This window comes from Brachionichthys hirsutus, chromosome 6, assembly GCF_040956055.1.
Source record: "Brachionichthys hirsutus isolate HB-005 chromosome 6, CSIRO-AGI_Bhir_v1, whole genome shotgun sequence".
Classification (NCBI taxonomy): Eukaryota; Metazoa; Chordata; class Actinopteri; order Lophiiformes; family Brachionichthyidae; genus Brachionichthys; species Brachionichthys hirsutus.
In genome coordinates, this window is record NC_090902.1 from 12,630,531 (window position 1) to 12,694,432 (window position 63,902).

Genomic DNA, 63,902 nt, shown 5'->3' on the forward strand with positions numbered 1-63,902 from the left:
GTTGTGGAGCAGAGGGTTGCACCGCCTGGGCTTCAGAGAGACTCACGGTTCCACCTGCTCGAAAAAAGGTTCCTGAAGCCGAGTTGGATCGCTGCGATGGTAAAGTCCGGTGCTTGTCCGTCATCCGACGACAGGAAAGCTGAGAGCCGTGTCCGTTTTCCAGGGACATCTCTGAATGAACAGTTACTCCCAGGCCCTGATCTTGCCGGCTCGCTCATAGGAGTTTGTGACTCGATTCAGGAAGGAGCCAGCTGTCATTACGGCAGATACCAACTCCATGTCCCATCGGGTGCGAGTCTCTCCACCCGAGGCTTCTACGGTGGCCACGGGGCGAGTTAAGTCAAGCGCCGGTGGAGTTCAGCAACCTGAAGTCGGACTTTGAGCAGCCATCTTTGCCTGTTGAAACTGGTGCTGGGCGCGGGCTGGTGCATTCAATCTGATATGTTTAAAGTTAAGATTGAGCTCCAAGAAAGGCCCCTTCCTCGCACAGGAATCCTCTCAACTGTGAGCTCTATTTATGAGCTCTATGCATTCTGAGTCCTGCCATCCTGGTTGCAAAATTGATTTTGAGGGGCCTCTGCAGAAGAGCACTTGGCTGGGATGAAGCAGGCTTGGATCTGCTGGACAGATGTGTGGAACTTCTGGATTTTAGATCAGTTACACCGCTGTGGCGATGCCAGCCAAGATGGTTCAGTAACGTTCCTGCTGCTGCGACACGAGCAGCATCAGAAACGCCGTGTCTCTATAACGGGGAAGTCTCGTATCCAGGAACAGGCCTCTAGGAAGCCGCGAGTAATACCGGTAAACATTGTCTGTTCCTTTAAAACTGTTCAAGTACTTCAGGAATACAAAAAAAAAAACATGAGCGGTCGACCAACTGAGCAAGAGCAGAGGAAGAAACGACACCAACCCTCGAAGGCTAAACCTGGAACATCTGGACTGCTGTTTGGGGTTTGAAAGCGTTTTCACCGGATTAAAGCGGCGTACCTGTTCCTGGAAAAAAGTAGTTCCCATATTTGTGGAAGGACACAGTCATGACGCGGTCAGTCAGGTAAAAAGCTTCCTGGACACCGTCGCCATGGTGAATGTCTATATCAATGTAAAGAACTCTCGGGTGGTACCTGTAACACACACACACACACACACACACACACACACAGCTGTAGAGGCAGAGACGTGCGTGTGCACGTGCAGCGTTTGCTCCGGCGTGTCCTTACTTCAGCAGCTCCAGTATACTGATGACGATGTCGTTGACGTAACAAAACCCAGACGCCTGAGAAAACGCACACGCAGAAACACACACAGTTCAGCTCTCTGCGTTTCGGCAACGCGACGAGACCAACGGGAAGGACTCGCGTCTGACCTCGAACTTTTTAGCGTGGTGCAAACCTCCGGCCCAGTTGATGGCGATATCGCAGATCTAAAAAAAACAAGAGTCCAACACTTTTTTAATATTCAGCAGAAACTATCAAGCAGAAATGAGTTTGGCCTGAGATCCTAACGTCGGTGTCTACGATGATTGTGCGAGCAGCGCGTCGCACCGCTAACGGACCCTGTGGAAACGCCGACGCCATTTTAGATTGGTGCTGCGCGTGTTTACCTTGTGGTTGAGCTGAGTAGCTCCTTGCAAAGAGGCTCCAGTGTATCTGGAGCAGAACTCAAAAAGACCTGGAAACACAGGACTGAGGGGAAAACACAAGACACCCGTGATTCCAGCTGATCACTGGCATCGATTTCAATCAATAAAAGCAACAGTAATACTCACCAGTCGTCGCCCACGTTGAACGTGTTCAGGCTCTTCGTGAAGCCCTGCATGTTATTGGGGCTGACCTTCTGCAGGAAGTCTATGTAGTCCTCGGAGTGGAACCGACACATGTCGTGCTGGGACGCTTTGTACGGTTTGAATACCTGACAAGAAAAAATAGGAATCTCTGTCGAGTGCAGCACAATGGGTTTTTTTTTTTTTTGCCAATTGCTACACCAGAGTTTGTTCTCCTCAAAAGAGTCGCCTGCTTTGTCCTGCTCACCATCATTTTCTTGTAGAGTCCGTAGTGTAGCACCAGACTGTGAGTCAGAGACAAGCGGTGAGGTTTCATCGGGTGACCGGCACCTGGCGGACATATTTCAGTTACACTTTAAAGACGCGAGACGATTCACAAATTAAGTCACGGCGCATCGAAGTGGTTCACGTGACGACAGCTCGTTACATAAAGTCGCACGCTGTGATTGAACGATTACCGACAGAATGATGAGGTTCTGTCTGAGAAGGGATCTAGAACGTCTAAAATACTCGATCTGTAGGGCTTTTTTTTTTATAGTGGGTACAAGACGATTCTTTATGTCTTTAAATATAATTAAGATCCTATTGTTGATTCATAAACGTACAATAAGAGCTAAAGTACAGTAAAAGCTCAAATGTCTGCATGCATTGCCTTCATATGTTTAACTATTTCTGCAGATCTAATCATTTTTATCGAAGATCAATGTGTAAATATTAGAAACAGATTATTTAAAATGTTGACGATGCTGCCAGAACATGATATAATTAAACATGAAAACAGTAGCACAATATGGGATAATTTAATAAATAAATGTATACTTGTAGCTTTTCGTCGGCTAGATCTGTGAGCTAGGAGGTCAGAGGTTGTGCTGTAGTGACAGACTCGTTTTATAGAGGTAAAAGGACAACAGAACGCTGAACGCGGACCATAAAAACAAACACGATGAAATAAAGCATCTTCTGATGTCGTTAGCATGCGCCTAGCTAACACCAGTAGCACCGCTTCCCTTCGGAGGCCTGTTCCGGTCGCGAGCCAAACTCACCGTAATGAAAGTTGCCCACATCCGGGTCATAAAAATAAGATGTTCTATTTGTCATTGTGAACGAAACCGCTTCTTACTTCTTTCGTTAAACTATAATTGTTCTTGCGGCGCTAAATACCACATTTTCTTTCTATTAGCATCAAGCGGTGCTGGTAAACAGCGAATCAAACGTCATCACTAAGGGACGGTAATGACGTCACGCCAGGGGAGGGGTTGTAAAGAAACATGCACATGAAACTGGTGGGCGTGGGGGGGGGGGGGGGGGGGGTTATACATTATGTAAAGTTCAAGTTAGCTGGGTGTAACAAACCACTCTAAAATAATGGTGCAATTTGGAGTTTAACAAGAAAGCCCATTCCTCCAGCGGGGATGCAGACGCCCACGTGATGATGAATATATTTATTAGATAGAATGTTAGGGTACAAGTACAGTCACATAGTAGCATGTATTACAGTACAAGTACAGTCACACAGTAGCATGTATTACAGTACAAGTACAGTCAAACATCCTGTCTAAGAGGAGCATTTCAAAAAGCCCTTGCGGTCTTGTTTCCGTTGAAAGTCCTTAGTACATAAATCATCGACATTTAACAATACAAATAAAAATAAAAATAAATTACTCCATAGATGCAAAATAACAATAAATTACAAATAAATTACACCACAGATGCAAAATGACAATACATTACAATAAATTACAAAGACAAAGTAGGTGGACAAAAAAGGGAGGGGGGGGGGGGTTGATCCGGAGAGAGTCGTGATGACTATCTCCGTTTCTGCCACCCTGAAAGGTGTATTTTTAGGGCCAAGACCCAAAAAGAATAGAGTCTGTTTTACCAAGGTGTTGTGACAGTTTGTTATCGGTAAGCCAAGTACGGATTTTGGTGACCTCAGAGCTGAGAGCTTCCTCAACCTGCACTTTGTCCTGCACATTATAAGACAAATCAGGCCTGTCTTATAATGTAAGAGCCCAATAATCCCATCAAGGCTTCCGCTTTGTTCCATGATGTTCTCCTGCTCCTGCTCCTGCGGGAGAACTCTGGCTCTGGTGTGGGAGCAGCTCAGCGCATGCATGCTTCCAAATAGGTTTTTGACTCGCACATCAAATTGCACAACATGTCATTTGATATATGCGACGCTTTAATGGGTTTCACCTGCAAGGATGACGCACTCACGCACACCGCATCACTGCTCTTTGACCTTAAGTTGTATTTTATATTTAATAGACTGGAGATTATTCTTTAAGAGGCCATATGAAACATGTAGAACTTTTTTTTTTTCTTAGAATTAGAATTGTCTGACACTTCTCATGAGACCGTAAATGTTTTATGGTCCATCATTGATGGATTCTTGGCTCCGTTGAAGAAGAGAGGACAGAACATACGTGACACGAGATGTGGATGATGTACATAGAGGTGCTTTAGTTCCTACCGTCTCTGTGCTGGAGACTCAGCACAGCTGGGCTGGATGATACACCAGGAAGATAGCGTGAAGACAGTGGATGTAAGAGATGCCATGAAAAAACGGGGGGGGGGGGACGACGACGACAGAAACATGCCGCCATTATTGCTGCAACCGCTGAAAAGACTGTTCTGGGTTTGATGCAGCTCTCATGCTGGACTTGTGCCTTGGGCCAGATGCTCCAGTTTTATTATCACTAATATTTGTAGGAAAACACAGAGTACATAGTATCACATTAAGCTTTGAAAATAAGTCTGACGAGCAGAATCTTGGTTTTGTATCAGCATCTTTCAGAAGTCTTATTTCGTTAACGTCGTTTCCCGTTTGATTCCCAGTCTGCTTGTTTTTGTAACGGTCCTATGAAAATAAACCAGCTTCTCCACCAAAAGAATAGGTTGACCACGTTTTAAAAATGGCTTTGCCATTGATTATAAATTACTAATTTGTATTCAGAAGCCGCCATGTACGGTACCTCAGGATAGAAAAAAAAGACCGGAGGATGGCGGTGACGACCAGGGAAAATAGAAATAAAGCAGAGATGGAGAGAGGAGGTAAACAGTCGGCGTGAGCAAGAAAAAAGAAACCAGTGAATATAATAATGCTTCCAACAGGATTGTTGGAAGCATCCCTCTCTCTCCCTCAGTGAGGGAGAGAAAGGGATGGTACAAGCAATGAGAGAGAGAGAGAGAGACAGAGTTAGAGGGGAGATGAATGGAGGAGGTGAAGGAAGGAGCGTAGGTGTAGACGGGGATGGGGAGACGGCATTCCTGACTGCAGTTAGAGAAGGACATGAAGGAGAAGCTAATCTGAAATCCAGATGCCTGAAGGACCAACAGAAAGGCTCCATCTCCTCTCCTCTTCAGACCTCAGAAGCTCGGGGGCTTTGCAAGTCAGCAAACAGCCACAGGACTAAAACTTCCACTGGACACTCTTTTTATGCCTTTTCTTCTTGTAATAGTCCGACTTTCAGCCGGAAGTCCAAACTAAACTACTTATTTCAAGTATGTTTTGTGCTTAAAACTTTCATTCCTTTCGCCATTCGGGAGGGATTTTTACAGGTGAGTCAAAATGAGAGAGAACTTGTTAAAATGCTCCCAGATGTAAAAGTTGTTGTTACTTGTGCTTGTTGAGGTTAAACTTTGAGGTTTTCAGAATTATTTGTATTTGTATTTTATTCTCCTCACTGCCAAAGCAATGCAACCTCGTGCGATGGCACAGTCAGTTGCATGGACTGCGGTCTCAGGGCTGTGAGCCAAACAGCAGTTGACATGCGGCTGATGTCTATTTGCCCTCCTTTGAATCGCACTGTATTTGTCTGGAGAGTTCAACGTTAACAGTTCCAGAGCCATCTTCTGTGATTCACAGAATCAAAAAAATGCCATCCAACCTTTAATGTCTTTTCTTACTTGCTGACAGATACGCTTGGTGTCACAGAAAATCCTGTGTTGACTGACTATTGTTAAGTGAAATTAAGACCATGTTTATTTCCTCGACTGAGAAACGTTTAATGTTCATTGTAGGAAAGCTGTGAAACTGAGCTTGAAATACTTTCATCAACTAAATCTATTTTTGTCTGTCAACCAAAAATCTCCTTTATAGCACCAGAGGGCTCATGATTGTGTTCAAAGAGCATCTGACATTGTAAATCTTTAGATTTTATAAATGGTGCCCAGGAGATGGACATTTCTGTCAAACACATGCCATTTGTTTACTCCAACCATTTAAATATGATTGGTACCAATAGACACTTCAGGCAATGAGAGTCTCTATATAAATACTCTCTAAAGTATTTATTAGATGCATACAGCTTATTTTAATGACTGACATGGGACAGCATTGAGAAGAAAGACTTTCCCTTAACTGTTCAAAGGGTTTTTGATTTGCTTTAGAATCATTATATTGTTTATGTGTATGGCAAATAAATCCAAAGCTATAGTTACAACAACCAACCGGCATTCAGGCTTTACTTCATGGCATTAATGAATTAAAAAGTACATTTTTTTTTTCATTGGTTTGGCCAAAATAAGATGTTTTAAAACATCTAGAAGTGAAATGGGCATCTAAAGCCAACGTGAACTCGAATTAGTTTCAAACATCAATTTAAATGTACCACAAGTCAAACATATATTGCCGTATCTAGCCAGGCAATGGATAATTATCAAATTGAATAGTACACAAGACTAATGTTTTGAAAACATGCCTGCCCAACAGGGTGAAACATCAACATTTGATAGTGTTGAAACTTGAAAGAGATTTGTGAATGACAATATAAAAATAGCATAATGCTTCCATCTGAATGGAAAACATGTGGGAGTCGTATTGTACTCTCCAGACATGTGTTATATGAATAGAACAGCTGTGACTTGAGAGTCAGTGTAATGCCTTTCACAGAAAGATGTTTTGGCCTCAGGCAGACACCCTCCTAACAATACACCATGTGTGATGTCATTGGGTATAAATGATGAAGAATAAACATCAAAACTGTACAAAGGGTTATGCACCAATGGCACAGCACTTCAGCCACATCTATGGCCAATCAATAAGTGCCATGCTGACGGGAAATGATTATCAATTCCGTTATCGGTTACAAATTTGATTGTTTGACATTTGAGAAAAATTCTTGTTGGGATTTACTTCAGCCGTTACTCATTTTGTTTTTTAACCTGTTTTACTTTCACACTTGGAATTTTCCTCCGAAGGGGAGACATGCATTGTTGGCATATGAAATGGAAAGTACTTAAAGTGATTTGAGTCAAGCCAAGCAGATTTAAAACATGGCAGAAATACTGTTAAAAATATCTTTTAATTTAAATAAACAGAAATAATGGCTTTTTATTAACCTTTTTCTCAACCTAGTGACTTATTTATTTACTTATGTTTGTGGTTTCTCATTAATCTAGTTAACCTTACATTGCACTCCCAACTGTTAAAGCCACATAATTCCAATATAATATCCTGTATTATAAAATAAACTGTATTTAATTAATTATCTAAAGACTTATTTAATCCTTTGGTCATAGATGCAATGGTAAAATTCATGCCGGACCTTTTGGAGTGACCATTTAACATTTCCATAATTTTCTTGTCTTTAGATGCTGCAGCATTTATTTATTGACAGCATACAAACCGCTCAGGGTTTTCTCTGTCCAGTCTATTTTCACAGCTCCACACCCTTTAAAACACACACTGCGATTCCCCTTCTATGACAGTAGAAAGGGAATCCAGCAACTTTCCCTCCTCCTCGTGTCTTGCCTCCTTGAAAGGTTCCCTCACCACAAGTCTATATAGAAAGAAGCAAAGGATGATGGATGAGTTTTGGCAGGAGCCAATGTGAGATGGGCAGAGTGTTGCTGTGGTTCAAGCGCTTTATCTCTTTCCGGTTAGAGTCCAGGGAGCATTAAGCGAGTTCAGTGCACAGGGAAACATTTCTCAAGTCATCTCATCTCTCCGAATCTGTTTTCTCTATCACTGTCTTCTATCACATTTCCACTCCTGTCCTTTCCCTTCCTTTGTTTTTTGATTCTCTTAAAATCGCTTTGTCGCTCCTTATTTATACAACCTTCTTTCATTTCTGAACCTGTCTGTCTGTCTACAAAGCTCTTTCTTTCTTTCTTTTTTGCTTTCTTGCTTTTAAGATATTTAGCACATCTTAGTTGTTTTATCTTTATCTTACAGATTTCGTTTCTTACTGCTGTTGGATAGTAACTGGTTAGTGGACATAAAAGCAAGTTTAAAACCTGAGCTAATTTCTTATAGTAGAATAAATAGTCATGGGCTAACATCTGGTTCACGCTGATCCAAAATCCTCCAAAGTTCTGATATAATGCTAAGTCAATAATGTTAAGTTAATCAATATGATTTCAATTATTTATTGTATGTAGATGAGTTCTGTCTGTGAAATGGTTATAAATGGTCAGAAGGGGCCCAGAACACACCCATTTATACAAGGAGTAGTGGAGTATACGCTGCATACGATACACAGGTCACCATCCTCATCGATTGTGCACAATGACCAATACAAAGACACTATACAGGGTTTCTGTACAGTTTTACAAGATGCACTATTTAATTAGCTGGTGCAAAGTTGCCCCAGGAGGCAGATACTGTTTATACCTGATACTACACGATTGTTGTGCGCTGTACTTGTTACATCTGTTGCCTGTTCACCCATCCTGATCTGTGCTTCAACAGAGATCGGAATCGTCTTGTCTTTAAACGCTTATCCGGGTCACGGACCCTTTACTAGAGCCTAACCCATGTGACATCGGGTGGGAAGCGGGGTACACCCTGGATAAGTCACCAGTTTTATTGCAGGGCCACATAGAGACAAACACGCATACAATCGTACCTGCGGTCATTCAGAGCGATTAATCTATCGGGTCGGGTTTGGTGGAAGGAGGAAGCCAAAGAGTCCACACAGACATGCGGAGAACACGCAAACGACACACAAAAAGTAATCGAACCCGGAACCTTCTCGCTGTGAGGCAACAGGAAGTCTGAAGCAACCCTGTTGTGATGTTGAAAATCACATCAACTTATCCCTCTAAGAAATATCATCAAAATCCATGAATAACGTTTTACACAAATGAACAGCGTATAAAAAATAGAGATGATGAGAACGTAGACAAGAAGAATGAAAGGGGAATTGTACCAAAACCTAAAGAAGCAAATCCACAGCAGCTCTGAAATACTATCTGCTGATATTAACCCCTGCATGTAATTCTCCTCCATGTTCTCTTGCAGGTAAATTGAGCTTTCGGATCCAGCCATGGCGCTGCGATGTTGCGCCACCGTCTTCTGCAGGTTGGCTGCAGTGTGGCTTCCGCTGCTTTTCTCATCGCTGCTGTGGCAAAAGGTGAATCTGCTTTAAAGAAAGTCTGCCTGAATAGAGTCTGTGTAAAAATGGTGTTGCGTTCATTCCTAATCCACGGTCATCAACAGGTCTGATGGGATTAACATGCTGATGGTGGATGATGGGATAGGAATAGAATTCTCAAAAAAATGCATTCTAAGGACATTTAATAAATAATGTCTCTTGAATTAATACGCAAAGGAAGGCAAAATGGTAAAACACCTAATAGCTGTAAGTCTTAAGTGTATTTACTCCACTTACTGTTTTGCATCCTCGTGATTTGTCTCTTTTGTACCATGATCCCTTTCTCCTCTGCTTTCTTCTCTGTAGATACCCCCCACACAGGCCGTCCCATCCTGTCCACAGAGATGCAGCTGTCCTGGCATTAATGAGGTCCACTGCACGTTCAGACATCTTACCTCCATACCAAAAGCACTCCCTAAAGACACAGAGAGGCTCAACCTGGGGTAAGATCCAACCACCAGGCGATAATATGGATGCACACGGCAACTCTGAGACATTTCTGTGAAAGGCAGCCAACAGGGAGAGAGAAAAAAAACGACACACTCGGGAACAACAGGAAACGGTGTGGAATGTGGGCTCGCTGATTTTCCGGGGATGTGTTTTCGTTAGCAAACGAATCATCATCACGACTTCTATTAACTCTGTCAAAGAGAAAAGAGAAAGTTAAGAGCAGATGACGCCATCCTCTGTACACTAAACGGGTACAGAGGATGGCTTCATCAGCTCTTAACTCTTTCAGTGCCAGCCATTTTCAGCTCAGCTGGTTGCTGAGCACCCCAGTTTTTGCCCTGTTGCCCAATTTTCCAATCCCCACAGAATATTCTTTACTATGCCTAAGCAAACACCGAACATATCAAACAAAAGATCAAAGTCTCTTCTTTCAAAAAGGTGTGTTCCTACCATTTTTCGTTCCGGAGTTATTGACTGTTGAAGAGAGGCAGATTTCAATGTCAGGGCTGGCAGTGAATGTTTGGGTTAGAGAAAACGTCTTTAGACGTTATTGGCACTGAAAGAGTTAATAATGGTTCCTGTCCGCTCTGGGGTGAATTTCAGCTTCTTCCCTCTGGATGGGGGTTCCTAGTCCCAAGGTGCAGGAAAAAATGTTATTAAAAAACATAGCTTTGTTCCTGTTGCCATCGCTGAGTGCAGTAAGGAGTGCTATTACATTCTGTCTGATTCACTTGTTTCATTTCTTAGCTCTATTTTTATTGTGATCTTAAGTTTTTATTTTCTGTTTCCAGTTCTTATGTGATTGTTTTACATTTCTCAAGGTTTTCATTGTGTTTTATTGCATTTGTTTTGAGTTATCTTGATCTTCTTTATTTTTTAGTAGCTTTTTATGTAAATTTGCTTCTGCATTGTTGCGTGGTGGAACACCGAGCACTTTGTCGTCCTGATACTCGTTTGAGTACCTCTTTGGTTCATCATGTGTTTCTGAAATGAATGTCAAATGCTATCAACCGTTGTGCAAAAGAAACAAAAAAAAACAAAAAATCTACCCACTGGTATAAATAAAGTAACCTAAACCTGAACTAAAAATACTAATGGAAGTGCTTTTTCAGTGGATGTAAGCTGTCTTCATGTGTGAGCCTATAGTTTTGTTTAAACCAAACAAAATACATGCGCTCTATTGTACAGCCAGGCTTAAATTACAGGGCTTACAAAGTAAATCTACTTCCTGTGAAGACACACAGGCTGATAAACACACGCTGCAGGCTCATTGAGGATTCACATGAAGACGCTAAAGACACATTAAACTGGGTTTGTCCTCGTTTAATGTGCTCCACTCAAGCAGGTGGAGCAGGATTCCATTCCTAGAGTTTTTCTACATGTCGAGGTGATGTGCATGCAAGTGCAACAGAATGAAAAATGTTACCTCATACATGAAAACAATGGCGGACGGTCTGAATTTAGGCGCTGCAACACACAATAGCAGATGTAGATAGATGTGATCTCACAAGCGGCAATGTAAACTAGAACTAGAATTAGTCTCTAAAGAGCAGCCATGATGGGTAATGTTTTATTTACATCCTGACTGAGGCTTTGGATAATGATACTTGAGCTGCTTCAAAGGAACCACTGATGACTCAGCAAGAATGGGCGATCATATGGACCACCGGGAAGGAGCAACCCGGCACACACATTTCTGGTTGACTGCAAATGAGTGTTGGTATCTAATAGCCCACAGTTTTTCAAACCCGGCATTGTGACAATGGACCATAGCATTTAGTTAATTCTTCATGTACTTGGTCACAACGCAGTAATAATGAAATGTGAGCAACAGCACATATAAGTTTGCCACAAGTAAAGCAGAACTCAAGTTGCCTACAAAAATAAAAAATATTCTTTAATTAAAAGCTATTTGGGGAAAGTACATTTACAATATTATATATAATACAGGTCACACCTAAACTTCCAGAAATAGTAAATACTACTATCTAAAAAGATAATGAAAATGGATTCTCCCCAAGCAGGACCATCGTGCACAAGTTGTGCCTTTCCTGACCCCTGGCCCCGCCCTCCACAAAGTTCTCTGGGAAAAGGTTCAGAAACTTTTCTGTAAATAGAGTGAAATGTCATCCACATCTGCACACCAACCCTAAACAACTAACCAAACGAGCAACAAATCAACAACCAATCAATGAAAACAATGATTTTCGTCTCTTGCCTGACTATTCATAAAGCAAGTGTCTTCAGATAATGGCTGTGGCGTGCAACGTCATCAGGCTTTCAATGTGACATTTTGACAATCAGGACACAATTTCAGGTACAGGGTTTGCAGATGTCTCTGACGTCCCTCCTTCCATCTATTCTTCCGAGCTGTCCTTTCCCCCTTTGTTTCAAAGGTCATGGTGCCCAGGCACAGAAAGCAAACCGGTTCTAGTGTCCTGTCCTATATGGTCCTCTTTCATCCAGTAGCTGGTTCTGTTTATGCTCTTTCTCTCTCAGCTATAACAGCCTGACAGAGGTGGAAAGGTCAGAATTCAGGATGCTGAGGCAACTGGAAATGCTCATGTTGCATGGTAATGACATTACCACCATACACCCAGGGGCATTTTACAGCCTGAGAGCGCTACAGGTAAAGTATTTGTGTATCTATGTACTTTTGCTTGGTTCTTATAGCATTGTTAATCAAGGATCCAATCAAGACAAAAAAGTTAATGTCAGGCGATTTAGCTTTATTAAAGAAAGTCCACCTGGGGAAAATTCTCTTTTACACTCAATATATTACACGCACGTACAGGCTGGAGCAGACATGCACACGCACACATGTAGACATGAAAATAATGGCGATGGCGGAGTGAAAGGCACACTTGCGTTTAGCAGGATTACGGAAAAACTGCTAGGTAGAGCTTGATGAAATAAAATCTGAATATGGGTCTTGGGCTTATAGCCCGTAAGATTTTGAGAGCAAGCCGGATACCCGTTTGGATACAAAATGCAACATGCAAAATGTGTTCTGGATCTGATAGAAATAAATAGAAATAGAATAGCAATAGATAGGCTTTATTGTCATTGTCGAGCAGGTACACAATGAGATTTGGAGCGCTGCTCCATCTGGTGCTTTGATAAAATTCCACAGAAGCAGCAGTAAAAATAACATATTTACAACAAAAAGACAACCAGTGGATCCAGAATGAGGAAAGGAAAAAATATTTAAAATATTACATTTGAACATTTACAGATTCAAAAATCAGTTGAAAAAACACATAAACTCTGATGTACTTTTACTTTTCATGTTTGGTGTATAAAGATACCAGGAACAATTTATAAGCTTTTGATCTTATATTATAAGATACATTATTTTTTTCATCTTATACATACACTCCTAGCATAATTACACAACATATAAAGAATCTACGAAAGATTAACAACATATCAGTAAACATCCAACATTTAAATGCACAACTATCATATAAATACACAACATAACTAATAAATACTAAACATAATATAAGAACATTTAAATACACAAACATCTAGACACACTAGGCAAATTAATCCTCATCAATCACCCCCATCCCTCACATATGAGTTCAGCTCCATTTTGTTCCAGTCCAGCAGTCCCAACAAATCCTCCTCAAGAGAATGTCATTCAATACTTAAAGTTCAATTTCTGTACGAACCTTCTCATAAACAACCTTGAGTGTTTACATCTGTTGCCTTTTCCATAATCAAAGCTATAATAAGGTTATTTGATCTTTGAGAAAGATCAAATAATTGTATTCTTTGTTGTTTCCAAACCTCAAATAATGTCAGGATTAGAAAATTTGATCATTTCAAAATTGTAATTTAATTATCTCTGCACAAGTCAATGCAATTGAAGACTGAATGTATGTATCTAAACAGAAGACTTGGTTCTATCACACCAATTGAGAAAGTGTACACCTTCTTTCCTGTTGGCACTATCAGCTGCTAGGCTCATCTCATGGCCTTTTTGGGACTATGTCTATATTTTATATTAACTAAGGTTCAGTATCAATATATAATGCTAATATGTTTTCTTTTTCTAGATCTTAAAGTTCAGTTACAACAAGCTCACATCGGTACACCCGGCTCTGTTTGAGGGCCTTGTTGGTTTAAAACGTCTCCATTTGGACCACAACCTCATTGACTTCATAGAGCCCTACTCCTTCTCAGGCTTGACCTCCCTCAGACTCCTGCAGCTGGAGGGGAACCTCCTTAAAGACATCCACCCTCGTACCTTCATAACCGTGTCACTGCTGGGAACCTTTTGGACATCTGGACTCAAGTAAGAAATATAAGACAGTGGACCATCATCATTTGTGGACCACCATCTGAGATATTTATATTTTATGCCACATGTGTTTACCATGTTTTTGTCAGAACATGAATCGGAACTTGCAAACCAACAGACTTCCTTAAGAGGAGGTGTCCTTGTTTTTGTCTTAGACACTTATACCTGTCAGACAATCTGTTGGAGCAGCTCCCTGCTGCAGCGCTGGACACTGCGCCCGGGCTTGAGCTCCTCTCTCTGCACGGTAACCCCTGGGCCTGCGACTGTCAGCTGAACTGGTTGGTCGAATGGAGCGCCACACACAAAGGTAAAAATGCATCAATGAATACCTCAGTACAGTATACATTAGTGTTTTATGGAATTCATATATATTGTTTGTTGGCAGTTATCATCAATGGCCAAATAAGGCTATATCAATTTAAATAGCTCAGTGCAACAGATTTTAATAAATTCATTAAATTAAGAGGTTTTTCCATCTTGAAAAATACTCCTTTTTCTGACTATCATCCATCAATTTTTTGGGGGCTTTTCTGCTTTGCGGGTCATGGAAGTTGCTGGAGCCTATCCCAGCTTGCTATGGGCAAGAGGCAGGGAAAACCTCGGACACATCGCCAGCGCAACGCAAGGCCACATATAGACAGACAACCACTCACACACATTCATAAACACAATCATGCATAAACCTTTACTGAACCCAGACTCATGTAGATACAGTTGTATCTACATTTTACAAATTCTTGTCTCTGATGAATTACCGTAATTGCTGAACTATAATGCACACCTGTGAAAAAGCCGCACCCACTGAATTAAAAAATATATATATTTTGTACTAAAATAAGCCGCACATATTCGTAAGCCGCAAGTGCATTGAAACAAATGATATTTAACGGAACACGGCTTGTAACGAAAATAAATAGGCTTTAACGAAACACGGCTCGTAACGAAAATAAATAGGCCTTTAACGAAACACGGCTCGTAACGAAAATAAATAGGCAAATTCCCCGCTTCAGATGCGCGATTGATGCTGATGTCGAGTTTTTGCACAGAGTCAGTTCCTCACGCTGCTGTTTCCAACGTCTCACCAATGACTCGTTAAGGCCAAGCTCCCGTGCAGCGGCTCGATTTCCTTTAACAACTGCCAGATCAATCGCCTTCAATTTGATGGCTGCATCGCATTTCTCCGTGTCTTTGCCATGATGCGGGTGACAAAATGACTGCCGTAATAAGAATGATGGGAAGATCAAATCACGCTGGATGTTGCGACTTGCTCAGTTTTTTGGCAGCAGGAAGTCCGGTGTTCAGAATATTACAGGAAGCTCGCGAAAGTGGGAAAATATACGTAAATTTGCCGCGTCGTTGCATAAACCGCAAGGTTCAAAATATTGGAAAAAAGTAGCGGCTTATACACCGGGAATTACGGTAGTGGCCTTATCCCCCTTCATTCCCTAACTCCCATCTCAATTTGATGCTTAGGAGTTCCCTCCCTGTGTTGTTATTTCACCTCTCTTTCCCTATTCTTATCACTCTCCAAGGCATAATCAAGTGCAAGAAGGAGCGTGGCTCAAGTGAGACCTGCCCCCAGTGCTCATCTCCCCAAACCATGAATGGAACCCTATTTCTTGGGCAGAGTCCAGATCAACTCCTTTGTCAACGACCATCTCTTCGCTCCCCACTCAAAAAGTGGGACAATCCCATGTGGAGTGAATCAGAAACGGAACCTGACCTCCCATACATTCGTGATTTTGAAAAGCCTCTAGGCCAACTCACCATCGTCCTGTCTGACAGCCATGCAAACAGTGCTCAGGTGGCCTGTGACGTACGCCACCCTGAAAGTAATTCACCCATGACTTGGACAGTAAATCCTGTTTCAGCGGGAGCATTGTCCATCAATGTATCAATGGTGACTGTTCTTGAGTGTGAGATTGACCGAGAGACACTGCAGAATCTGTGGCAACTTGTTGCATACTACTATGAAAGCCCTGCTATATTGGAGAGAGGTCAACAAAAGGGAAATGCAAGCAGGATAACGTATCAATATGCCCAAGTGGTAAATGAAAATTCCCCATATTTCACTGACTTGAAAGGCTATTTAGTAGCAGAACCCTCGTGGCTGCTTCAACCCAAAGTAACTTTGAGGCTAAATAGACAGCAAACAACAAGCAAGAAACTGGTAATGGACATTTCAACTGTGATTACAAAGCAACTCACCAGCTACAGAAAAGAGGAAGAGGACAACGATGCCACACTGTCATGGACTTTAATTCGCAGAGGTACAGCACAGCGGATTCGGACAGCTCTCGAAGGTGCAAAGGTACACTTGGAGTGCAGTGTTGTCACTTCAAATCCAGAGGTGAAAGTTGAGTGGATACTTCCTGACCTGTCCATTTTAGAAGATGCAAGAAGTGACATTGAAACTTCTGAAAAAGGAGAACTTGTGGTCTTAAATGCCAGCCTCTCTGATTCAGGGCTTTATCATTGTATGGTCAGAGACAAAACTGGTGTGGACCTGATGTCTTTGAGGCTGACCATAATCGAACGCTCACTCAGCCCTACTGCTTTCAATGGGCAGAGAATTGTAATTGAAAAGGGAAATTCTTTATCTCTCCCTTGTGAGGTCTCGTCAGTCCACCCAAGTCAAACGATGTGGTACCTACCCAATAAAGAGATTCTTCTTCCCACACAACGGGCGAGACGAGCAGAAGTGATGGAAAATGGAACTTTAGTCATAAGGAGGTTGACACAAGAAGATGCAGGAGAGTACAGCTGTGTGGCCTCAAACCTGCACGGAGTGGATGCACTCTCGCACATGGTGGAAGTCACTGGAGGAAAGGCATCCGATAGGTCAAATGTGTACATTGAGACTGTTCAGCAGATCTTTCCATTTGGTGTGGAGGAAGAGGAGGGTTCTGGAGGAGATTACCAAGAAATATTACGTCCCTTTGCAACACAGGTCCCAACAAAGGTAAGAACACGGCCAAGAAAACCCAACGGACTTTCCAAACAGTTAAGAATTAAAGATTCAAAGACAAATCCCCATAAAACTTTTGAGGCATTAGATCCAAATATTTGGGCTAATGATAAGGCCAAACCAAGCACTGCCCGGCCCACAGATCAGTCACTACCGGAGCCCAACACTGTAGCTGTCCTAACAAGTGTATCCAACGCTCCCACTGCAATTTCTATGACTGACAGTTTACCTCAAACTTCAGCTCCTCTGCGTACTAATTTAGATCCAACACACTTCCCTGATGACACGAAAGCTAAGGCAGAGGCATATTCTACAGAGATGAAATTGGATAATGGAAAACATCAAGAAATATCAGAAAGTCCACCAACTGCAAGAAGCGCAGAACAAACTCTGCGCAACGTTGGCAGCATCTCAGTAAAATCAGAAATTGTAGATTCTGATGCCAGTCAGCCAGTCAATTGGCCAGAATATAAGCATTCTGGAGAGAGGAGAAGGAACTACAACCGTGTTCCTCCGCCGGCCAATCGGAGAAGGATGCCTTATAGACGGAGAAAGCCTCCGATCAGAAGAGTCCGACCACATTTTGATCCCTTCTACCATTCATCAAAGTCTCAAACAACTGTTCTACCAGCAGCAGGCACCACGTTGACAACAATGATGACTACATCTACAACCTCTACAACTACCACACACGTTCCAACCACAGCGGGAACCCTTGAAACCGTATCTGTTGAGTTTGAAACTGAGGAAGGTGCAGGTAACTCCAGCGAAGAATATGATCACCAAAATAGTCGTAGTTTGGATGACAAGAAAGATTTAACCAGTGAATCCTCTCATACCACCAATGATCTTGACAGTAGTCTTGCCACATTCCCCTTTGCTCGAGGAAAAGAGCCCCATGTAGGCAGCTCTCCAGGTAACTATAGTTTATCCAATCCAAACACAGCCACCGTTCCAGAGATAGATAATACCCCTCTTCCAACAGAAAGGTCAGATGAGAGGACTGACTCTCAGAGACAGAGTGCTGACAACAGAATGCAAGCTACAGAAAATGTCAATAAAAAAGGAGCAAGTGAGAGGGACGAAATAGCAACAATGAAAGGGCAAGAAAATCACAAATTAGAAAGAAAAGACTCAGAGAATGAAGAAGTTAATGAGGCCAAAGTGTCTGAGAGCCACCGTTTCCCAGTAATGGAGCCAGTTCACCCCTGGCTTCATCAGAACAAACAGGGAGGGGGGCAAACCAACTCATCCAAGATGACCTACACCAGTCGTGACAGAAATACAGGAAGGCACAGTGAAGTGAATCCAGAAAGACATCCCAGTCCTCCCAGTGTCCCAGCGATCTCCCGCTGGCCAACACACCATCAACAAAACCATTACTTCCCTATCTACCCCTCCAGGCCTAGTCAAAAGGCGTCTCCTCATCTAAGGCAGGGTATGTAAATCTTATTCTCTTGCTAAATACTGTTTTTAAACTTAGATAGGAATGAGTATACCATACATATTTGATCAAACGTTTGCTGTCTTCACCAAGGTCCTGGGTCTCCTCCCGACCCAACATACCACCCTTGGCCTCTTTCCCATCCCTGGACTCTAAACCAGGTTGTTACTAGTCAACCAGAGATTACCGCTGAAACAGTGAAGCCCAGACCTACTGCCTCTGGATCAACAGGAAACTCCAAGTTTATACTCTCCAGTCCCAATCTGTCCCATCGTCAACAGAATCCTCAAGTCGGCCCCAGGATGCATTCCAGACATCAGCTGTTAACAAAGTTAAGGAACAGATACAGACAGGTACAGTGAAGGGAGTCTTGTTGATTTCATTATGTCCTAAAGCACTTTAATATCATACATTAAAAAGTTGGGCTCAGGATTCACAAAATGTGTCGCCGGAATAACCTTTTAATTTTGAGTATGTTTGATTTAGCTGTTCAATTAACAGCTAAATTGATTTTGATGTAACTTAGTAGGGGGATTGTTTGTGTTGTTATATTTAAGGAGTGGATAAAGATAAATTAGAAGAGTCAGAAATGTTCTTGAACATTGTAAGATGAGGCGGTACCATTTGCATTAATGCACATAAATTACTTGATGGATTTCCATGAAATTTCTTTGGAAAATGTTTTGGCAATTGTTATAAAAGTAAGTCTAGATTTGTATTTCTTTCCGCTAAAGCTCAAAAACCTATACATCTATTGATGGTACTGTTGTGATTCCAAATTATATATATACAAAATAAAGATCAAACTATTATGGACTATTGCTTTAATTTGGAAATGGAGCTGCGTTGTGTGAGGTTTGTGCTCTCACACTGCTGTCTCGTTTTCAGAAGTAGCATGCAGCTTCTTTCATCAAACAAGATCTGATTAACTCACTGGACACTAAACTGCTGATGCCCGTCTCTGGTAACGACCCAAGTAGAGCCAGAACCAGAGAAACCATTACATTAAAAAATCTATCAAATTGCGAACAATGACCATATTGACTGGATTTGGTAAAAGGCTGCTTGCCAACACTTTTATATAAGATTAATATTGTCTCCTGGGTTTTTCTGATGGCTGTTTGTGGCCAGAAATACAATAATGCAAGCCTGACTGATTTAAACTGAAACAGCATAAAAGTGTGTTTTTAGTGTCCTTTTTAAGGCCACGGTTCCATTAAAACAATCCCCAAAAAATCACAGCCTCAGAGGTAGCGTTGAGCCGGTCCCAAGCCCGGATAAATGCAGAGGGTTGTGGCAGAAGAAGAAAGGCATGTTGCAGAGATATCTTTTATTCAGGCCAACTTTCAATGAGTAGTTATCTTGTAGCTTTACAACTGAAGTCATACTAGGCAAAATAAATGTTTGATGATTAATTGATTGATTTGTTTTTGTTTTCTCAACATTGCTTTTATCAGCAATTGCTAATGATCAACCAATTAGCTCTCTGAGATGGGATTGAAATCAAAGTAAACCCATTAATGCCATAATAATTGGTTCCTTTGAATTTGGATTTCATTCAGGCACAGCTTGACCGCATTGCTCAGCTCGGGGGAACAATGACACCCAAACCTCGGACCAGTAACCAATATCCTCCATCCTCGATCACACCTAAACCCAACCCATCCCCCGGACCGGCTTCTTATGCTTACACCCTGCTACAGCCAAACCATTCTCAGCCTTCATCATCATCATTGTCTGGCTTCAACCTGATCCCTCGTCTTTCCCACCCAACCACTCCTGGGGGAAGACAACGGCCTGCTGGAGGTCAGTGTACTCGTGAAAAACTGTAGTCTCTATGTTTGGAATGAAAAAATGGCCAAAAAATTGTAATATACAGTAGTTTAATAGCATTATTCTTTACTGTCGTAATATGCCTGATGCAGGACGAATTAGCTTCCAGCAGCCGACAGATGCCCCTCCGTTCCCAAGGTTGCGGGAGGCTGAAAGCAGTGGGCTCAAACCCCGTATTACAACAGTAACTACAGCTAGTGTGCCGGTACTGGCTGAGAGTGATGCATTCCTGCACTGCAAAGCAACAGGGAATCCAGCACCTCACATGGCATGGACCAAAGTCTCCACAGGTAAGGAAGAGACTGATTAAAGCGAGGAGAACGGCAGGAACGGCATATGGCTCAGAATTTAAAAAAATGTAATCCTTGAGAAAAAAAACCTCCATGAAGTTGAAAATGACTCCAATAAGAACAGACATTTTGAAATCTAGCATAGATAATCAGGACAATCATGCTTCAGAATTAACCCTCTCCCTCCTGCTGGCACCTTAATCTTCCTTTTACCTCCTCAGGTGCCACAATCCCAGCGAACACCAAGCATGGGCCCCGTTTTGAAGTCTTCAGGAATGGAACTTTTGTCATTAGAAACATCCAGCTTCAGGATAGAGGACAGTACCTCTGCACTGCCCAGAACCGGTTTGGTACGGATCGCACTGTCATCACTTTAGCTGTCCAGACCGAAGCTCCAAAGATCCATGCACCCAAAGCCACAGAAGTAGTAGTGTACGTAGGGAAAAGCGTGTCTCTGGACTGCTTCGCTTCTGGAAAGCCATCTGCACAAATCTCTTGGATTCTTCCCGACAGGACATTTTTACGTGAAGTTGGAACTCGTCACCCTGTCCTTTCTTCAACATCGCTCCTTGAAAATGGAACCCTGCAAATTAATTATCCCAATTTCTCCAGCAAAGGCGACTATAAATGTATAGCAAGCAATGCAGCTGGCGCTGACACGGTCACTTATCATCTCCGTGTGGCGGCTCTGCCTCCAAGCATCAGCGAAGGCGTGACGGACACTGTGATCATCCAGTCAGGTACAGCTCTGGCATCCCATGCTCAAAGTTTTCATGTTTGCATTGTCACAACGAGTAATCTGAATCACATTTAATCAGGCAGGAGTTTGTATGTCCACTGCTCCGTGAAAGGGGAGCCAGAGCCCGCCCTGAAATGGATGCTCCCAGTAGGCATCCACATTAAACCGTCACAGTTCCTTGGACACAGGCTGTTTGTCTTCCCCAATGGGACTCTTTATGTGAACCGTGTTTTGCCAGCTGACTCTGGGAGGTATGAGATGTTCCTATCTTGCAGCGCATTTTCATATTTTTCAGTCGTTCTGTCTAGGCACTGGTTAAATATCAGGTTAAATGTATTCATTTGTTTGTTCATACGGAGGGATTCTGCTTTCATTTTAACTTTCTACCGAAACCAGAATGGCTATAATCATTTAACCTAATTAAGGAATTTGAGTGTGCAGTAAAAGACAGAAGAATCCATCAACCTCAGTGGTTGACTTTGTCTCTTGCATCATAGGCTATGTTCACACCGGAAGTGACCCAAATCCATTTATTTGCCCCAATGCGACCTGTATCCGATCTTTTCCTGACAGTCTGAACGACAGAGATCCGATTTGTTTTCAAATGCGACCGAGGCCACTTCTATATTTGGTCCTAAATCCGACACGTATCCAATCTGTTATCATGCGACTGCAGTCTGAACGGCCGGGTCGCATTTATCCGACCTACACGTCACTGATGCGCGACATTCGTCACTGTTGTGCGACTCCGCACCCACGTGTTTCTTTGTAGAGACGTTGCTGGCGCTGTCCCACCAAACGTCATGGATAAAAACCTGGCTCTCTAACTTTTCAAATCTTCTTAAAAATATTAGGTTTTAAATGTGCTGGCTCCGGTTGGACAACAGTTTTAAAATCAACACCTTTACCGTCCATACTTACTTCTGCAAGCTCTGAGCTTCACACACTGCGCGTGACGCCATTGTGTCCTCTTCTGCGAATGCGGGAAACTTTTGGGTTGCATGGCGTTCACACTAAAGATCAGATACAAGTCGCATTTAATTGTAAACAAACCTGCAAAAGAATATATATTTCACAAAAACATCCAAATTGAGCATTAAGCCCTGCAGTGTGAACGTAGCCTAAAATATATCAAATGCATTGGCATTTGTCCGAGTTACTTTTTTCCCAGCACAACCATCAGATAAACCTCCCCAAAAAATGTTGATCCTTCCACAGATATGAGTGTTTGGCTGCTAACGCTGTAGGACTTACCAAAAGAACCGTCCTGTTGGAGGTGAGGCCGGATTCCAGCTTCCTGTCCCGTCAGCCCCTTGCACCACCCCCCCTGTCTCCAAACCACCACCATGTTGTACCATCCCGCCAGCACTCTGTGTCAGCTATGTATGGTTCGGCTGTCTACCTCCACTGTCCAAAGTCCACCAGCTCCATAAGAGGGACCATCTGGCAGCTCCCCTCCAAGGTCTTTATGGAACATCGATACAGGTAACTCTGACCCTCTCAGTTTCTGATTTAACACAATCATGATCAAACGATTCACACATTGAAAGCTCCTCTTCTTCTTTTTCTTTTGTCTTGTCCCGTGAGGGGTCGCCACAGCAAATTAACCTTCTCCACTTCACCCTGTCCTTTGCATCATCCTCCCCAACACCAGCCACTCTCATGTCCTCCCTCACTACGTCCATGCATCTTCTCCTGGGTCGTCCTCTAGCCCTGTTCCCTGGCAGTTCCATGCTCAGCATCCTTCTACCGATATAGTCCCTGTCTCTCCTCTGGACATGTCCAAACTATCAAAGTCTGGTCTCTCTGACCTTGTCTCCAAAATGTCTAACCTTCACTCTCCCTCTTATTGTCTCATTTCTAATCCTATCCAACCCAGTCACTCCCAATGAGATTCTTCACTTCCTTTCCACATTCTCTCCATCACTCTGCACTGTTGACCCGAGGTACTAAAAGTCCTCTACCTTCTTCGCGTCTATTCCTTGAAACCTCACTTCTCATTTACACACATGAACTTTGTTTAACTCCTGCTCACCTTCATTCCTCTCTTTTCTAGGGCAGACCTCCATTTCTCTAAATTCTCCTACCTGCTCTCACGTGCAAATGAAAGGTCTAAGGTTCCATTAAACCAGACTAACTGCTTTAATCTCAGCCTCGTTTCTCTCCCCCATCTGCTTGCAGTCCAGAGAGACCAATTAAAGTTTTCCGTAATGGGACTCTAAGGATACTTCAGCTAACAGAGCTGGATGGTGGAAATTATCTGTGTGTCTTTCAGCGACCCAATGGGGACGACATGGAGCTCTTCCAGGTATGACCAGGATAAATAATGACTTCAGGCAGATATTTTGATTCAGTAAGATTATCTGACTTTGATCAAAGTTAAGGATCAATGAGTCTGTCCTTGTAGTTATGGATATCATTTTGATTTAAGGCTGCAGCAGATCATTCAATAGAAATGCAGTTCTTAAATGTAATTTATGTATTATTCTCAGCTTGATAAAATTGACATTTGAAAATAATGATCAGTATACTGCCATTATAATTATATTTTTTTCACAGACTGATGCATTTGTTTTGAAAATGTCTGAGATAATTTTTAATAATAATTAATAATTTAATAATTACAAGATTTTTTTTTTTTTGTTTCTTTATTTCATTTCTTTAACAGGTAGATGTGTTCATGACCCCTCCCAGAATTGAACATGTGAGGACTGCACAGATGAGGATTACCTTAGGAGAACATTTCCAGGTACTTTTATTAACATAGTTAATTAGTTCATTTAAAGTAAAGTAGGTCAGAACACTGATGACAATTATCCACATTAATTACATTTGCTATCATAAAATATAAATCGTTGAGGTCGTCTCATCTACAAGAAGATGAATGGATGGTTCTGGATTCGTCCTGGTGTTATTTTTACGGCTTGCGTTTTCATTGTTATTCCTGTTCTCCTTCAGGTGGACTGTGTTGCAACAGGCCTCCCCGATCCAGAGGTTTCCTGGAGTCTCCCAGATGGAACTCTAATCAACAACGCTCTTCAATCAGATGACGGCGGCCTCCGCAGCCGCCGCTATGTTATTTTTGCTAATGGAACTTTGCTTCTCCACCAAATGGGCAAGACAGATGAGGGTGACTACACTTGTCATGCCGAGAACAAACTGGGAAAGGATGAAAGAAAAGTAAGAGTCAACGTGGAACCAAATGCTCCAAAAATTAGATTAACACCCCAATCACTGGTGACAGTAAAGTTGGGGGGGTCTGTTACATTGAGGTGTGAGGCAACAGGTGAACCTCCACCAAAAATAACGTGGATCTCACCAAGAAATGAAGCGATCACAATGTCAACAGCCAAATTTGAGATTTTGGATGACGGGACCTTATTGGTGAAAACGGTGCGACTGGCTGACGAAGGGAAATACGCATGTGTGGCCCGGAATGCTGCTGGGGATGATGTCAAGAACGTGAAAGTTGATGCTGAAATTCAGCAGCCTTCCATTAATGGTGTGCACGGGAAGAGCAGCACAAATGTGTTGGCTGTTTCCTACCAAACAGTGCTTCTGGATTGCAGAGTGGACGGGAAGCCAGAGCCAATAGTCTGGTGGGTTACTCCCCATGGACGTTCGCTACCAATAGCCTACCTGGGCGGTCGCTTCCAGGTCCACAAGAATGGAAGCTTGGAGCTGAGAGGCTTGAGGAAAACAGATGAAGGGAGATACGTGTGTCTGGCAAAGAACTATCTGGGTGAAGCCTCATTTTTGGTTGATTTAGATGTTGCATCAATAGCTGAGAAACCAAGTTTTGCAGTTCCCAATATTGAGATCTTACCAATTAAAGAAGAGGGGGGGCTGTTAAGCCTGGACTGCCCTGCTCGTGGTAAACCTTATCCAGATTTTACATGGATCCTTCCCAACAGGACCATGTTAACACCCGGAGTTCGGCTCCATCGCTTCACACATCATGTGCATAATGGAACTCTGCAGATCTCTCGACCTGTTGCAAGTGATACAGGAGTGTACCGATGCCTCGCAAGAAATGTGGCAGGACAAGCCGAGAAAAGGTACGCACTGGAGGCGGGCCGGAAACCAACCATCAGAGGATCTGTAGGTATGTAAATGAGCTCCTTTAGTGTGATCAATAAGGTGTATGGACACCTAATTTAAAACAAAAACTGTAAGTTGCAGCAGCTTCACAACCACCAAGTATGGAGTGAATGAATAATGCACAATGTAAAGCGTCTGTAAAGCGTCTTGATTACATAAAATCAATGCGTTATTGTTATTATTTTATTTTAGTGCTGACTAAGACTTTGACCCAAATACGTATCATTTGTGATGTCACAAACACTAATGAAATAAACTTTCTGTGAAACTAAACTTTAGGTTAAAGCAACACACACAAAGAAAGTCGAGGTTGTTAAAGTTTTTTGTGTCAAACCTCACTGCTTTGGATTTGGGCTGGGCAACCCGCAAATGGATACACAGAAATATCCAAATAATAAATAAATGGCGTTTGAGGGCTGAGTGTCTCTCGGTGCAGACGCTACCGTGCGCTTCCTTTGGCTTATAAATCGCGGTTGAGAGGGATACGACTCATCCTGCCTTTAACCAAAACACACCGAAGATGATGATAACTGTTTTCTTGTATTGCATGCATTTTAAGTTTTGTTTGTTCATCGCATTTATACTTTAACTTTTTTTTTAGGCAGAGTGAAAATCACTTACGGCCTCAATCTCGACTTGCCCTGCGTTGCTGACGGCTGGCCGAAGGCTACGATCACGTGGACCCTGCCCAACGGCCTTGTTTTGGACAAGCCTCAGAACGTTGGCCGGACATCCTTTCTTACCAACGGGACCCTCCAGCTGAGGCAGGTCGCCCCCTTTGACAAGGGCACATATATTTGTAAAGCCTCTAACTCTTTTGGCTCATCAACACTACCCTACCCAGTTGCGGTGATGGTCTTCCCGCCACGTATCACCAACGCGCTGGCCTCAATCACGAGAGTCAGTCGAGGAACGCCGGTGAAGATGAGTTGCGTCGCGACCGGTGTTCCCAAGCCGGATATTTCGTGGACGTTACCTGGGCGTACGACTCTGGTTTCGCATAATCGGTTCACCGTGCGGGGAGGGATGTACATGACGGAGGAGGGCAGTCTGGTGATACAGAAGCCCGTACTCATGAACTCAGGCATCTACAAATGCAACGCGAAAAACCCACTCGGAACAGACTTTAAAGCAACGTACCTGCAAGTGGTTTGAGTGGCCGCTCTTATCATTTGATTGGGAGTCTCACAGCAGAAGTCAGACTGATTGATAATTATCCAATGGAGGAATTGATTAGACAGCATATAAAACTGTGGCACGCCTTGGATACCTTGAAAATCAGGCTCCTAAACATGCTGCCAGACCATCCGGCCATTTTTTAACTGTGGTGTTTTGCTTTCTGATGTTGCAGATTTCTTCACGCCGCGCATCTCGGACTCACACTTTAATTTCTCTTTTTTGACCGGCTGGTTCCTTTCCAGCCTTTCCCCATTGATATCATACATAGACAACACGAAGGTATAACTGCAGTTCAGTTTGATTTACTTGATTTTCATTGATTTCATTGACGATTTGTTTTCAAAATGTGCAACTGAAGGTGTCTCGCTCTTGTGATGGATGAATCTAAATGTAATGTTTACCCTTTGTATTATAATTATTATTATTGCGTGCCGGTAAAATGAAAATGTGGAATGAATCCTTTTTTACATGGGAAGTATTCCGTGGTTAATTTTCCGTAACAATCACCTGGCAACGCACCTGGGGAGAGTTTTCCTTGTGAGTTTTCAAATTAAGTGACAAGCAGGCAGGAATCGCGTCAGAATTCAAACAAGTGTGTGTTTTTTTTAATCAGCATGAAATTCCAACGTGCTGCTTCCCTGATGCGTGTATCAGTGAATGAAGTACTGCGTGTATAAACGCCATTTAATCACATTCATAGAAGTGGACCTGGTGAGATGCGGCAACCTACAGTTGAAGAGCACACATATGAAACAAAGGTACGTGTAACAAAATAATGTGGAAGCCGAGTGTAAATAAATACATAAACTTCTGGAAAGGGACAGGACTGATTTCTTCATTCCTCTGGAAGTCTGAGCTCATGCTCACGCTCTGAAGTGCTTGACGTGCACAATCGCATGCACTAACAAGCTCACGCAGGTGTCACGGCAACCAAAGCCAGGCACTGAAAAACCTCAGACGCCAAGTGTCACTGGTGGCGTGATGTCATTCTCTGTTCAGAATGCCATGACTCCGCTATGGCGCCATACATCAAACAGCTGTTTTACTGAAACGCAGCGAAGGTCAGATGAGATGACGTTTCATTAACCCTTTATAGAACACTCATTGGGACGCATGTGAAAACTCAAATAATCAAAAGTAGTCACTCGCCCCATAAAGGGTTAAAATGAAATTGTTTTTGTGGGTCATACTGTAGAATAAGAACAATGAAGGTCTGGGAGTTTAATGCACCACCACTGCACAAGAACGTCGGAACCCAGAACACTCCTATGAATGCATCAGGACGTGTGTGTCCTTGTTAGTCAGCAGGACGCGAATGTCCCACTGACAGTCCGACAGGCTTCTGACCGGGAAGAAGGAGATCTTTGTCAGACGCTGCGATTGTCCAACACAGTGTGAACGTGTGTGTCCAACAGAGACAGAGATAACTTGTGTCCCTTTGTGAGACGCTGTGTGTGTCCATGAGAAAGTGTCTGTTTGACAGGTTTGTGTGTCTCATAGAAGACAGCCCTTCAGCAAGCTGATTACATTTCTGTCTCACAGCTCATGTTGTGGGAAAATGTCTTTTTTTATGCTCATGGAAAAGTAAAACTGGATGGAGACTGGAAACCACTTCCATGAAGATGGACTCGTATATAATCCTTTAAATCCTCAACCTCCTTCTGAGCTTCTTACATGGAGGTTGTGTCCATGTCCTGAGCAGGGAGAAGCCAGGTGATTTGTCCCCGTCGAGTATTATTTACGCTGTTTTTGTTTTTGACATGCTCGTGATTGTCCGAGGAAGACTCCGGTATAGTTTTAGCAGTGATCCCACTTCTTCAGTTAAGGGATAGTACGTTTGATATCTTTGGTCTTCAGGCTCCTCAGGGTGAATATTAATACATGGTGAGCCACCACCAAGTCCTCATCTGCTGCTGCTGTGTCGATATGTAAACGAGGACCGTGGAATTTCCCATTGACTTGGAGGAGGACTGTTTGACTGTTAGCGATTTTTTATAATGCTGCTTTGACTGCTCGCTGGTATTCCTGGCAGGGCTGGAATCCAGTGACGCTCATTCTGGATGTGTTGGTTTATGGAATGCGATAATGCCCACCAGCTGATCAGATAAACCCCACTGATTGCTCCACTCTGGTTGGTCTTAGCTTTACTTCAGCTCGGTTATATTCAGGACTATTGTTTTTATTACATGTTTTCTGTAATCGCATGCTAAGTTTGCCGTCCACAGCTACAAATCCATTTTGTCACCCCGAGCAAATGTGCTAGAGTTGCTCTTGTGGGTCAAGTTGGGTTCTGTGTTTCCCTGCAGGTCTTTTCCTGCTAATCCTGTAAAGTGCCTTGAGATGACTTTATGTTGTGATCTGGCACTATATAAATAAAACTGAATTGAATTGAGAGTTGAGAGAGAGAAAAAACGTGAATGTCCTGCTACTATTAATGCTGTTACTACTACCAATAATAATAGTAGTAGAGTAAGAAGAAGGAGGGACAGAGTCACAAGGGTGATAAAAAGGCTCTTGTGTTCTGGGGAAGCTTTTACTGTGGTACTCAGTACTCAGTACTCAGTACTCGCCTTGTTGCACTTGACAGTACCATTTTGTTAACGCTGCAAAATAATGAAGTAATTCAGAGCAGTTTATTTATTTAGTTTCTGGTCTTTAACTGTAACAGTTTACTTATGGTGCCAATATTTTGGTGAATCATACTAACTCGCAGCATTAGTGCAAGTACTCTCCTTCCATGTTTTTATTACTTGTATCTACTGGGTTTCCTTCATGAAGTCTTTTGAAGAATTGATTCTTTGTTGGATTCGCTTCCAACTGAAACGTGAGCGGAGGAATGTGTATATTATTGTGTATTATTGTGTAAAGCAGTACGCGTTCCTGTTTTCTGCACGAGAAGTCAGCCGAAACGCAAAACCTCCCATCTGCAAAATGATCCAGAGAGTATAGTGGAAAACCTTTTATGTGCACTTTGCACGGCACCAATACTGAGTAGGTATTGTTTACACATGATACAGTAATACAGTCTAAAATCAGTGGATTGTGCATTAAGTATCCTTAAAACATAGCATTGTGCAAGAAAACAACACGTTTTTTTTACTTTCCTCGAAAAAGAGGGTTTTGCAGATAGGCTGAATAGATCCTTTATTGTTTCTAAGGGCATCATTTTTCAAATGTAGTTAAATATAACGGATCTTCCTCCTGCCCGTTCCCGTTAGGAACATTTAGCCTGTTCCGTCTCCCTTCCCGGTTAGAACCGGCTCCTGAAAGGGACCATCGCGGTTATCGTCTCTGCGCTCCCCCCTCCCCACCTCACCCATCCAGTCCACCCGCTCCGCTCCCCACACGCACGCACAACAGCCGGCGCGCCGCTTCACGCATCGCCCCCCTCCGGCATTATGACCAACGATTCCCCGGAGGAGGAGACCCGAACTCCACGCGGAGGAGGAGGAGGAGGAGGAATAACACGCAGGAACCGGGACGACAATGTCACCATCCTGACGTCCTCCATGGATTTCCACAGAGCCGGCCGGAGCCGCGCCAGCAGCAGCAGCGGCCGCGACGCCGCCCCGAGCCTTACGTCGTCGGGGGAGGCGAGCGGCTCCTCCCTGGAGCTGAGCCTCCAGACGCGGATCTTTAAGATCATCGTCATCGGGGACTCCAACGTGGGGAAGACGTGCCTCACCTTCCGCTTCACCGGGGGGAGCTTCCCCGACCAGACCGAGGCCACCATCGGTGTGGACTTCAGGGAAAAGGCGGTGGAGATAGAAGGAGAGACGATCAAGGTAAAAGCAACGCTGGATGTTGATTCGTGCCGTTTCCCTCCTCCTCCTCCTCCTCCTCCTCCTCCTCCTCTTCCTTTTGTTGATCAGCTCAGGGCCTATTTTTTTTTTCTTTTGTAGTAAAGATCTATCCATCTACAGTACATACATAAATTTCATACATTATATATGTAATGTATGTATGTATTATTGAAATACTTGTTTGAGTGGTACAAGAACATTACCTGGATGTAGTCTTGGTTGTGATGATGATGATGAATATATTTATTAGATAGAATGTTGGAGTACAAGTACAGTCACACAGTAGCATGTATTACAGTACAAGTACAGTCAAACATCCTGTCTAAGAGGAGCATTTCAAAAAAGCCCTTGCGGTCTTGTTTCCATTGAACGTCCTTAGTACATATGCTATATATATTCGTTTATTTTACAATTACCATACGATGGTAAAATGAACATCGTTCGGGTTTTGGGTGAACAATTAAAGATTCTATTTACATTCTTTCACTCCAAATTTATTTTTATTATAATTCAGAACTTAATTGGCTCATATATCAAGAAAGAAATAATAGCTAATAGCTGCTGAGAGTTCAGATACATTTTTATGGCGACTTACTGTTCATCACTAGCATCCTTGATTCATGAACTTTCTGAATTAAAGATCAAAGGTCAACTTGTCTACATGGACAGCTTACCAACCGAGCAAGCTGTGACAGGCTCCAGCAGTCCTGGAAAAGTGCAAGAAAGTGGATGGATTTATGGAAGTATTAACATTTAATAGCATTGACATTGTCACATCTTTGTACCCAAGGAATTGGCTGTCCTATAATAGTAATGATCTCTCTGGAGCATCAACAAAGTTGTCAAAGATGGAACACTCAATGTATTTAGAGATATAAAACCTCTAAAACCAGGCCAAGCGTACTGCAGTCCGAGTGGTTATAGAGGCAAGAACTCAGGCCTGGGAGGAGTTCGGAGGGGGCATGGAGGAAGATTATTGGTCGGCCTCGAAGAAATTCTGGTAAACCGTCTGGGACCTCAGAAGGGGAAAGCCAATGAGACCGTTCACAGTGAAGGCGGCGAGCTGCTGACCTCGACTTGGCATGATGTCGGTGGGTGTAAAGAATACCTCGTGGATCTCCTCAGTCCCGTCACCATGTCTTCTATGGAGGAAGGAGAGGTACAGATCTCAGAGGTGGACTCGTCCATCACCCGGGCTGAAGTCACTGAGGTGGTTGTCAAGCGCCTCGGTGGCTGGATAGCGGGGGTGGATGAGATTCACCATGAGTATCTTAAGTCTCTGGATGCGCTGGTTGACACGTCTCTGTAACACCGCATGGCAGTCAGGGACAGTGCATCTGGACTGGCAGGCCGGGGTGGTTGTTCCCCTTTTCAACAAGGGGGACCGGAGCATCAGACCGATAGCCGATGCAGCAAGAACAATGTAGTTTTCGTCCCGGTCATGGAACACTGGACCAACTTTACACCCTCCATCGGGTGTTCGAGGGTTCGTGGAGTTTGCCCAACAAGTTCACATGTGTTTTGTGGAAAAGGCTGTGGGGGGGTCCCTGTATTATCGAAGTCAGACCTTGGTACGCATTGCTGACAGCAAGTCAAACCTGTTCCAGGTGCATGTTGGACTCCGACAGGGCTGCCCTTTATCACCGGTTCTGTTCATAATCTTTCAGGACAGAATCTCTAGGTGCAGTCAGGGGCTGGAGGGGGGCCGGTTTGGGGACCACAGGATTTAATCTCTGCTTTTTTGCTGAGGATGTTGTCCTGTTGGCCTCACTGAGCCTGGACCTCCACCGTGAACTTGGGCAGTTAGCAGCAGAGTGTGAAGCGAGTGGGATGAGGAACGGCACCTCCAAATCCGAGGCCACGGTTCTTGATCGGGAAAAGGTGGTCTGCTCTCTCCGGGTCGGTGGGGAGTCTTTGCCTCAAGTGGAGGAGTTCAAGTATCTTTGGGTCTTGTTAACGAGTGAGGGAAGGATGGAGCGTGAGATGGACAGACAGATCGGTGCAGCAGCTGCAAGCAAAATTCAGTTTTGCTCACATTACTCAGAACAAATATCTCCGACTGTGTTGCGTTCCTTTGACTGACCATGAAACTACATTTACAAACCCTGTTTGAGTTGTGAAGCATTTCTCTGGGGTGTATGGTGGCTGAATAACATCCAGGACGGTCACCCTGAAATCCACACTTCCACTACCTCTGTGGTTAAGGTCAGGTAGAAAAGGTGATGTACGGGAGATTCGGAAAATATCCTCCTTCCTCAGTAATAACATTTATTCATTGGGATTTCATTTCGTCAAATTCGTGAGAGATAGATTCTGATTCTGAATGGCATTCCAAACATTTCATAAACTTGTCTGGCGACTCGCCACGCCCTTCTATCGGTTCTAAATGCAGTGTCACGGTTTGAAATGAGCCTGTGCTCACCGCATTAACACATCAAACACAGAGAAGTTCTGCCTGTAGCCTCTGTTCATGATTGAAGACAAAGCCTCATTGTTCTATGAAGCCGTCCTGTCGTTAGGCCCTGTAGGCGAATAGCTCAGCACTGCTTCCTGTTTACATGATGTGCGATCTGCTTCTTGTAAGCCTTTATACTTTTCAGTGAGTTCATGAGGTCTGTACATCGGCGCACCTCACATTTATGTCCACTATGCTACGAACTGTGGCGTGTGTCACTCAAGCAGATTCCAGGAAGCAAAGCTGTCACATGTTGCAAGCTCTCTCGTACGTTTGGGAATCGCTTCATGGACTGAGACAACTTTAAAAAAAGGACTCTTGCAGACCTTTCCCTTCATCCTCATAGCAAAATATTCTTAATGACCCCCCTCCCTACCTCATTCCTTTTTCTCGCTATACCAAAAGACATACTGGACTTGTGTATCTCTCCAGGTGCAGGTGTGGGACACAGCAGGCCAGGAACGCTTTCGTAAATCCATGGTGGAACACTACTACCGCAACGTCCACGCAGTGGTCTTTGTGTATGATGTCACCAAGATGACTTCCTTCCGCAACCTGCAGACGTGGATTGAGGTTTGTAACTATCTCAACACTGCAGAAAGGGTTAATGCAGCACATCTTCAGAATAGACCGAATTCCCTCCACTTTTGGGTCCATTCATCATTTCCAGTGGATGCAACCGTGGCGCTACACACAGCTTCCATCACAAATTGTAGGTTGTATTCATGAATGCTAACGCTGTAACCACTTCCAACCAACCACTGTGGTAAGCATGAAAACAAAGCGGTACATTGTACGGACTGTTAGCTGCTCGAACCCAAAAGCTCAAGACAGTGCAATGACGTTTCGGTGAAACTCTGAATGACAGGGAAATGAAAATGGATGGACAGATTACACGACAAAGACGACTCGGCTTTCAGGAAATAGCTGCAGCTCGGTTGTGCCTTGACTGGGGTGTGTAATGTATGGTGGCAAATCTTAAATATGTCCCCCAAATTACTTCTCAGGTTTGCTCCTGTCATCATCTACCCTTCAGTACGGCAAGCTACTTACTGCCTTTTTGTTATCACAGAGAACAACAGAAATTCCTGCGGACAAATCAGTGATCACTAAAAAAACGGCTCAGTCTGTGATGCTTTTATGCTTTGAATTTACATGTGGTTGTAATTATAAACATTTAGTTTGTATTTCATATAAAAAAACAAAAAAAAAACATCTATGTAAGGAAAGTGTAACTTCTGTTAGCTACTGGAATAGTTCAACTAGTTGAGGTAAAATCATTTTTTGTCAATTAGATATCAAGATGCTTGCAACGCTGAATTTATACAATTTGAGCAGAAAGGAAAGAGCAGGTTTCAAGAGAACGGCGACATATTGCAGTGGGAATAATTTTCTTTTTTTACTTTTTACTTGGTGAAAAGCTCCTAACCCTTGGAAGAGATTCTCCCACTGTAGTTTAGTGCCATCAAGGTCAGACTCAGGTCATCAAGGCCCCCAAACTGCAAGCTGAGGGACCCCAGGGCGACGTGTTGAGACCACTGCCCTTCACATATGAGTGTCTGGGCTCCTAGAGCAGCAGCAGCATCGTTACATCGGTAGATGACATTGTACCGATCACTGATGCAAGCGTAGAGAGGTAGCGGAGTTGCTTTTCATGCAAATGATCCCCCCCTGAATTGCAGACATGAAAAAAGAGATGACTATTGATCCAAGATGGAGGAAGGCGCTGCACACACACAGAGGTTGAAGGGGGGAAATATCACCTGAAAACACAATACACCACAAATCCTCAGGAACTCTCAGCAATGAAAACAAAGTTCTCAACAACTTCTATAGATGAGCAGTTCTAGACCAGTCTGGCATTGAAACTGAACTGCCCAGGACAGGAAGTTCCTCCGCCGTGCGATCAAAGCTGTACACTGTATCTCCAGAGCCGCCTTCCCATCACTTAAGGTTATTTATAACACCAAGGACATCAAGAGGCCACACGACTTCACCAGACATCCTCACATTTCTACACAGCACTTGTTTCTAGAACAAACCACAGAACAAACATTTAACTTGTACATGTATGTACTTTAAATCGTGTTTTTCTTGTGTTTTCAAAATTTAAATCTACAATTCATTCTCATTTTTCCCTTCACATGAAGTCTCATAGTTTTGTAATATGGTGCCACTGCTGTGTTTCGTGACGACTAATATCTGCAGTATTGGACAGTTGATTATTATTATTTTTTTGTTTTCACTCAGCTGTCCAAATTCATTTACACACTGCATGAAAATCGCCGTCGTCTGGACACTTTTTGCAGTCATACGCTGTTGTGTTCCAGGAGTGTAACGGTCACCGGGTCTCAGCATCAGTGCCTCGAGTCCTGGTGGGAAACAAGTGTGACCTTGTGAATCAAATACAGGTAGGTGTACTCGAGCACGGGCCACAGCCCAATATGAGTGTTTATTCACCTTACTCGATGGAATCGAGGTTTACAAAAACAAAACCTTCTGCCCTGCAGGTGCCCTCCAACATGGCGCTGAAGTTTGCCGATGCCCAAAACATGCTGCTGTTCGAGACATCAGCCAAGGACCCGAGGGAGAGTCAGAACGTCGACTCTATCTTCATGTCGCTGGCCTGCCGTCTAAAGGCCCAGAAGTCGCTGCTCTACAGAGATGTGGAACGAGAGGATGGGAGAGTCCGGCTCACGCGAGAGACCGCAACAAAGAGCGCTTGTCCTTGTTGAAGAAATGGAGGAGTAGGATGCATAATGGAGGAGAATAGAGAGTAAAACTGTGCACACGAAGAGAGTGGAGGAGAGGAAAGACGGGAGAGGGGAGAGTCTTTGCAAGTTTAACATTTCTAATTTAGGGTTTGGGTTCGAAATTGAGGCAGACATTGTTTCACAAAAGAGGAGGATGTGGAAGAAGTGGCGATGCCAATGCAAGGGACTGGGGGGGGGGGAATACAGAGAGATGGGAAAAGGGAAATGAAGAGTGATGCATTTATTACGAATTCAGATATTTTGTCTTTTAGACTGCAGACATTCCCGGTTTATTCCATGTACTGTATTCTGTTTATTCGCATAAATTGAGATTGTGTTAAACTACTTTCCGTGAGGCCCAGGGACATACGGTACCATTAGCAGAGACATCATCTGGTGATCTAGGAACAGTCTGGAAGTATAAGGTCTGATTTGGTGTTTACCAGATAGTCATTCCGTCATTAACAGAAACACTATGAGACACTATGAGACGGTCCTGTTCTATGGAATTTCATCTGCCTCCCAGCTGAATGCATCATTTCCCAATTTTATTTATGTTTACAGCCTTAAAAAGCTTCTTTTGTCTCGGTTGGAAGAACTCACTCAGAAGATCTTGATGTACAGTATACCTCCAAACAAACACTGTGGCAGCCTCCTGTAGAAGCACCAACTACTTTAAAGTGTTGAATGAGACTCATTCAATTTTAATGAACCCAATCGATCAGGTTGAATCCTTTGCAAGCTCATTTCAAATCACTGTGATCACAAACGTACGAACAAGATCCCGAATAAAGATAATGTGGATGAAACGGCCTCAAAAATGTTCCGATGAGCTCGTATGATCGCTGACCTTGACTTCAGGGTCTCCTGAAATAAGGCCTTGCAACGGTAACCAGGCAGTAAAGTGTCACATATTGATTTAGAGGCTCTTAAGCGTTCTCATGTAACCCGGTTACAAACTAAACACACTTGACTTCTGGCATCGGGGCCCATCCAGCTTCCCCCTTTGTGTTCAGTACAGAAACAGGCAGTCAGCAGCAGCCAGTCCAGACTGTGCAATGAACATTTTTCATGATAAAGCCCTTTCTGTGATGTCCTCTACAGATCAATATCTCGTGTGACAGAGGGCAGGAACGACAACAGACATAGTCTTTATCCCTTGTGTAATTCATGCATATGTTGCTACGGTTACCGAGCCTGAGCCCGGATGAACGCTACGAATGGACGTAAACATTGGGCCCAGGAGTCTCCACGCCATGGGGTGAAATCTGTGTGTGTGATTTACTGTAAACAAGGAAAGCTCTTTGATGTGTTTTCGGTACATGGCTACGCTATCTTTAAATAATACACTAATACCTTGACATACGAGCGCTTTAATATACGAGCATTCCGAGATAGGAACCAGCCTGCGAGTGATATTTTGCATTAAGAAACGAGCACACTTCCAGATCATGACGCTAGATGGTCGGGCGCTGCGAGCGCGCTTCACTCGTTCACTGATTGGGTTCTGACGGGTCCAAAGAAAGCGAGTGGTGAGAAAAGACGCACGATGATGGGGATGTAGATGAAACATGAAATGCAACATCAACGTGACCGTGTAAGTGATTCGTCAGCGGAGAACATCGACGATATGTCCAATCCTCAAGCAGAAGGATGCTGTCAGGAACACAAAGCCTTCCGGTCCTCAAAGGATCTTATATATATAAATGTGCCATAGCCTAAGACGTTTCTGGCACATGGGCATGGTTCTAAACCTGGGAAGGCCTGCATGGGCTGGTTCCCTGTCACTATTCAGGGGGTGGGCGGTCAGCCCGTCTCTCTATCAAGGGATACGCACCTGTTTTGTTGTGGTGTTTCATCCAGCTTGGGTTACCTGTTCCGCCCAGTCCCGGCGCAGAGCACTCCGTTGAGCATCCTCCAGTAAGGCCAGTCATTTTTGTCTCTGTTCATCAGACATCAGACCATCCGTTATGAGGACATCAAGGACATGAAGAAGCAGCTGGGTGTACCAATATAGTGTCCAAGGTGTAGGAATACGCTGAAATACCCATTTAAGCCCCAAAAGTCACAAGCCTGCACTTTTGGAGCCCCAAAAACAATATTTATCTTTAGTAGTTCTTCTCTGAATGTTTTAACGAATGCTTTGCTTTCAGGTCAGTTTTTGATTAACTTTACAGTAACATGTCTGTTTCGTCCATTAACTATGTCCCGACCAAAGTATTTACTGTTTCCCTCCCACACACAGGGAATCCAGATTTCAAGTCTGTTTTCCCCCTCTCTCCCTCCCGGCTCTGCGGATGATTTCATTCCTCATGGCTTCTCTGGTTTCTATCGCCCTCGTGTTGCTTCCATGCCAGCATGAAACATCTCTTTTATTGTCGATGTTTATGTGACCCCCCCCCCCCCCCCCCCCCCACATCATTTCAAGTCGTTTCCTTTTCTATCTGATCAGTCTTGCCGTCTCCTAGCATTAGCTTCCTTAGCCTGTCTCAAAACTTGTAGCTGCTGGCAGTTCATTGTGTTTGGCAAGAAAACGTCATTCTCAAACAGATTGTGTTTCCATTAGCAGATGTAGCATTTGAGGCTGCGCCATGTTCAGTGTAAGAAGATCAGACATGGAAAACCAAAGATGGGCTTTTCACCATATCCTTGTTATCCTGGGATTGAATAACAACAACAACAACAACAATGATAATAATAACATTACTACTATTAAGATTTTATTTTTTATTTTACTTAGATATGTCCTAATAAAAATAAAAAAATTAAACTAAATCCTTAAAAGTAAGCAGAGAGGCTTTTCTTTTGACTGCATTGACAATTTTAACTCATTTAACATGTACAGAGCATGACAGAGCTACTGCAAAGATGTCCGACATAAATGTTAAAAAAATGGAGAGAAATGGGTAAATCATCCTTTTCACCACCACAAAAAAAAAGACTTGATTTTATTTTAAACAAAAATATTGCAAAATAAATATCTGGATATAAATTCTTCTTCTTTCAGCTTAGATTTTTGGATCTGATTAACATAATATCAGAAATATTCTACCAATTATTCATGCCACAAAGTATCGTGCACGTGGCTTGTGCTGTGTGATGCCAACTACTTAAGCAAAATGTATTTCACAACAATGGAGACAAAAATAAAATACAAATCTCAGCACAAATACATAACAGGAACTTTAAAGTGGCTTTTTATGCACTTTATTACAAGTATGCAGCTGCATGAGAACAATAAAAGAACAATGTGGATCGTGATTATGTCAGAATGGCTAGTATTACGGCCGTCAGGTGACTGCACACTCTCAGACGCGGGGGTAGAGTTAAGAGTGAGTCGTCCAATTCCCACAATCATCCCCACATCTTATCGTAGGGATGATTACATTATACTCTATACTGGAAATAAGAGGGAGAGTAGGGAAAGAATAGAGTAATCATTATTTAGCAGAAAACAGAACTAAATTATATTTAATAGCATTAACAGATCAATTGTAGATGATGGAGTTGTATGATAACAAGTCAATTGTTTTAAATATCTCGGAATTTGGTTTGACAACTTTAAATTGCAGAATTGATATTGGGAAAGCTGTGGAAAAACCTAAAAGGTTACTCAACATTATAGAATTATAGCAAGGCTCAAAACCAAAGCACTATCAAATCAGTAATCAAAAAGAAATGACAAGAGCAGTGGGACAAAGGGCAGACACTCTTTACATTATCCAGAAGAAGGGAGGAGAAAGTAGAGAAAAAATAGATCTAAAGAAAAGAAGACATGCATGTCACAACAATACATTATTAATAATGGGAAAAAATACAAATGGCTGGTGTGAATTGTGAGAAACAGAAAGTCTTCAGTGACATCTGGGCGGAGAAACCGGACATCGACTGGAAAAGGAGCTCATAACGTTAGTAAAATAAAAGACTCGCGCTGAACACACACTCCCAATCAGCATGCGGCGATCATGCGCCGAAAATCTGTTTTCAAGCACCCATAAACCAACAGAAGAAGAAGACGACGACGTCACATGAGATGTAACCAGCAGTAGCTGCTTCACCGCTGTAACTAGCATAAGCTAACGCGACCTGCAGTGTAATAGCGTTTTATTTAGCATACATTCAGAATTGCACATTTGCAAGAATCAGACACACGATTCACAAGAGCGCAAACGGGGAGCGACAAAACGTCACGCACAGCCGCTGTGGCCTCTTCTTGAATCCGTCTGACTGTTGTGGTTAACTCGCCAGGAGAGCGACAGCAAACTCCGCTTTGGCTAGCGTTTAGCTAGCTAGCTAGCTACTTACATCGCTAATGGTAGTTAGCTAGCTGGCGAGCTGTAGTAATTTGCGTCATGGATGAACTTGTCGTGGAAGTAAGAGGAACAAGTGGGGCCTTTTATAAGGTAAGTGCGTTGGTTTTATTGCCTTGTCGTTTCATTTAACAGCAGAACTCCATGCTCAGACGTTAGTCATTGGCTTGCCGGACGAACGAAAGATATCTTGTATCTTGGGCCTTGCGTGCTTCAGTGTAAATAGGTAAACAATGTTGATGGCTAGCTGCGGCTTTAAACACATAATCGATAACTTCGCTAAATCAAGGCAACTGCTGTAATTGAGACTGTTATTCTGAAGTGCTTGTAAATGAATATACTCTAATATTCCTGTATGCTTACCCTGGCGGCCAGGTAGTTTAACATTTTGAAAGGCAGTTTAGATTTTGGGGTAAATGAAGGCGAGAGTGAACTAGTTCGAAAAAGGAATTGGTGAGTGAAGACAGAAAATGAGAAATAAAATGATCATTTATAGACCAAGTCTCACGGGAAAACCTCTGAAGTCAAACTTTCTATTTTCACTTAATGAATGCAAAGTTGGAGTTAAACAGTGTTGGGAGTAATACTGTATAAAGCGTCATCAGTTTCACATTGACATATTATAGTTGGCCGTTGGCATGAAGGAGAGTCTATATAAATAAACTAAAATAACATAATGAACTCTGGTAGTTGATTAAAGAGAATTTCATTATTGCTGATTGTCTTTCTAGAAGTGCAAGCTTTGTTTTCAGCAAACCTGTACAAGAAATATGAATGTGGAGGACAGCCATCATAAAGGTTCCTGAGATGAACAGTTGAGGTCAAAATGATTAGCCCCCATATGAAATGAAGTTTTGAGGGTTTTTTGTCTTAAAAAATTCCCCAAGTGCTGTTAAATAGATCAATAATTGTTATTTATTTATACAGCTCTACCAAACATTCATTTATTCATCTACTTCTGTGCTTTTGGCTTCTCCCGTGAGGGGAGGCCACCGCAAATCAACCTTCTCCACTTCACTTTGTCCTTTGCATTTTGTCTGTTCGGCATTTACATAGTCATCGTAAAGAATATTTTGTGGGGCTTTGGAAATCGGGAAAAATGCACAAAAACTGGCACACAATGAGTTAAGAGCTGATCTTTTTATTGAGCTAAAGCACAAACCAATTGTGTAATCATGTGCTTTGACTTGGGAATGCGCACAGCTTCTAATCAAGTCAAGTAAGACGCTAGAGAGATAGTTTTGAGGTCAAAATGACTCTTGAACTGTTTGCTGCATCGTCGTGTTTCTTTTAGTGTGTGTCTCTCTCTCTCACTTGTGTCCATGACTCTTTTCCACAGTTAATACACGAACACTGAAAAAGATTTCTGACTATGGGAAATTAAAGATGCTTACCTTTTTGAAGTTTATATTGTTTATCCATTCATTGATTCACTCGTCGGCCAAATACATTTGAATTTCAGTATTTTTATGCCTCCCATGATAGATTTTGGTAATTTATTTAGATTTATTGTATGTCAGTGATGCCGGTTTGTAAATGTTTGACAGCCCATGTAAAAACTGACTTTGCACTTTACACAACATTAATAATAATAATACTTTATTAATCTGTCCCTTGGAGGGCAATTTGGTTTACAGCAGTTCAAACTGCTGCTGGTCGCAGCGTGCGCATGCGCCCGGGCAATGCGGGTGAAGTGTCTTGCCTAAGGACACAACGACAGTGTACACATGCGCCTGAGCCGGGGATCGAACCGCCAACCTCTGTCATAGGACAACCCTCTCAACCACTGCGCCACTGTCGCTCAATGTCATTCACATTGTAACATGTAATACTATTCCAATCTGCCTAACTATAATACTAAAGTCTTATCTAACCCATACAACTATAATTACAGGTTTATAATTCTGCTCTAAAGGTTTTCTTTTGTGCCCCCCCCCCCCCACCCAAAAAAAGAGACATGAATGTAAACCCAGAACTTCTCAATTTGTAATTTATTTTGCATGTATTTCTCTCCAAGGCGTTGCGTTTCCTGCTTGCTGTAATTGAAACCTGTTCACACAGACTGTACAACATGATGGAGCCAAAACATTGTTCAAGGCCAAAGCGCCAAAAAAAAAAGAATCAATTTCTACAATTTTGTTGGCATCAAAATTAGTTTTGGGTAGCAATTTGTAAATCTTTTATGGAAACTTGTCTAACTTATGTTTCAACTTTTGTAATTCTCGTAGGCGTTTGTCAAAGACGTTCAGGAAGGGTCGGTGACTGTGGCGTTTGAGAACAAGTGAGTAATGCAGAACAACGTGATGTCATTTTTTTATGATGATGTTGGCTTTTCCTAGTAACAGAAGTCAGTTGTTTCTGTAAATGTGGTTGTTTCTCTCTGTCCTAGTTGGCAGCCAGAGCGTCAGATCCCATTCCAAGATGTGCGTTTTCCTCCTCCAACAGGAGGATGCAAGGAGATTAATGAGAGCGATGAGGTTGAGGTAGGACGCGTTAAATGTTCTCAGAAAAGTTTGGGGTAATGAATATTAACGGCTCAGCAAATTTTCAGATGTAGTGTACTTTGAAACTAATGCCAGGGCGGGGGAGGGGGGTGTAATTTTCTGATGGATGAAACAAAGGGTCGTGCAGTTTCTAATTTTCCAGTGGTCTTCACACCCTTTCTTGTAGGACACACTAATGACATCATCTGGCTGCGCTCTGGTTTGAGTGGAGCATCAAGTTAGCCTGTAACCGTTTTATCTCTGGACATAACATTAGCTTCAGATGTTCTTTTTTTTATTTTATTTATTTTTCTTTGACTTTTGTCATCAGCATATTGCTCATCGTTCAAATTGAAGGGCTGTTTTTACTTTTTATTTTTTTTAATTTAAACTTCAAATCAAGGAGCTTTAAGGTTTGTGCTCACATGAAAGCAGAATAAATAACATTTTTGATCTTTAATGGTAATCAGGGAGTTAGTCTCTTGAAAGCTCCTTTAAAATACTTTAAAAAGAACATCTTCATCCTTTTGATTGCGTTCTCTGCCCTACATTATGTTATTGTAATGACCTCGGGTTTGGGTGACGAGTGGAACGCTGTGAAATTGACTGCGTCTGTCCTCTCAGGTATATTCCAGGGCTAATGACAAGGAGCCATGTGGATGGTGGATGGCCAAGGTTCGCATGGTCAAAGGAGAGGTAGGAGTCAGACCCATGTAGAGCTGCATTAGTCAAGTTCAGTTAAGAAATTCACATGAAATCATTTTATTGATAGATACTATTTAGTGTGCGGTTATTGTGGTCAGACGTGTCACTGCTGGGTGGAGACGTTTTATTCTACATCCAGATTTGCTCTCTTACCTGTTTCATGCTCATCTCATCTGCTGTCTTTTGTCTCTTCCTCTATGTCCCGTTCCTCGCTCATATTTTGTGTATTAAAATACACCTCATGTAAATCATGCGTTTTCCCAACTCTGCTGTCACACTTGCGAACCCAAATCCCCGTGATTGACACTTTGTCCGTGTGCAGTTTTACGTGATAGAGTACGCCGCATGTGATGCCACATTAAACGAGATAGTGACGCTGGAGAGGCTACGGCCGGTCAACCCGAATAAACCAGCCACCAAAGATACCTTCATCAAGATCAGACTGGATGTGCCTGAGGATCTGCGGCAGATGTGAGTTTATTGATGTGAACGTGTTGATTAGATATAGTTGGAAACAGCATTATTCAGCCTCTAGTGTGTGTGTGTGTGTGTGTGTGTGTTTGCAAATAAAAGCTACATGATTGCATATGTTTTGTGTACTTTTATTTATTTAGTCCTTCCCATTTAAGCAAAGTCACTTCAGCTTTGCTGCAGGGTGGAGCAACATCCCAGCAAACATAGACCAATGGGAGATTCCTTTTGTCTGTGTAATTACTGGCGGTCGACTGACGTGGTGTTTTCAGGCCCGATACCGGTTGTTCATATTCAAGGAGGGCCAGTGAGCGATATTCATTTAGAAAATCGTTTCTTAATTGGTCCCTTTCTGTAAATCCAGATTGCAAGTCTGTTTTTGGGTAATCTCAAACAGAGCAGTATTTGGTAAAAACATCACGGTTCTTCTTACATAGTTACTATAATCTGACTTCTCTCTGCCTCTCAGGTGCTCCAAGGAATCTGCCCACAAAGAGTTCAAAAAGGCTGTGGGAGGATTCAGCGTGACCTTTGACTCGGAGGAGAAACAGCTGCTCATTTTGGTTCGTTACATTTTGTTTGTTCATTTGAAGAATTCAACGTCTTAAAAGCTGTATTCAGTTAGTCGGTGTTGATGCTGCCTGACCGGGCCTGTCACCTGGATGAAAACATTCTAGAGGTTGATTGTTTGTTCTCTCAGTCGGTGAACGAGGTCACGACAAGGCGGGCCAATATGATGAGCGACATGCACTTCAGGAGCCTCCGCACCAAACTGTCTCTGATGCTGAGGAACGAAGAGGCCAGCAGGCAACTAGAGGTAGACGTGGACACGTTACTATGAATCCACTTCAAATGTGTGTGGGGCTCGAATAATTACCTCGAAACCATTGTTCATATTGAACGTATGTTGAACACACAGTTAAAGGCGAGGCGGAGGTGATGTAATCGCCGGCGTTTGTCTGTCGCTCCCTCCGTCTGTTAGCAAGATAACTCAAAGTTCTGGATGGATCTGGATGAAATTTTCAGGAAATGTTGGGAATGTTACCAGGAACAGCTGATTAAATCTAGAAGAGATCCTGAATTGCAGATCACTTTGAAATTTCCGTTTACATTGCTGTCGATGGAGCTTAAAAATGTATTACTCGATATCCCGGTTGATTGTTGACCGATGTTTATGGAATTTGAAGCCGTCATGTAGGGTGGGGGGCTCCATCTTGACACCGAATTGCATCCAGATCGGATCCAGAATGACGTTAGGAAAAAATATGACGTTTTAATTCAATTCAATTCAGTTTTATTTCTGTAGCGCCAGGTCACAACAGAAAGTCCTCTCAAGGCTCTTTACAGGATTAGCAGGGAAAGACAGAACCCAACTTGACCCACAAGAGCAAGTTGGGTTCTGTCATTGAACATTGAAAAGCCATTTATGGATTGAAAAATCAGTAAAAAACAAGAACGATTTAGAACCTTTTGATGATGATCCAGATCACCATGTGGACGGTGTAAATCCAGTTAGGAGGGGAATGGGCTGCTTGGCGGAGGTCTGCGCTCTCTGAGTGCTTTTCTAGTTTGATTATGTTTCAGATAAATACTGACTTACTCTGCTGGGGTAGTTATAATGTGTGTGTTTTTCATTTTATCCAGAGCTCCAGACAGCTGGCGTCTCGTTTTCATGAACAGTTTGCGGTTCGGGATGACCTAATGGGACTGGCTATCGGGACGCATGGGGCCAACATTCAGCAAGCACGTAAAGTCCATGGAGTCACGAACATAGACTTGGACGAGGAGACGTGCACCTTTCATATATACGGAGAGGTAGGAGTCCTCTCCCGACACCAGCGCTCCTGGATTTCCTGTTGCCTGGGTTGAGGGAGGCTTTGCTTCCTGCTGTTGATGTTCTTCTGTTCTTACCTGATGCGTGTCTGTCTAAGGACCAGGATGCTGTACGCGTCGCCAGGGCTTTCCTGGAATTCTCTGAAGACGTCATCAAAGTTCCCCGGAACTTAGTAGGTGAGAAAACCACTCGACTGAATCGGTAAAGACGTATTCGTTGACAAAGCGTTTATCCAACGTTTAAACCCGCGTGAGTTTCCTCGCAGACAGTTGACTGGTGATGTTTTTGCCCTTTCAGGGAAGGTGATTGGCAAGAACGGGAAACTGATCCAAGAAGTGGTGGATAAGTCCGGGGTGGTCCGTGTTCGAATTGAGCCAGAGAACGACAAAAAGCCCTCGACGGCGTCGGAAGCAGACGAGGTCAGTGAAAAAAGACAAATCTTTATTTGAGACGGGGGCCGACACAAGAAAGGAGGAGTGGAGTCATCCTGTGCATTTCTGATCCTGTCCTCCCAGGGAATGGTGCCATTTGTATTTGTGGGGACAAAGGAAAGCATCTCCAATGCTACAGTGCTGCTGGACTATCATCTCAACTACCTGAAGGTGTGTGTCGCCACGGAGACCAATATCCTGCTCCCAGCATGCACCAGTGCATCACAAAGCGTGCTGTGGTTGTGTAAACTCTGCACGGCTGTTTTCCTGACGCCGGCCGACTTGTTTGCATGTTAACACAATCTTGTCCCGTCTTTTTGAATTCCTCTCAAACCGAAGGACGTGGATCAGCTTCGTCTGGAGCGGCTTCAGATCGACGAGCAGCTGAGACAGATAGGAGGAGGAGGAGGAGGAGGCGGGACGGGGCCGCGAAGCCTCAAAGACAAGACCTATGTGTTTGACAACGGCATGGGGAGAGGAGCAGGAGGAGGGGGAGGGAAGCCTTATGTTGGCGGAGGAAGAGGTGGCAGAGGGCGAAGAGGAGGCGGTGCATCTTTTGCCTCAGGTACCGTCTTAACCAGGATGAGGAAATGATCTAATATGAGAATGTTTAGTCGAGGTTTTGCCAGATCCAGTTACAGCTGGTTATGTTAGTCCATGTTCCACCAACGTGGGATTTGTGTTGCTATTCTAAGGTAATACGACGGTGCTGAACGCCGAGTCCTTTCTTTGCTCAGGCACCAACTCGGAGGCGTCCAATGCGTCAGAGACGGAGTCGGATCACAGAGACGAGCTCAGTGATTGGTCGCTGGCCCCAACAGAAGAACTGATGACGGGGGGAGGGACTCTGCCCCGACGGGCAGACGGGAGGAGGAGACCCGGTGGAGGAGGGCTGCGAGGACGAGGAGGGAGAGGAAGAGGAGGATATAAAGGTAGGCAGTGATTAGCAGTGTCTGTCATCAATCAATATGTAAAAGTTTAAATCTTTAGTTATCTCGAGGTGAAGATCATTTCTCCGTTTGAGTTATTAAAGAAATTATAAATTAGGAGAGTTAAATTATTGTGAGGTGAATAAAGGGCGATATGTTTGTCATCAAATTATGATGAATGATAATGGATGAAATAATTCTCACCGAATCAGGGCCTTTCAAGGACACACTTTACTGACATGAATCTCATTGAGACTCGTACATTTACCCGTTTTCAAGCTGTTGATTTCCAACTGAGGTTGTTTTCACACTGGACCGAGGACTCTGCTCGATTGGGGACCTGAAAGTCCCGACATGGTTTCATTTATAATTTGTTGAAAGGTCTGCTTTCACACTGCGATTTCTAACGCGAAGCGAACTTTCTGAGCAGCATCACGTGGCGCTTGTCGATTGGACAAAGTAGAAGGGGAAGTCCCTCCCTCCCCCATGTTTGTTTGGTTTGGCGTGCGCCGGCGGCTGCTGGTCTTTTCTGGCCTAAATCATAAACGTTACACAACGCTAGCTGTTTTTAACAGACAAAGTTGCCGGGGATCCGTAAAGTCTCCGGATCCGTTCAGAACAACGGAATGGAAAACTTTATACTTCAAGATTACTGATTCGCTTATTTCACCGTCAATCGAAAGGGGTTTCCGTCTTAGACAGATCATCCAATCATCACGCTCCAGAGGCAATGATGGGCGGGACAAAGCCCAGCATTACAATTTTTGTTTGTGGTGAGTAAATCCACTCCATGTAAGCAGACAAAGCTGTTCACGCCAAAGCAGTTAATGAAAGAGGACCGTTTCATCAAATCGCTTTTTCCAATATTGCATCGACGTTGCTTGACATGTGACACCGATCGTGAGTCTGCGTATTTTTTTGTTTTACATCCTGTGAGGTGAGGGGACCGAGGAAAGATCCTTAAAGTTGAGCGCTAGGGTTTGTCTGTTTTGGTTTAGGTGAAGACACGCAGTGGAGTGAGCTGAGACCTCGTCATATCAGAGACCCCAAGACAAGAGCACAGGAAGACACTCTGCAGGTCTCACACAGACACACTCAAATGACTTTCTCTATATTGTTAACAGTCACCGCCTTTAGGACTGATCCAGAGAGACATTCTAGCCGCTGGTCTCCGGGTGAAGACGCCTTCCCCCACCCAGCTACATATTCCGTACGTAGCGGGAACTCGATTAGGAAGAAGCAGACCCACGAGAAGAGCCTGGAAGCATCACTAGACTGTCCTACAAAGAAACCGCTGAGCTTGTGTGACTTCAGAGGCAGTCAGCTACTACCGTGTACTTATACACAGGCTCCTTAGATTTCTGCCGGGGGGGTTAGGTACTTTATTTTTATTGTCATCTTGTCTCAACTCAATTTCACAACGAATTTTTTGCAAACAGGAAAATCTAATGACTTGGACGCATTTGTTAACTGATTGCCGATTGGATGATTATGAATCCATATAGACCAATGAGAGTGCTCGTAGGAATTAACTTCACAAATTTCAATGTCCAAGCCAGAAGAAATTACCGAGGAAGGGGCCCATCGGCCTCCCGACCACCACCGACATTCACTCGCTCACTACGTTCGCACAAGCAATGTTTGTGAAGTATCTTGCCCAAGGACAACAACAGCAGTGTACGCATGCGCCGGACCCGGGAATCGAACCGCCAACCTCTCGATCATAGGATCAACCACCTGCGCCACCGTCGTCCCAAATAGTTTAAATATGAATTTAACCTCTAGTTAGAAAACAATTCAGTTGTCGTCTCAGAAACCGTCTTATGAGAACAAGTGACCTGAACGTATTTTAAAAATAGTAAGTAAACTTCATGAAATAAGTTGGCTTATTTTAAGTTGATGTATTTTGTTTTACCGGTACTTATCAATAATCCCTCTAAATCGGTTATAAATGGCTGAGCTCAGCTACAGCAGAGGATCGCTAATGGTTCAACATGAATAGTTCAGCCGACGCAGTTCTTAATATGCTGGATTATGACCCGGTCAATGAGCAAGACTAGGATGAAGGTTTGCCCAGGCAGATTTGGTCAATAGCTTTGCAGCCTGTGACCAGGATGTACAAAACAGCACCCTGGCGGGGGGGGGGGGGGGGGGTGGAGAACATGTCTGCCTCTCAAAACCCCCCTTTTACTCTGTTTGAGTTAAACAGCTGATAGAAACTTTGTGTGAAAGGACAGATCGGCATATTTCCCTCTTATTTTCTGGATGAGACTTGTTAAGCTCTTCATGTATTGATGGGCCTTACGTCCCAGCAGAGGTCTCTGGGCTGGGAGCCCCCCCCCCCCCCCCCCCCCCATGGCACCCTATAGTGTCAGGCCTGCTCGGGGTTCACTTCACAGGCTGCATCTTTCACTTGAATCCTCTACAGGACAACAACCACACTGTGTGATAAGTTGTGGCTTCGCAGCATCCATGCTCTTATTGTTGAAAATATTCAGCGTCTTTACGAGGCAGGCTCTTATTTTCTTTGTGTTAGATCACACCAGCTTCTCTTACCGTCTGCTGCAAGACGGGTTGTCTGGTTGTCCCTCTGCATTCGGTGTCGAGGAGCTTTATCTCCGTCTGTTTTAAGGTGTAGCGATGATGCATCGATCATGCTTTACCTCCGCTATGAAACCAGACGGCATCTGTTTCCTTTCTCCCACAGATTTGTGTGGACGGTAACAACGAGCGTAGTGTGCAGCACTCCTCAAGTGGACGAGGAGGAGGGGGGGGAGGAGGAGGAGCAGGGCCTTCCTCGTCCCAGGATGGAGTCGGGGTCAGCGGTGATGGCCCTGCTCGCCATCAACATCAGAGACCCATCAGAGACAGAGGGATGAAGAAGGACAAAAAGGACGCTCCCCCGCTGGTAAATGGAGTGTCGTAGATTAAAACACTGGAGGACAACTTACCCACGCGCGCACACACACACACACACACACAGGTAACTTTTCTTTCATTAATTTGCTCACACTCGTGAATTCACACATTCCATCATCAAGAGTTTAATGTGGTGAAGTCCAGGACCGGACGGGACTATGAGGCCGGTCGGACGCCTCATAACTGTTGTGTTTGAATAAAAAGGGACCTGAAAGAAACATTTAATGCATGAGAGGCATCATTGTACAACTCGTCACCTGGCCATGTACGACCCCCCCCCCCCCCCCCATGTCCAACACAGGATGTTTTGTAACGCGTACAACACGCACGTGTGTCGATGCACACGTTCTCTCCTGGGGTTTCCTTTTATAAGCCACACCTTTTGTGTGAAATGTGGCGTACGCCTCTTTGAGGCCTCGCTCTGTGTGTCGTCATCACAAACCAGAGCCCTGCATTCTCTGAAGTGTCACAGAAGAAACTGCACTTCGTGGACTAAAGGAAGAGAAGAGGAGGATGTTGTTGTTTATTGGACTAGAGATCATCTCACAGAGGATTTGACTCCAGATGTGCTCCCCCCTATCCATCAAAGGAAAATAACTGTTTACTTTTTAATCGTATTTTTCAGATATGATCAATTGACCATGCGTGTGTTTTCCACACCACTGTTGGACTGGCTCAAACAGAAAGAAGCAGGGAGACCAAGGTGTTAGAGCCACTTTAGAAGGCAAGATCAAATGCCCCCCCCCCCCCCCCTCCTGCCACACACTTTAAACATGTTGCTACTGCAGATTTAGCAGCGCAGGCTTCACTGTCCCGCAGGTCCAGAATGAATTTCTCTGTTCTCCAGCTCTTAAACCCAAAAGCTAATGCGCAGCTTAACATGGAAATCTGTCGGGCATGTTTTCACTTTGACTTCAGAACTCAACGGATCAGTTTAAAACTATTTTCAAAAGGCAGTCGATGTCTTTGGTGTCGCCTGATTATCTTCATTGAGCGGGATAAGCTACTTCCACCACCGTGATGTGAAGAGTTCAGTGTCCAGGATTCAGGGGCAACGAGATGCAAAGACCTGTCCCAGCGTTTTGCGTCTCATTTTGTCCTGTAGTGCAGTCGCTAAGTCAGGCCAGCATGAATTCATCAATGGGGAAACAAATCTCCAGTAAACTACTAATGATCCTCTTTATAAGAGCCAAGACGCAGGGTAGCAAAGGTCATGCACTGCTGTATTATTGAAAGGAAACTGTCACATGGCCGATGCTAATAGTTTGGTTCATTAAACCCGCACAGACAAAAAAAACACTACCGGTACATTTACAGGCGCTTAAATAGCAACGTCAAAAGGATTAAAGATGCAGCTCACAAACTAAAAACCTTTTTGTCCACAGTAGCGCATCGGCGTTCAGCGAATTCATCTTCCTGTATGGGGGGGGGGGCCTTCCCTCCCCAACCAGCCCTTCCCTCCCAGCCCCATGTACTGGTAAACTTCAGTGAATTCCACATCTTTGCGTTTAACGGCGCTCTCTTGGGTTGGCGCCAGTTTTGTCTGACGAGCCTGACCAACCTGCAGGATTGAGACACCTGACTGCTCTGTGATTTATGAAGCCCTTTGTGTTTAATCTTTGCCGTTCTAAAGCCTGAAGTATTGCTGTCGAGGAAGCGTTGCATTGAGTTAAAGCTCGACTTCTCCTGCTTTTCTCACTAATCGGAGCCCCCACCTCGACATTAACTCGTAGTAACCTTTTTTGTTTTATTTCTTGCTAGATACATTTTTTTTAGCCTTAATCTTAACGAATTTACACTCGACTGTAATCTTTGTGAAACTAGAAGATATTGTTTCTGGACTGCGATTAATGCAGAGAACTTTGTGGTGGTCTCCCGGACATCCGACCTCGGATCCAAAAGAGGACGCGAGGTCGAATAAAGCAGGGTTTTCATGTTTTTTTTTGTTCTCTTTGTCAATGAAGTCTTCTCTGAACCTTGAACATTGTTCCACAGTCATGTCGGTGCTGTCTCGCATTACTCAACACCTCTGTTCCGTCACGAGGCTTTATATGTGTGCCTTGGATTTATTCTCTTCCATTTCTGTGACCTTTACACCATTCTGTTTAGGTCATGCATGTGTGTGTGTGTTTTGTGTAGGCGAGCCCCCCCCCCCCCCCCACCGGATGATTCATAGAATCCCAGAAGATATCCAGTCTTGTAGCATTGTGCTAATGCGTCTGACACTTGTTAAACTCTAGCACCATGCACAGATTTTCACAATAAGAGTACCAGAAAGTTTGATATTAATGAAACCATCGGTCTCGGTTGTCCCCACCTGGTTTAACGCCTCGTCTGCATGGAAAATCTTTATGGCAATATCATCAAAATAGATCAAGTACAATTTACATGCCATGAATGCCTTTAAAGATGGTCTTGGAGCTAGTCCAAGATGGTATCCTAATTTCAAACGTGTTGCAGAAACTCCGATGGTTTCGTTGAGACATCATTTATAGATTTATATTTGTGGGGCAAAACCAATACAGCATTGAAAATGTTTTCTTGAGGGTTCTCTATGCCTGTGGGTTGGCTACGAATGAACTATGAACAAAGCCCCCCCCCCCCACCGTTGTTCCTCCATTGTGGGTTTTAGTAGAAATATGGCTGGCAACCGGTTTTCGACTCGGGTGAAATAGTATCACGAATATTCTGTTTCTGTGTGGGAAGCCTCCAGATGACTTAATAAACGTATCTTCCCTTTTTCTGGTTTATTTTGGTAAATTTGGAAATGAACTTCTCTTGTCAAAAGTTAAAGGATACCGCTAACTCTGCTCTGTCCGCAATCCAAAAACCGTAAAACGTTCCTTTTGGGGTTTTACAGCGCGCTGGATCTATTTATTTGGCTGCCAGCGCAGTGACCGTCTGGCCAGGCAGCATTAGTCTTGCTTCCAGCTTTGAGATGAAAGTAGATGAAAACTCACCCACAAATCAAATCATCGCGTTGCCCTGGAATTGTTCCATACAGACATTCCTTCCATCGGGATCATTGTCAGGGAGCGCATCAAAGGACAGTAGGGATAAGTTTGGTCACCTTCATTCAAAGTCAGTTGAAAATTACTGGATGTGTGTTGAATTGGGGCGGGGGGGCTAGAGAACTGCAAAAGAAAAAAACACTCGAAACATTTTGTGCCTTTACTTGCTACTGGTATCGTATCCTGAACTTGTAAATTGGGGACAATGAGACCTTCTTCACGAGGGGACCAGATGCTTCACGGAGGAGGGGGGGGGGGGGGGGGTCAATCCTGCTGTGACTTGGTTTAAACTCAGAGGTTAACAGAGTGTTGTTGCTACACCAGGAGACGACCTATCGCCGCCACCTGATCCTTTTCAGATCCGTTTTCTGAATGAAATCGTCTGTGAAATGAATTCAGTCACTTTTGTACTTTTTGTTTTATGGTTATCTTGACATGTGAGATGATGTAACCAGTGAAATCGCATTCCATCGCTCTCCTTTCCAGAAAGGCGGCTGAAAAGGTTTCGGTGGGTCTCTACCGGGGACCTTTCTCGTCTCTTTATGCGCGTACTGTACATCTTCTAATGGGGTTCGGTTGTGTAGGTTCAGACATGTTAAAGATGTTTAGTTATTTTTGAATCTGTGTGTCTTTGTCTTTCTCTTTGACTCGTGTCGAGCTGGACTGTCCGGTGATTTTCGGACACCGTCGACGCGTGAAACGGTTTTACCTTGAGAACTGAGTGAGAAACGGTTCCGTCACACGAGTAATGATTCGTGAAACAAGCTTAAGTTTTTTTTTAAGAAGTTAATTTCTAGCATTATTGGTGCCACTTTCTCACCAGTCTGTTCGGACCTTTATTTCCACTGTTCCCAGTAAGCGTCCTCCACAGTGGCGATGGCTTCGATATTGTCAACAGAGTGATTAAAAAAAAAAAGAAGGAAGTAATGGTGGGTTACTGTATATAATGATGTCATTATTTGTCGGAGAAATGACTTGTACTCCTGTTTCAAATGTGCTCTGATCCAGATTTTTCTTTCTTGCTGTTTAATATCAGTTCAATGCTCGAGCTCTTGATAATAAAGTCAAAGATGTGTTTAAAAAAGAAAAGAAAAGTATCCTCTGTACCAGCGTGGAGCCACACGGCTTTCATGAGTCATCGACAAAACGTTTTATTACTTCTATGAATGCAAGCCAGCACGGGAATCTTGCCTGCTGTTCTTTCACCATGCAAGTCTCGTTCAGTGTACGAGAAGGATTTACTGGCACAACGATGGTAATTTGAACAAAAGTTTGGCTGGATCAAAAAGAAGCTGCCAAAATCCTGTCTCACACAACAGAGATGCTGATCTGAATTTTTTTTTTTTTTTTTTTTTTAAGGTTTTTTAAAATCCAGTTCTGTCGTCACAGGACCGAAGTTCTGGTCTTCGGGTCAGACCGACACGTATCGATTGCATTTAATGGGTCTCCTCCACATCACGAGAGGAAACAGTAGTCGTGCCTGTCCGGCGGCAGACTGAGGAAGACTTGTCAAGCAGGCCTGGCTAGCTCAGTTTGTAAATAATATGACATTTTTGATAATAAAAGATAAAAAAAAAAAAGCTCAGTTGGTAGAGCATGAGACTCTTAATCTCAGGGTCGTGGGTTCAAGCCCCGCGTTGGGCGCATGAGTTTATCAGCAGAGTGGCGCAGCGGAAGCGTGCTGGGCCCATAACCCAGAGGTCGATGGATTGAAACCATCCTCTGCTAACGTTTTGGGGCAGCCCGATGGCATAGTGGTGAGCGCTGCCACTTGAAAACAAGGTTTGGGGTTCGATTCCCAACTGTCCTGGGTTTGTTTGAATTTTCTCCACCTCCAAAAACATGCAATTTCGGTGAATTGATCACTTTAAATTGTATATATGTTGAATCCAGCGACACCCTTGTTGAACGACAAGGTGGATAAAGCAGTTGTATATTGAGGTTGTTTCCTCTCCAATCCAAGAAAATGGATGAGTTTATTGGGTCTCCTCATCACGAGAGGAAACAGTAGTTGTGCCTGTCCAGCGGCAGACTGAGGAAAACTCGCCCAGCGGGCCTGGCTAGCTCAGTTGGTAGAGCGTGAGACTCTTAATCTCAGGGTCGTGGGTTCGAGCCCCGTGTTGGGAGCATGAGTTTATCAGCAGAGTGGCGCAGCGGAAGCGTGCTGGGCCCATAACCCAGAGGTCGATGGATCGAAACCATCCTCTGCTAATGTTTTGGGGCAGCCCGATGGCATAGTGGTGAGCGCTGCCACTTGAAAACAAGGTTTGGGGTTCGATTCCCAACTGTCCTGGTTTGTTTGAATTTTCTCCACCTCCAAAAACATGCAATTTCGGTGAATTGATCACTTTAAATTGTATATATGTTGAATCCAGCGACACCCTTGTTGAACGACAAGGTGGATAAAGCAGCTGTATATTGAGGTTGTTTCCTCTCCAATCCAAGAAAATGGATGAGTTTATTGGGTCTCCTCATCACGAGAGGAAACAGTAGTCGTGCCTGTCCAGCGGCAGACTGGGGAAAACTTGCCCAGCAGGCCTGGCTAGCTCAGTTGGTAGAGCGTGAGACTCTTAATCTCAGGGTCGTGGGTTCGAGCCCCGCGTTGGGCGCATGAGTTTATCAGCAGAGTGGCGCAGCGGAAGCGTGCTGGGCCCATAACCCAGAGGTCGATGGATCGAAACCATCCTCTGCTAACGTTTTGGGGCAGCCCGATGGCATAGTGGTGAGCGCTGCCACTTGAGAACAAGGTTTGGGGTTTGATTCCCAACTGTCCTGGGTCTGTTTGAATTTTCCCCACCTCCAAAAACATGCACTATAGATGAATTGATCACTTTAAATTGTATATATGTTGGATCCAGCGACACCCTTGTTGAACGACAAGGTGGATAAAGCAGTTGTATATTGAGGTTGTTTCCTCTCCAATCCAAGAAAATGGATGAGTTTATTGGGTCTCCTCATCACGAGAGGAAACAGTAGTCGTGCCTGTCCAGCGGCAGACTGAGGAAAACTCGCCCAGCAGGCCTGGCTAGCTCAGTTGGTAGAGCATGAGACTCTTAATCTCAGGGTCACGGGTTCAAGCCCCACGTTGGGCGCATGAGTTTATCAGCAGAGTGGCGCAGCGGGAGCGTGCTGGGCCCATAACCCAGAGGTCGATGGATCGAAACCATCCTCTGCTAATGTTTTGGGGCAGCCCGATGGCATAGTGGTGAGCGCTGCCACTTGAAAACAAGGTTTGGGGTTCGATTCCCAACTGTCCTGGGTTTGTTTGAATTTTCTCCACCTCCAAAAACATGCAATTTCGGTGAATTGATCACTTTAAATTGTATATATGTTGAATCCAGCGACACCCTTGTTGAACGACAAGGTGGATAAAGCAGCTGTAGATTGAGGTTGTTTCCTCTCCAACCCAAGAAAATGGATGAGTTTATTGGGTCTCCTCATCACGAGAGGAAACAGTAGTCGTGCCTGTCCAGCGGCAGACTGAGGAAAACTCGCCCAGCAGGCCTGGCTAGCTCGGTTGGTAGAGCATGAGACTCTTAATCTCAGGGTCGCGGGTTCAAGCCCCACGTTGGGCGCATGAGTTTATCAGCAGAGTGGCGCAGCGGGAGCGTGCTGGGCCCATAACCCAGAGGTCGATGGATCGAAACCATCCTCTGCTAATGTTTTGGGGCAGCCCGATGGCATAGTGGTGAGCGCTGCCACTTGAAAACAAGGTTTGGGGTTCGATTCCCAACTGTCCTGGGTCTGTTTGAATTTTCCCCACCTCCAAAAACATGCACTGTAGATGAATTGATCACTTTAAATTGTATATACCGTATTTTCCGGATTATAAGTCGCGGTTTTTGTCATAGTTTGGTCGGGGGTGCGACTTATAAATCGGAGCGACTTATATATGTTTTTTTTTACAAAATCTGTGAGCGCAGAGACAGTAGCCTACACATTTCTATAACAGGTGTTACAGGGAACTCTGTGAGCCGTCAGAATCTGTCGCGGTTTCTGGAGGTTCATAGTTATCTGTCACACCTGTTATCTAAAAACACCAATTAGAAGGGCTGATTGAAAATGGCGCCGAAAAGAAAGTCATATTCCGCGGCTTACAAGCTTCAGATAGTGAAATATGGAGCCGAAAACGGCAATCGAGCAGCAGAAAGAAAGTTTGGAGTGAGCGAAAAACTTGTAAGGGACTGGCGAAAAGCGGAGGTTATGCTTACTGAAATGAAGAAAACAAAGAAAGCTAATCGCGGGCAACAAGCTAGGTGGCCACAGTTGGAGGAACGAGTTCACGCATGGGTGCTTGAACAACGTGCTTCTGGAAGAGGTTTGTCAACGGTGCAGTTGCGTCTCCGCGCCCAAGTGGTTGCCAGGGAAGTGAATATAAACGGCTTTGCGGGAGGACCTTCTTGGTGTTACCGCTTCATGCAGCGCAAACGCCTCTCTATCAGAGCTAGAACGACACTGTCCCAAAAACTGCCAGCGGACTTCCAAGCCAAGGTTGACAGTTTCCGCGCGTTCATTGAAAAGCATGTAAGTGATCACAACGTGACACCGGATCATATTATTAACATGGACGAGGTCCCCCTCACTTTTGACATCCCCATGGGCCGAAGTGTTGCAGAGAAAGGGCAAAAAAGTGTGAATATTGTTACAACTGGTCATGAGAGATCACACTTCACAGTGGTGCTGGCATGTTGTGGAGACGGATCAAAACTGCCACCGATGGTCATTTTCAAACGAAAAACCATGCCAAAAATCCAATCCTCCTCAGTTGAAGTCGCCGTGAACGAGAAAGGGTGGATTGATCAAGAAATGATGAACTTGTGGCTTACAAAGTGTTATAATAAGCGACCAGATGGTTTCTTTAGAGCACGCAAAGCTCTGCTTGTGATGGATAGCATGAGAGCGCACATCACACCACAGTTAAAAAATAAATTAAAATTTTTCAACTCCATACCTGCCATCATCCCTGGAGGCTTAACCAAAATACTCCAGCCACTTGATATCTCCGTGAATAGGAGCTTTAAGTCAGTTTTGCGTAACCTGTGGGAGCAGTGGATGACGGATGGAGAGCACAGCTACACGGCAACCGGGAGAATGCGCCATGCAACTTTCCTGGAAGTCATTGAATGGATCGACAAAGCATGGGCTTCAGTGACAACCGCAACCATCCTGTCGGGATTCAGAAAGGCTGGAATAATTGGAACTGCAACTGACGACGAGTCTGATGTAAGCGACGTAGAAGAGGAAGCGGCATCTTGTCTACCTGCCGAGTTGGGGGAGTTGTTCAAAAGTGACACCGAGGATGAAGATTTCCTTGGATTTCGTGATTCTGAATAAAACCTGATATTTTGGTAAACGTGTTAGCATGTTCTTTGTGCTATATGTTGTTTGGTGTTGGATTTTATCAAATAAATTTTCCCCAAAAATGCGACTTATACTCCAGTGCGACCTATATATGGTTTTTTCTTCTTAATTATGCATTTTTTGGCTGGTGCGACCTACAATCCGGAGCGACGTATAATCCAAAAAATACGGTATGTTGAATCCAGCGACACCCTTGTTGAACGACAAGGTGGATAAAGCAGTTGTATATTGAGGTTGTTTCCTCTCCAATCCAAGAAAATGGATGAGTTTATTGGGTCTCCTCATCACGAGAGGAAACAGTAGTCGTGCCTGTCCAGCGGCAGACTGAGGAAAACTTGTCCGGCAGGCCTGGCTAGCTCAGTTGGTAGAGCATGAGACTTTTAATCTCATGCTCTATAGTGCTTGTAGAGTTTGGGCTGATGACAAAATGTTCAATTCACGCAGCTACAAAAAGAAGCTGCCAAAATCCTGTCTCATACAACAGAGATGCTGATCTGATTTTATTTTTATTTTTTTATTTTTCTGTCCTGCAGAAATCCGATTTATGCAACATTGAGGGGGAAAATAAAGTCTGAACCAAGTCCCTCCCGCCTGGTAATGCAAGGTCAGAGTTCAGTACTTGCTGTAAAACGGCTACATTAAGTTCCCCTTATTAGCTTTTCAAGGACTGTCGACCACAGGCCATGGTCTTCCTCAGCAGATACGGCTTGCTCGTTTTTTTGTTTTTTTGCCTGTCAACATCACAGCAGAATCTTTTTTTTAAAGTACATGAGAGAGATGTTTGTCGAGGTCTGCTCTGCTGTGTTATCCACGACAAGATCCTCGGTGTTGTCCTCTTATTATAGTCAAATGAATGATTGTTGAATGTACGGATGCAACAAGGTGGTGATGTTACCGCTATCATCGGTGTTATAAACAGGTAACATCTGAGCCTTTGTGGATTCACCATTCATCATTGAAATCAGGCGTTTTGCTGGACGTGAAGTCTTCTCCAGCTGTTTGTGCGTTATTGAGGACGCTCTGCTGCGATTGTCCTGACAGCTGTGCTATTCTGATGCTCTGCTGGTTTTTAGTTTTTCATCCATGCTCGTTATTATTGCAATTGAATGTCAGTTTATGGGGTGCTGACATTTGGGCGAGTTAACCAGCTCCTACCTTTAAATCTGCAGCAGCGTTATGTTATTTTGCGCGTGTTGTCAGGCCAGTTTAAACCCAACCTCATCCACGCATCCCAAGACATGTCAAACAATGATAATTCAAACACCTCTAGACTCTCAACTGAGGAGGCCCCGTTCTGTCTGGACATTTTTTCAATCCTTTTACCTGGGAGAGTCTGATGAGACCCTCAGCATCCTTCCTTCCTTTAAACCTTTTGGGGAGAATGAACTTGTTATAGCATTTGGGTTGTTGGGGTTCATTGTGTTGTGAGCAGTTTCAGTAAATAAAGGCCGCTCTTCCTCCGTGAGCTCTAACCAGTGCCTGCTTCTGATGATGATGATGATGATGATGATGATGCTCCAGAAGAGGAGCTGGGTGATCTTTCATCTCCTTTCACTCGACCCTGCAGGTGAGCTTGTTTTGAAGTAAATCTATTGAACAGCCTTATTATTTTTTCTCCATTGCTGCCTTAAACCATAAAGAAGCATCTGTGTTCTATGGGAATTACATAAAACTGGATAAATCCCGTACTATTAGTTATTTGGTTAAAAATCAATGTAAGTAGAACCACGGTCTCCTACAGGCATGGAAAAATCATTCTTTAACAATAGATGTTCAACTGACTCAAATGTGAAGCTGAAAACTAACAAAAAATAAATGTTTATGAAGCTAAAGCAATGAAATCTGATTTTTCTTTTTTTTTTTTTCTTTATTGCCACAAACGCACCAGATCAAGATAACGAAAGTTTGGACACCTAATTTCCTTCATGTTCGTGCTTTTAATTTGTAGATGCTCACGGAAGGCATCAAAACTATGAATGGACAAATGGAATCATGTTGTACACCAAAAAAATGAAATGACACAAAGCATTTAATATTTTAGATTCTTCAAAAACGTCCCCTGGGTTGATTTCAGGTGACTGTAGGCCAGGTCACGTGACGCAGCACTCCATCTCTCTCCTTATTGGTCAAGCAGCCCTTCCACAGCCTGGAGGTGTGCTTTGGGTCGTTCTGTCCTGCTGGGGGAGCCGTGCTGGTTCAGTGTGTGGGTGGCGGCGCGGGGTGGCGCTGCAGCCCCTCGGCTACACCTGGTCAAATAGGAACAGGTGTGTTGGCAGGGAAGGGCCCGCCCTCACGGGATGCCAAGGGCGTTGGCTGGGCCTACGTCATGCTAAATTAAAGGGTAGCTAATTGTTGGTAAGCGTTTTATCTGTTGCAGTGTGTGTTGTGATGTTTTAATTGTATTAAAATGGCAACGCTCAGTTTTAATTGAGTATTTTAACGATTGGAGCGTTTGAGGGTTGGATGCCTGAGGGCGCGGTCAAGCACACCTGTGCTGTGTGTGTGTGTAGGTGTGTGTGTGAGGTGTTCATGATGCACAGTGGCTTCCTGCTGGACTTAAATCTTTGTGTCCTGCTTATTTTAGTCGGTCCATCCTGTCCTGTGGAAAGGAAGTGAAGAATCGTGTGCAGGCAGGCTGGAACGGGTGGAAGAAAGTATCAGGTGTGCTCTGTGATAGGAGAGGATGAAGGGAAAGGACTAGAAGACAGTGTCTCTGAGGAAAAGACAGGAGGCGGAGCTAGAAGTGGCGGAGATGAAGATGCTGAGGTTCTCCTTGGGAGTGACCAGGTTGGATAGGATTAGAAATGAGACAATAAGAGGGACAGTGAAGGTTAGACATTTTGGAGACAAGGTCAGAGAGACCAGACTTTTATGGTTTGGACATGTCCAGAGGAGAGACAGGGACTATATTAGTAGAAGGATGCTGAGGATGGAACTGCCAGGGAACAGGGCTAGAGGACGACCCAGGAGAAGATACATGGACGTAGTGAGGGAGGACATGAGAGTGGCTGGTGTTGGGGAGGACGATGCAAAGGACAGGGTAAAGTGGAGAAGGTTGATTTCTTGTGGCGACGCCTGATTGGATGAGCCGAAAGAAGAAAACGTAGTCGCGATATTATCCTTTTGTTTAGAACTCATGACCATCGGTGAGCGTTGGGGAAAAAGACTAAGCAGTAAATGTGTTCCAACCTTCTGGCTTGTCTCTCAACCACCACCGACCAGTAGAGCGACCCCTCCAAATCCACCTGTCTACTTCCGGTTACCCCCCCCCTCACTTGTGTGGGCATTCCACCCTTTTTCCAGCTTCTCTTCATATAATAATGCCTGTTGGCCACATGGGGGCGCTGTGGCGCTGTGATTAGCTGCCACTTGATCTGAGAGGGACGCAGGGCGTGAGAGAAAAGTCCAGGCCAGAGATTCAAAATTCACGACACGCACGTTTCAACTTGTGTGAGACACAGTAATGAGCTCAAACCCGAGAACTTCCGGACTATATTATCTGTTGTACTGCTTTTTTTTGGGGGTGGGGGGGGAGCTCTACCTCTGCATGTGAAACTCTAACATGGTGGCATCATTATATATTATATACAAACGACTAACACAGCTGTCGGTGCTGCAAAAGGACACCTAGGACACCCCCCAGTCTGCCAGTCTCTCAGTGCCTGACCTAGTTTTGGACAGCCTTTCTTATGCACACGTAAAACCACACAAACAGTCATGAGAAGAAAAGCTGTTTCTGCAGGTTGAGTGTTGGATGTCTGGACTTTTGATCTGTGAGGCTGAAATGGCAGAAACTGATCAAGGTCACGAAGCCGCACGTTCATGTAAGACTGCTTTTGGCGGGCCGTGTTTCTTTCCCATCATGCTCCATTGGTTAACTCGCTTTCTTTCATCTCAAGCTGCTGTTTGTGCTTGTGGTCGTGTGATGCAGAGCGGCGTTGGCACGTTGCCCCAGACTGGACCAAAATAACCATGCACACACACACACACACACACACAGTAGTTTGTGTACAGCTTGCAGTGTTTCTTAAAATATTACTTCCAATGCATTTGGACATCTCGTGTTCTCGCATCATGAGTGCAAACACGCAGACCTCTTTCGGAGAGCGGACAGTGATGATGTCACAAGAGAACCAGAGCTAAAGCTACAGCTACATGCTGAGTGTGAAGTCTCAACCATCTGGCCAATCATTATTCATAGCCAGGCATGAACAGCCAAACATGCTGCTGGGCATGTGCTGCAGCAAGTGTATGATGATGAGGAGCGAGGAAGGTGGGCTGCTAAATAAACTGTTCCTATCATGCTGATCTCAAAAGATGGAAAGATAAAGATGCAAACAAACATGGCTGATGAGTACAGTTTGTGATGGGTTCAAAGACCACTGGGATTAGGAACCGTGCAGTACAACATATCCTGTAAACATTAGTCTTGTTGGTTTGATTTCGCTTTGCATATGATAATTCCAAAAAGATCTGCACAATTGAATGTACAAATCGTTCTCACGCAGACTAAACTTCAGCAGCCCTCAACAATGGACAAAAGAGGACAAAGTCAGAGCTGTTCTTCAGGGAGCCTGTAATATAAAGAGGTGCACGTCCAACCTTCTATTTGGGCCAGGTGCAGGAAAGCAGCAAAGCCAGCAATAACAACAGAGTGAATTACAGCTCCAGAATCTAATTGAAGTGGACAGGCAGTGTGCTTTGATGCTGTCCAAATGCAGCTCCAGCGTCTCGCCGTCAAAACGAGGGTAAAACAAATACCCTTACCGGGTACAAGTACGAATTATCCAGTTCAATCTACTGTTTGCTTTAAACCGATAAGTAGTATCAAGGTAGGATATTAATACAAACCAACTGGCACTATCACAGCAATAGTGTAAACGCTGGTAGGATGATGTAACGGCGCATGAGAAATTAGATATTTATTCACAAAAAAGTGCGTGGACAGACTACAGAGAGCAGATTTTACTGGCTAAGACACACACTGTTTACTTTACGTGGCAGGATTGAATATCGCAGCAAGTCAAAAGCGTTCAGAATCCAACAAAGAGCTAAAGGCTGACCTCAGGAGGACAAGTTGATGAAAGGAGACGGGCCAAAATGTTGGCAGTTCCTTCCAATAAATGTTGGGAGCAGTAATTCATTGTGTGGTTCGTCCCTGCATCTAATTTCACTTTTGAAGAGACGCTTTCTGTGGGTGGAAAATTGGCCTGAACTCGGCTCCCGATCATTTGATTCGATTCAGCGATTGATAGAAACAATGAGTACACATATAAGACCGGGCCACATCCGTAGCTATCATGTAGAAACGCTGCATGAGGTCAAGCCCCCCCCCTCAGGACGGTTTCTGTGGATTACACCTTTTTAAATCTACACATGAAACTTAACTTGATCTGAGTATAATTAATGAATCTAAGTGATTAAATGTAGTTGATGTGTTCTGATGTGTAACTGAAAATCGGCCTGCTTGCATTGTCGATGACATCACAAACCTGCCTGGAATGCTGGTCTAATAGCCAGCAATTCACAAGTGTGATCGGGTACACTGTTTAAATCGGAGACACGTTGTGTCCAGCAATTAAATGTGTGAAATTATCGATATGGTTCTTGAGTTTTTAATCTGGAAGGAATATGTGCCATTCAAGGGATTTTAATAAAAACCACATCAGATACGCATTAAGAAGACGTGTGAGTGTCGTAACACACATTTTTAGGGGCTCTTCAAATGTAAAGCAGAATAATTGGATTAAGCAGGAGCATTCTGCAAACCTCCGAGGCACAACAGTCCCTCCGAAGTGTCCCGTCTCCCCACACATTACGTTCCAATTTAAATGTTAAACCTGTATTATGATGAGTTCATCATGAAAACATAGATCTTTGATCCATCCATACCTTTTGTGGTTGGGAAAGCGTACCGGTTTCCATCCTCGGTGCCGTTCTCTGATTAAAGGGTTAGGGTTCGTCC

At 43.8% G+C, this 63,902-nt stretch overlaps 4 protein-coding genes and 6 non-coding genes across 10 annotated transcripts in view; 9 read left to right on the forward strand and 1 right to left on the reverse strand.

Moving 5' to 3' along the window:
* hdac3 (histone deacetylase 3) overlaps positions 1 to 2,949 on the reverse strand; it is an 8,560-nt gene extending 5,611 nt beyond the window's left edge. Inside the window, exons 1-7 of the mRNA XM_068740633.1 lie at positions 2,824 to 2,949; positions 2,028 to 2,110; positions 1,766 to 1,908; positions 1,601 to 1,682; positions 1,364 to 1,420; positions 1,218 to 1,273; positions 988 to 1,121 (exon numbers count right to left, since the gene is read on the reverse strand). Coding sequence (XP_068596734.1) covers positions 988 to 1,121; positions 1,218 to 1,273; positions 1,364 to 1,420; positions 1,601 to 1,682; positions 1,766 to 1,908; positions 2,028 to 2,110; positions 2,824 to 2,878 — 610 coding nt within the window. The 5' untranslated portion in view covers positions 2,879 to 2,949. The remainder of the gene's footprint in view (positions 1 to 987; positions 1,122 to 1,217; positions 1,274 to 1,363; positions 1,421 to 1,600; positions 1,683 to 1,765; positions 1,909 to 2,027; positions 2,111 to 2,823) is intronic.
* A 6,102-nt stretch (positions 2,950 to 9,051) lies between these two features.
* Positions 9,052 to 26,448, forward strand: si:ch211-159i8.4 (matrix-remodeling-associated protein 5). The gene is made up of 16 exons (XM_068740806.1): positions 9,052 to 9,138; positions 9,466 to 9,602; positions 12,109 to 12,238; positions 13,674 to 13,912; positions 14,074 to 14,225; positions 15,451 to 18,324; positions 18,424 to 18,683; positions 19,893 to 20,136; positions 20,256 to 20,453; positions 20,675 to 21,193; positions 21,272 to 21,443; positions 22,411 to 22,677; positions 23,374 to 23,500; positions 23,861 to 23,941; positions 24,151 to 25,297; positions 25,895 to 26,448. The coding sequence occupies exons 1-16, from the start codon at positions 9,052 to 9,054 to the stop codon at positions 26,446 to 26,448; spliced, it is 7,188 nt and encodes a 2,395-aa protein (XP_068596907.1).
* Positions 26,449 to 29,870: 3,422 nt separating this feature from the next.
* Positions 29,871 to 35,465, forward strand: rab33a (RAB33A, member RAS oncogene family). Its single transcript, XM_068740465.1, has 4 exons — positions 29,871 to 30,257; positions 33,163 to 33,303; positions 35,061 to 35,141; positions 35,241 to 35,465. The coding sequence occupies exons 1-4, from the start codon at positions 29,871 to 29,873 to the stop codon at positions 35,463 to 35,465; spliced, it is 834 nt and encodes a 277-aa protein (XP_068596566.1).
* A 4,370-nt stretch (positions 35,466 to 39,835) lies between these two features.
* Positions 39,836 to 49,919, forward strand: fmr1 (fragile X messenger ribonucleoprotein 1). The gene is made up of 16 exons (XM_068740186.1): positions 39,836 to 39,886; positions 42,022 to 42,074; positions 42,183 to 42,276; positions 42,901 to 42,972; positions 43,304 to 43,452; positions 43,922 to 44,015; positions 44,153 to 44,269; positions 45,097 to 45,267; positions 45,384 to 45,462; positions 45,584 to 45,705; positions 45,802 to 45,888; positions 46,057 to 46,282; positions 46,455 to 46,649; positions 47,645 to 47,724; positions 49,354 to 49,556; positions 49,649 to 49,919. The coding sequence occupies exons 1-16, from the start codon at positions 39,836 to 39,838 to the stop codon at positions 49,692 to 49,694; spliced, it is 1,839 nt and encodes a 612-aa protein (XP_068596287.1). The 3' UTR covers positions 49,695 to 49,919.
* A 4,711-nt stretch (positions 49,920 to 54,630) lies between these two features.
* trnak-cuu (transfer RNA lysine (anticodon CUU)) lies at positions 54,631 to 54,705 on the forward strand. Its single transcript has one exon. It is a non-coding gene; the product is annotated as a tRNA-Lys (tRNA).
* A 10-nt stretch (positions 54,706 to 54,715) lies between these two features.
* Positions 54,716 to 54,787, forward strand: trnam-cau (transfer RNA methionine (anticodon CAU)). The gene has a single exon. It is a non-coding gene; the product is annotated as a tRNA-Met (tRNA).
* A 325-nt stretch (positions 54,788 to 55,112) lies between these two features.
* Positions 55,113 to 55,185, forward strand: trnak-cuu (transfer RNA lysine (anticodon CUU)). The gene has a single exon. It is a non-coding gene; the product is annotated as a tRNA-Lys (tRNA).
* A 12-nt stretch (positions 55,186 to 55,197) lies between these two features.
* trnam-cau (transfer RNA methionine (anticodon CAU)) lies at positions 55,198 to 55,269 on the forward strand. The gene has a single exon. It is a non-coding gene; the product is annotated as a tRNA-Met (tRNA).
* A 326-nt stretch (positions 55,270 to 55,595) lies between these two features.
* trnak-cuu (transfer RNA lysine (anticodon CUU)) lies at positions 55,596 to 55,668 on the forward strand. Its single transcript has one exon. It is a non-coding gene; the product is annotated as a tRNA-Lys (tRNA).
* Positions 55,669 to 56,078: 410 nt separating this feature from the next.
* trnak-cuu (transfer RNA lysine (anticodon CUU)) lies at positions 56,079 to 56,151 on the forward strand. The gene has a single exon. It is a non-coding gene; the product is annotated as a tRNA-Lys (tRNA).
* The last annotated feature ends 7,751 nt before the right edge of the window (positions 56,152 to 63,902 follow it).

What these genes read in the sequence shown, in the direction of transcription:
- rab33a (XM_068740465.1), top strand. Translation starts at nt 29,871, where the DNA reads ATGACCAACGATTCCCCGGAGGAGGAGACCCGAACTCCACGCGGAGGA. An exon ending in TAGAAGGAGAGACGATCAAG is followed by an intron (nt 30,258 to 33,162) that starts GTAAAAGCAACG and finishes GTATCTCTCCAG; the next exon opens with GTGCAGGTGTGGGACACAGC. An exon ending in ACCTGCAGACGTGGATTGAG is followed by an intron (nt 33,304 to 35,060) that starts GTTTGTAACTAT and finishes GTTGTGTTCCAG; the next exon opens with GAGTGTAACGGTCACCGGGT.
- si:ch211-159i8.4 (XM_068740806.1), top strand. Translation starts at nt 9,052, where the DNA reads ATGGCGCTGCGATGTTGCGCCACCGTCTTCTGCAGGTTGGCTGCAGTG. An exon ending in CATCGCTGCTGTGGCAAAAG is followed by an intron (nt 9,139 to 9,465) that starts GTGAATCTGCTT and finishes TCTTCTCTGTAG; the next exon opens with ATACCCCCCACACAGGCCGT. An exon ending in ATGGACCAAAGTCTCCACAG is followed by an intron (nt 20,454 to 20,674) that starts GTAAGGAAGAGA and finishes TTACCTCCTCAG; the next exon opens with GTGCCACAATCCCAGCGAAC.
- fmr1 (XM_068740186.1), top strand. Translation starts at nt 39,836, where the DNA reads ATGGATGAACTTGTCGTGGAAGTAAGAGGAACAAGTGGGGCCTTTTAT. An exon ending in CAAGTGGGGCCTTTTATAAG is followed by an intron (nt 39,887 to 42,021) that starts GTAAGTGCGTTG and finishes TAATTCTCGTAG; the next exon opens with GCGTTTGTCAAAGACGTTCA. An exon ending in ATGAGAGCGATGAGGTTGAG is followed by an intron (nt 42,277 to 42,900) that starts GTAGGACGCGTT and finishes CTGTCCTCTCAG; the next exon opens with GTATATTCCAGGGCTAATGA.